Consider the following 72,089-nt stretch of genomic DNA (forward strand, 5'->3'; position numbering starts at 1 on the left):
GAGAGAAACCAATCACCCCAGGCAATTCGTTATACCCCAATAGATAACCCAAGTGTGTCACTGAGTGACTTTCTAGACTTCTAAAAAAGGGTAGAAGACATGTTCACTATGATCTTGTATAAAAAATTAAAAAAAAAATAATAATCATGGGGATCATGGTCTGGAGGCTAACTGAATAGAAGTAATGTCTGACGGAAAGGCAATTGGCCCATAAAAGTTTCTATGAAGGCCTCAAATCTAATAAATAAGGTAGAAAATGCAAATAGTGTGAGAAACCTACAGACTCAAGGTGCACGAACCCTTGTGGCGCGAACCCCAATGACGCGAATCCCAACAGTGCGAACATGCCAAGACCTATAATGGCCCATCTGATAAGCACAACTCATGAAACCCTAAACACCTACCCATTGATGAGCATAGCTCATGAGGCAACAAATGAACACTACAAAAAAACTGATTTTTAGTGATGAAAGTATTAATGAGAGTTTGAATTTCGTCACTAAAAGTACAGTATTAGTGACGGTTTGTACAAATCGTCACTACTAGTGTGAGTATTAGTGACAGTTCTGAAAATCGTCACTAATAAAGCACTATTAGTGACAAAACCCAAATTGTTACTAATATTTTCGTCACTAGAAACTAATTTTCCCGCTCAAATCATAGCGAAAAACCACTTTTCGCACGGAAACTATCCTGAAAAAATATTAGCGACATTTCTTGGGGTATTAGTGACGAACTCAAAGTGTTACTAAAAGGCAATTATTAGTGACGATTAAATAAATGTTACTAATAGTGTTATATTACTAACGGTTCTCTAAGTCGTTACTAAAAATGCAAGTTGACTGTGAAAAGTCACCAATATTAGTGACAATTTATTAAAACCATTACTAATAGCTTATTATTAGCGACGAATTTGAAAAACCGTCACTAATAGTGTATTTCTTTTAAATATATGAAAATTATTTATTTAACTATATTAGTGACGGTTTATGTAAAGCGTCACTAATAGGTTCGTATTAGCAACAATTTATCAAATCGTGACTAATAATGGATCTGTTGACCAGGAAAAGTCATCAATATTACTGACGGTGCTTAGGAACCGTCACTAATAATGCATTATTAGTGACGGTTCACCCAAACCGTGACTATTTTTCTTGTATTAGTAACGATTTATAAAATTGTCACCAATAATGCATTTGTTGACTAGGAAAAGTCAAATATATTAGTGACGGTTTATGCAAACCGTCAGTACTAGTCTATTATTAGCGACGAATTTATTAAATCGTCACTATATAATTTTTTATTTTAAAAATATAAAAAATTATTTGACTATATTAGCAACGATTTTTAAAAATCGTTACTAATAGTCTATTATTAACAACAAATTTATTAAACCGTCACTAATAGTCTTCCCTATTTTGCTTCGTGGATAATATCAGCAACTGTTCCTATCTGTCCACTACTATGAAGATAGTCTCCTACTGGCCAATCTAAATTGTAGTCATCTTCACGAGCAACCCACCCATGCATAGATATTTGAACCAAATTGTTTCTTTCGCGTGCATCCCACTCCTTTTTAGTGCTATGATATTTAATGAATAGCTTCAAAATAACTTTATGACATTTAAAAAATTAGTTCATCATTGCAGAACTTGACCACAACATCCTTGGTCTGTTCACGATCATTCCAAAGGTATCAACTTCAAAATGTTTAATTTAAGAGAATCTTGGAAAAATACTTCAAAACTGACATAGCTGATGAGTCGAACCTCTGAAACTCCAAAGTAGAATGATCTATATTTGGCCAATTCAGAATTGAGATTGTTTTTAACATAGTGGACAAACAAGATGGAAGAGCTGTCATTTATATAATAGTGAATATTGGTTGAAAAGATTCTCTAAATTTAAACTTTTGAAGTTCATTCCTTTTGGAATGACAATGTGTACAGACCAGGGAGATGTGGTGAAGTTCTGCAATGATTGGACTGATTTTTAAAATGCAATAGAGTTTCAGAGATGAGATGCATGAAATTAAGAACAATTGCTAATATTGTCTAGTAAGCAAATGAGAATACAAACAATGAGTTGAAGATAAAATACAACGAGAAGAGGATGTCCTAGGTTTAATGGGACCAGAGCCATTACACATCATATTATATTGCTTTTCCCCCCAAGGAAGTTCCACTTTCACCATCTGCGGAAGATTTTTCCAGTTTCTTTGAGATAGACTTTGTAATATTGTGCAAAGGCTTCATGAAAGCATTACTCATTTTTAGATTCCTCAATGAATCAGGTCCTGAAGATCTTTTCTCATGTTTCCTAATAGAAGCAACCTCTTTTCACTTCTCCTCAATTATTTTTATTATTAACTCACACAAATCCATTTCTCAATTTTATCATTCTCTATTTCTCATTTTACATTATTTCTTTCATTTCTCATTTTAGCCTATTTTATCATTCTTTCACTTTTCATTTTCATTTCCATGTCATGCTTCCCCCCATGGTCAAGGTTGTGCGGCCCAAAGGCTGGATCTAACTGCGGTTGGCCAACCCTGCTAGATCAAAATATCATATCACAGATCTCGCGTCTGTAGTACGACTGGCCGGCCTATAACTCTGATCTGAACTCAGGGGGCATAACAAATCTACTATACAGCTCAGTCGACTGCCACGCCACACGCTCCAAGATTTTGTGTGGTTGCACTACACCACTAGCAACAGTATCGTGCTCAATATCACAACTCATCATTAGAGTTTTCATAACCATCTATCAGGGTTACCATTACCACATACGCGCAATCATTATACGTTATTGGTGTTTCATCAATCACATTTCAATGATCCCATTGCAGCTCTCGCACTTTGTAATATTCACATTTCCCTAGTATTCACAGTTAGTACACTCAATTCAATCATCACATTTCAATTTCCATAATGCAGTATTCATATTTCTCATTTTCACATTTCAGTATTTACCTTGTAGAATTCTCAATGCAATTTTCACATTTCTAGTATTCATAATTTCAGGATTTTCCATCTCAATATACACATTTTGGGATTCATATTGCAATAATTTCATTTTTAGCATTCATAATTCACTATATCATATCAACAATATTTCATCATTTTCTGTTTCTTCCCATCCTTCTAATACACATTTCATTCTTATAATAATATATATAACCCATTTTTGTGAATTTTCACACTTTTCAATAACACAAATCATATTCTCATATTTCCCCATTTATTATAGAAATTATTTCTATAATCATATTTCCTATTCCAAAATATCACAATTCAATATTATTCAATGCCACACAATTTATCTGATATTTATATCATAATAATTTTTAGACAAAATATCATATGCTCATTTACAAATATCACTTCAAACAGTAGCTCTAAAAATTCTGTTATAATTTATTCCCCTTACCTAACTTACTGAGAGTCTCGTTAAAACCTAAATCCTATGCCCCTAGCGCCCAAAACTCAAATCATGCAATTCGCGTTTTCCCTAGATTAATTAACTCATTTCCTAAAATAATACCCAAATAACCTTCCTTAGGCTCCATATACTCCAAATTAACATTTGAACTAATATTTAACACCCTTACCTAATTTTCTAAACTATGCCTACAGGGTCCAAAAATTACACCCGCGACGCTCACCCAAGCCCTAAATTTCAAAAACCCTACTTCAACCTCAGAATGCCCAATATTCTAGCATTCCTAAATAAATATTAATTAAATAATAATTAGCCCCTTAATAACCCCCTTATCCTAATTTTGGGGTTATGCTTACGACGACCCCACGAGAAATCCACTCTGCTAGACTTGAAGAGAATTATCCCTAGATTCTCATGGTGGTGTTCGATCGTCAATTGGGCTTAAGATTTACAAGAAATTGTGGTAAAAATGAGAATTTAGCTTACCTCAAGAGATATGTCTACGCCACTCCTACGACAAATCCGCTCTAGTAGAAATATCGGTGGTGAAGAATAGAGTCCAACGATGTTTTCTGATTTTCGATCGGGCGAAAATCAATCGAGAAATTAAAGGAAGTGGGAGAGAGAGACGGAGGAGAGACAAGAGACTGGGGGGGGGGGCACAACTTGCGTGAAATGAAATTGAAATCCTCTTGAAGCTTTTGTTTCAAAAGGCGTTATAATATATATAAAATATAAAATAATAATATAATATTTTTATTAATAATAATAATTTATTTAATAAAAATAATAATTAATTTTAACTATTTTTTTAAATTACCCCACTAATCTTGTATAACCATTTTTTGAGTTTTTACATTCTTCACTCCTTATAAAAATTTCGTTCTTGAAATTTTCTATTCATCTACTTCCCATTCTTAGAGAAGACACTTTCAATTTTATTAATTATCCTCACTTAAGGCAAAGGAGCACTCTGACTACAAAGAGGATTCTGAAAAATTACAACTATTCAAAATTCTCCCAAAGCCATTCATATCTCAAAACTAAAAACTCTATCTATCCTACGCTATACTATACAAATCAAAATACATACATCATTATTTACCTTTTCTCTAACTGGCTCAGCTCTAAACTCCACTGAATAAATATGGATATCTCTAGCGCATCTGACCCTCTAATTCCCAAGAAGCCTCCTCAATGGCATGACTGTGCCATAAAACTTTTACCAGTGGAATCTTCTTCGTGCGTAGTTCCTGTTCCTTCCAATCTAAAATCTGCATTGGCACCTTTTCATAAGCTAAGGTATCACCCAGCTTCAATGCTTCGTAAATGATAACATGAGAGGGGTTTAGGACTTATTTCTTTAACATAGAAACATGGAATACGTCATGGATCCTAGATAGGACTGATGGTAATGCCAACCAATAGGCAACTGGACCCACTCTTTCAAGAATCCCGAATGGTTCAATATACCTAGGGCTCAACTTACCCTTCCTCCCGAACCTAATAACCCCTTTCAACGGTGCCACCTTTAGGAACACGTGATCTTCCTTGTCGAACTCCAATTCCCGTCAGCGAGTATCTGCATAACTCTTCTGCCGACTCTGTGCTGTCTTGATCCTGTCTCTAATGAGTCTAATATTATCCTGAGTCTACTATATCAGCTCTGGCCCCAATATCTGTCTATCCCTTATCTCATCCTAGTACAATAGGGATCGGCTACTCCTGCCATATAATGCCTCATACGGTGTCATCCCAATGTTGGCCTGATAGCTGTTGTTATACGCAAACTCGACTAATGGCAAATACTACATTTTAATGACCTCCAAAGTACAACACACAAGCTCGCGGAATATCCTCTAGAATTTGTATCGTCCTCTCTGTCTGCCCATTCGTTTGAGGAGGAAAAGCTGTGTTGAATGACAAATGAGAATCCATGGCCCCTTACAAACTCCTTCATAAATGAAATGTGAACCATGGGTCTTTATCTAAAACTATGGATACTGGGGCGCCATGGAGTCTAACTATCTCCTAGATATACAACTTAGTCAATCTATCAATGGAGTAGTTAACTCTAATCAGCAAAAAGTAGGCAGTCTTCGTCAATTAATCCACCACTACCCAAATAGAATTCTATCCATACAAAGCCGGCGATAGTCCTATGACGAAATCCATTGCTATATGCTCCCACTTCCACTTAGGAATGTGGAGTGGTTGCAATGATCCCATCAGTCTCTGATGCTCAGCTTTCACCTGCTAGCATGTCAAACACTGATCTACATATTGGGTTATCTCCCTCTTCATGTTGCTCCACCAGAAGAACTCATGAAGATCCCTATACATTTTAGTGCTACCTGGATGTACAGTATACAGGGACCGATGTGCTTCCTCCAAAATAACCTTTTTGATCTCAGGGTCGGCAGGAACGCATAACCTGGTATGGAACCTCAAGGCTCAATCATATGAGATGCTGAACTCTATCTCCTGACCATCCTGTACCTTCTCTATAAGCTCTACTAGTTCTGCATCTTTCCTCTAAACTGTTTTAATTCTCTCCTATAGAGTTGCCTGCAAAACCAGATTAGCAATAAATGTCGGGTGATCGCCCTCTACCAACTCCACACCAGAGCCTCTCTAGATCCATCTGGATCGGATGTTAAATCTCCACTGCAAATATAGATAAATCCACTGATTTCTGGCTCAAAGCATTAGCAACCACATTAGTCTTTCCTGGGTGATAGCTAATCGTGCAGTTGTAATCCTTTTCAATCATACAAATCATATTCTCATATTTCCCCATTTATTATAGAAAATATTTCTATAATCATATTTCCTATTCCAAAATATCACAGTTCAATATTACTCAAATGTCACACAATTTATCTGATATTTATATCATAATAATTTTCAGACAAAATACTATATGCTCATTTTCACATATCAATTCAAACAGTAACTCTAAAAATACTGTTATAATTTATTCCATTTACCTGACTTACTGAGATTCTCGTTAAAACTTAGATCCTACGCCCCTGGCACCTGAAACTCAAATCATGCAATTCGCGTTTTCCCCATATTAATTAACTCATTTCCCAAAATAATACACATATAACCTTCTTTAGGCTCCATATACTCCAAATTAATATTTGAACTAATATTTAACACTCTTACCTAATTTTCTGAACTATGCCTTCAGGGTCTCAAAATTACACCTGCAGCGCTCACCCTGGCCCTGAATTCCAAAAACTCTACTTCAACCTCAAAATGCCCAATATTCTAATATTTATAAATCAACATTAATTAAATAATAATTAGCCCCTTAATAACCCCCTTATCCTAATTTTGGGGTTATACTTACGACGACTACATGAGAAATCTGCTCCACTAGAACTAAAAGCAAGAAATTGAGATTACCAAAGATTAAATCAAGGTAGAGCTAGTAACTTGAAGCAAGAGAGTAAGAAGCCAAATAGGTGAAACAATGATAAAAAAAAATTTAAAAAATAAAATAAAATAAGAGAGAGATATAAGATGAAACAAAGGCTTAAATACATTAGGAGAAAAGTTAAGAAAAAGGTCACATGTCAAGAGAAGCCCACATCGAGGGTCCCAACTAGTTATGCACATTCCGTGTGTGTGTGTGTGTGTGCGCGCGCGCGCGTGCGCGCACCTTAAGAACCCAAAAGACACAAGGATATGCAATATGGATCCAATGATCAGAAGGTTATCCCCCTCAAGTGTGAGAATACACATCATAGAACATCTTACCGTGGAAAGTAATCCCCAAGGTACTTTGAGACCAACCACTAGCCTGAACCACTAGTAACCATTAAGTTTGAGGTCCCTCACCAAAGTAATAAGGAAAGGCACCAGTTCCAAAATTAATGTTGTAACCCATTTAGCCCAAGGTGCGCTAGATTGTAGGTTGGGGGACAATTGATAAGGGGAAAATGTAAGGAGCGCACTACATAGTAATCATAGAGGTTCTTGCAAATATAATGCGTGTACACACCATGCCTCCTAGAGTAGCCCATACAACTTCAAGGAAGCTGCCTAAGGAGTCACAAGCCAAATTTGTTTAGGACATTATTCTTGTCTATGACCACTTGTCTTGTGTGGATAGGATGAGTTATTATCATATATGCAAGTACTAGTGTAGGTTTTATGCTTTAAGTAGTTGTAAGACTTAGTGCAAAAAGGAAGTATAACTCATTGGAAAATTTGATGTTTTCTAATGTCAGAGCTAAAGTAGCTTATAAAGCTCTTTAGGGGATGGTGAATGTTTATCAATCTTGCAAAATTTAGTAGCTTTTGTAAATGTATTTAACCTACTTGCCTCCCTCGCTAAACCCATGTTGCTTACAAAAGTTTTGTTAACGAATTATATTGCTTCAATATTTACCACTTGTTTACCATTTGCTTTTATGAATTACTTACTAGTTGTTTTCGATTACTTTACATTCAACTATTGTTAATGGGTTTTTGCAATAAATTATGTGACTAGTTAAATACAAGTGTTTTACCTTGTTTGCACGGTCATTCACAATGTGTGAAAATATTCAACCCGTGATGCAAAAGTATAGGTAGCAACACGAGTAGGTGGGAAAGGAAAAAAACAAAGTTAAGTAAGCATAACCATATCGTTAGTCCTTTTCAATCTCCTTCCCTTACAACTATTATCAATTTAAGCATTAGAAAGTTTTTCAAGAGCACAATTTTAGTCATCTAGTTGTTTTGTCTATGCAAGGACACTGAGACCAAGGCTCCTACCCAATCGACAAAATTACAAAGCTAGAAACTACATCAATATATGCCAATTTAGTGCATCAATTTGAATATGTTGAATAGATATGAGTTCCTTACCAACAAGACGAGGCTCTCTTTTCCAAAATTGAAGTAATAACTTCAAATGTGAGTCTCATCACCCTTTTATGTAATATATTAGATATGAGGACAATTCTATGCAAGATTCATTTATTAATCATGTGATAGATACATGACCATGCAATCCATCACATTTAATAGATGCTTACTAATATATAGGATCCTTTACGATTTAATAGATAATGCAAAGTAGAAATGCAAATATAATCTTTCTCAAAGATAATAGTTCTCAAGAAGAAGTATAATTTAGCATAGATTGTGTACAATGCTCTTTCGATAATGATTTTGTTGTTTAAACAACTACTTTTGGATGATACAATACCTTCAAAACCCCTCTAACAAGTTTTGGGACTTTGTTTTTGTCGGATATGATCGGAGTTTTGCTTCCCATTGTGTCCCCCTCTAGTATTTTTAGTTTTTATTTCTTGATCTATGCCTTCCATTTGAACCAAAAAAAAAAAACCACTAATAATGTGTTGCTATATGCAGATGCACCAAAAGGGGCATTCTCGTCTTATAAGTATTGATTGCCTACCTCAAATGTAGGGACATAAGAAATAAGTAAACTAAAGCCTAGTTGTATAAGGAATGATAATTTGGAGGTTGTACCTTTAGTATCATTTATATTTTTTAGTTTATGTATTATTGCAATAGAACAAAGAAACAAGTAGCAATGGTGTTTTGCTTGTGTATATTTTTTCCCCTAAATTTGTTTTAATTTAACTTATTAAAATCAATATCATTGAATTATACAATACTAAATGATGAAATTTTTTGCCGTAATTGAATAATAGTACGATAATTAATTCTTCTTAATTTAAAACCCCACTCAATGACAAGAAATGGATAACATTCTTGCAAATCTTGAAAAATAAAAACAATGAAAACAAATTTAACAAAGTATAACATAAATTTTTCCTGCATTTAGGAATATGGAATTGCTCAAATGTGGATTTGTGTGTATTTGAATAAAGTATAATACAAAATTGTATTAACTTTTTTTCTAAATATACACTAATTCAAGTTCAAGTCTCGAAATTCATACTCTCAAACACTACCAAAATATTCTTATAAGGACTTGAGCTCATTAAAGGATGTGCAATCGGTCAGTTCGGTCAATTAATCGAATTAATCAAATTTTTTCAGTTAACCCCACCCCATAACCGAATCGAGCTTTTTAACTAAACCGTGCCCAATCAAACTAAATTGTTGGGTAATTCGGTTAACCAAATTTAACCGAATAAAATTAGAATTAATTATAGGAAAAAAAAAATATGAATGTATAATTTGTATGTCGAAATAGTAATGGCCGAATGGGAAGAGAATTTAGGAATGGCCGAATGGAACATTAGAAATTTGGAACCCTAACCTAAAATCATATAAGTTATTAATTTATATTTAATTATTAATTAATTAAAAAATCAGGTAATTCGATTAACCGAATACATTATCCCCATAACCGAATTGAAAACCGAATATCCAAATTTGCCCCATTATGAAATCGAACCGAACCAAACTATAAATTAACCAAACTGAATCAACCGAATTTGGTCGGTTAATTCGATTAATTTGGTTAAAGTCAAATTATGTTCACCCCTAATTTGTTAGCCCCTTTTGCATCCTTAAAATGTATTCTACCAAATTACAATGACAAGTACTATTAATGATATGTATCAAATTACTTTGTATTTAAGAAATTAAAGGAATAAAAATTAGAAAAGAGTATTTGTAAATAAACCTTTGAATATAAACTGACCTGTGGATGCTAAATCACCATTAGAAAAGAAAAGAAGGGCATTAAAGGGCAGGTTGACGCTGGTTAGCTGGGTGTTTGGCTAACCGGCCTAGTCTTTTAACCAAACACTAGAAAATGCATAATGAAATGAGAAAAAAAAAATTCAAATGAAAACTTGAAAAAGAAATCACTTTTTGTGCTTGAAAAAATCCAGATATGGATGGGAATCAGAATCCAAGAAAATATTTTTTTTTAATTAAAAAATGAGAGATGAAGAAATAATAATAATAATAATAATAGATTGAGATCTTTCTAAAAGAGTACGAATTCAAATTTCTTTGTTTGTGACTATAGATAATGAAATATCTTTGTGTGTATGAGACTTCCTAAGTGGAATTTGAAAAATCTTTGAAAATTGAAATTTAGTGGAAACAGTCAATTAGAATGTAGAAAGAGATTATTTGAGAGTGACAATTTTAGAGAAAAAATTAAGTTCTTTTAGGAGGACCAATGTGATCTGACTTTTCCATTCAATAAAATCACCTCACATAGTGAATCTCATTGGATCTTACTCAATAAGATTCACATACAATTTGATTAGAGTCGCGCGTCATAATGATTTCATCAAACGAAAAAAATTGATTAGAGGATCAAATGACCTTATAAGAAAACTTTTTTTTCTTTTTTTATCAACAATATCACTATAAAAATAGATGATTCCTCAAAAGAAAAACAAAGGAAACAATTAAAAAACAAAATGACATATTGCTAAAAAAAAAAAATGGGAGAATAAAAGCCAATAAATTCATTGGGAGAGAAAAGATCCCATTCATTGGGATTGAGGAGAGGGGAGAGGGAAAAATAATGTAATAAAAAAAATAAAAAATACATAAAAACAAGAAACTACCTAACATGAAAAGAAAAATACTTAAACAAATATATAATGTTCGAAAACTCGTGATAGCATTATTAATATTTAATTTTATTTTTAAAATTTTAATATTTTTTAACAATAATTGGAAATGACACCCATATTGGATTCTACTTGATTGACCAAAGAATTATACTGAAAATGAAGTCTAGCAATAAACAAGCTTGAGGGGGCTCCCTCAAGTGGTCTATTATCACATTGAAAATTTTCTCACCTTATTTGGATTAAATTAATATAAACATTTTGAAATGTGCTCAGAGCAAAAACTTTGATCCTATTCCAATCCATTTTGTCTCATAAAATGGAGTTCACAATATTAAAGTTTGTTCAACCCCTTGTATGACCCATATATTTTCTTAATACATACTCGATGTGAGATCATGACGCACTCTAATTTGATTGTTGATGTATTTTATCAATTATTTACGATAGCTCGCCCTTCGGTTACTTCACAAGCAACCATAATTCTGCATTTTTCGAGCAAGGACCAATCCAAAATGAGAATCCTACCTCTGTTATCATTCCTAAAGTTTACACCAGAGTAAACTCTAGGGTACAATATTAGTCCAGTTCCAATGGGATATCGTGCACAAGCCACCGGACCTCTAAAAAGCAATTAAACGATTAAAGTCTACATCATCTTTTATGATGATCTCCATAGCATAGCACACTGAATAGTAACACTATGCACCAGTGCATATCATTAGATCCTGAGCCCCAAAAGGAAAGCATACAGCCTCTCACTTTATGTGAAAATTGCGGTTTTCTGGTTATATGACTACACAAGGAACCTGCCCCAGCACGGGAAATTGGCTTCTCCACTCTACAAAACTTAGTCGCAACCACTAAACCAAACCAACCCTGAGGTGATAAAACGTCCCCAACTGAGCCTATAAGACTTTTAGCTCTAGGTCTAAAGGTTCATAATTAATGAGGGGTGGTGGGAGGCAGTTGGCTCAATGCACTAACGCACTATTGCACTGTTGACTTCAGCCATGTGCATAGCTAGACGGCTGGACTAGCAATAGTTTAGCTCAATCACAGAACTTCGCAGCTTATGATAAGCAAGCAGAACCCCATGGTCCCTATTGCATTTCAGAAAACAAATCATTTTTTTTTCCTGGCGCACAAAAAAAATCATGTTTGGACAAGCCTATATGTAAAACTCTTGGATTTACTAAACTAAACTATCTACAGGAATCAATGCAAAGTCGGTGACAAGTTTCATACAGAACAGAGTCCTTCCCCTGGAGGCCAGACTCTTTAACATAGCCTTGCCTGTGAACAAGGGAAAGCATACTCTAATTCAAAAAAAACAGGGAAACCCCATTTGAGCAAGGCACTTACTCGTACCTTGTCTGTCCAAATTTACTCCAAATTTTTGCAAACGCACATGAAGAAAGAAAGTTTTAACTACCACTCTTCGCTTGCTTTCCCTGACCGCCCATCTCCAATAGAAAAGACCATGGAGCTTGGTGGTGTATCCATTGATGGTTTCAGCTCCTGCACCAATAGGGGGATAAGTTGGGATTGTTGATGGATGGAGTGTAAGGGTAGTTGAGGATTGTTGTATTAGGCTGAGAAACAGTAGCTGATGAACCAAATGCGGTAGTTGAAGAAAAGAATCCTGATGATGCTGCAGCAGAGAAGAGTGATGCAGGAGGAGCCACACCATAAGGGCCTTGGACTTGCCGTGCCCAGTTCAGTGAGGATTCTACATCCATCCCCTTCTCTCTTGCTCTTTCCTGTAAGACACAGAAGATTTGCAGAGATTAGTAAGAGTACTATTATTTATATTTTAATATTCTACTTTGTAATTCATGACATTACCAATCAAGAAATATGGACTTTGGAATTTCCCTCAAGTCTCAGTCCATGTTTGGGAGCTTTGAGTTCGGATGTTGGATTTAGATGTGTTTAGATTTGGATAAATTTTTAGTATAAAATTGTACTGAGAAACCACATAAATCCAACTAAAATCTATGCTCCCAAACACAACCTCAGTATTTTCCCAGCCAAACAATTTTGCATACATCAGTATGAGCCTTGCTGGCATCAGATATACAATGTATTATAAAATTGGCAGGCTTGAGGAGCGTGTGGACAAATATGTCACTATCATTATGTAACAAGTGGATAGAAGAAAAATTACCATATGTATTGGAAAGGAAATAGAATTAACACCAGCCCAGCCAAGGGGGTGTTCAGATGTCACAGAAAAGCCATTAGGGGGTTGAGCCCAAAATGTTGCTGAAGCAGATTTCTCACTCTGTAAAAGGAACAACAGAGTATTAAATTAGTTAATCTAAGACATCATTTAAAACTCTTAAGTCAGCTATGAGCATATTAAGAGTAGCATCTTGAAATAACTAGATCCCCATCACATTTAGATATCTGTACATAATATTACCTTTGCTCTTGGGTCATTAGGCACATCACCAGGGTTGCCCGGCAAATGAAAACCAAAGCCTTCCATATTGCTGTGACCTTTTTGGTGATCGGCAACATAGGAGGGACTGATCCCCAATTTAAGATCAAGATTGTGGCAGTTGTCTACAACACAAGGATAAAGATACTCATGGCATTGAGCTTGATGTGGAGGATCATCCAAGTACCAGAAAATAAAAACGAGGGAGCAAATACTTTTTGATAGAGAACACATACAATTAGAGATAAAAAAATCAAATATAATGAGACATCCATGATCCAATATCAAGTGGTACCTCCATTATCAGATCCAGAGACTATGCAGTCCTCATATGTGCTAGTGTCGAAGTTGGTGACAGCTTCCTTTCCATTGCATTTCATTGCAGCTTTGTCATAAGCCCTGATTTTCAGAGAGAAAAAATGTACGGAGTTGGATGGAACCCCGGGGAAGTTTGAGAGGTCAAAGTTAAAGACAATCGAGTATAAGATTAGTGAATTTGTGACCATTGGCACCTTGCAGCTTCTATCTCACTGTCGAACAGACCAAGATATATATACCTGCAGGCAAGAATTGTGTACAGACGGTAAAAACCACACTCATAGATATTGATGTCAATCCTACTTTTAACTTTTTAAATGGGTGGAAACAATGAAATAGGCTTCAAGATTATTGAATAACAGAAGTAGGTTCAGAAGCTAAACTCGAGCTTAGATAATAATCTAAAGATGTAATTCATTGACGGTGCTTACTTCTTTCCCAGCAACTGGCCCATTCGAGCTTCCCACCGGCCACATTTGTGCAGTGTCACTCCCCTGTATTTTGAACTCCCCCTTGAGAATCCAGTGCTCTGGCGGCGCAGGATATGTACAAATTCTTCCTTCGTTAGCTTACTCATCTGCAGAACAATCAAAACAAACATTACCCATTGAAGTTCCGGAGAGAAACAAATTACTAAATTCAATGAGCATTGTCAAGTCCAGCAAACCTGCTGAATATCATCATCATAATCACTGAGATTAAAATTGATATCAGCATCAACGCCCCGGAATTTGATTGCAGCACGATCATACGCCCTGAAATCAACAACACGAAGATTCAAAAATTGCCCAAAAAGCTTATCAACTGATCCAGCTACCCCAAAAATTTTCACTCTCATGACTTTTACCTAGCTGCAGCATGTGCTGTGTCAAACCCCCCTATATGAAGGCAGGCATACAGATTCATAAAACAAGAAACTCAATCAGCAACAAAGAACGGACAGATTCAAGCATAAGCTATCAAACAGAATTAATAAACAAAACTCCATGAAACCCAAAAAGTTAAAACAAATTCCCTTACCCAGATACACTTGTTTCCCACAATCCCTGCACAAGGAAAAAAAACAAAACAAAAATGAAATCCTCTGAAATCGCGCGGAATGATCAACATCTTACAATATCGAAATACAGTACTCGTTGGTTAGCGTTTTGGATATAAATTTTTTTTATGCTTTTTAGGACGCAGACTCAATGAAGTTGCTGATTTCAAGAGCATGAAAAGTGAAAAGTACTGCTCGGAAAATGCTGCAGCCAAGGACTGCAACTACTTACCAAATATGAGATTCCCATCTACCCGTTCGCCGATAGAACGTGACTCCCCGATACTGCGAGCTCCGAGACCTCGGACCCCGCCGGCTCTTCTTCACTTTCTGCTGCACCCTCGGTTGCAGCTGGGGCGTAATCCTTTGCTCCGCCGGACCAGATGAGAAACCGGTCGACTGATGCAGCGACGCAAAAGCCGAACCAGAGCCGATACCAAACCCACGTTCATCAGCTCCTCCGCCTCCGGTCTCCGGAAAAAGCTGCCGTGTAACAAAAATGCCTCGAGTGCGTCCGTCGTCATCGTCGATGCCGGTATTGCTGGGGCCTTCCGCATTGATGACGGATGAATTGGAATTGGAGTTGGAACTTCCGGTGTCGTCCATGAGTCCGCCGCTGCCACCGGCAGGGAATTCCAGAAGCTTCTCGAATCCGCCGGAGACAGAATCGCCCGAAACAATACTGAGGTTGAGATCCAACATCACTATTTGACCTCTAATTTGAGCAAAGACGAAGCAGCAGCCACTGTATGAAAGTGAAGCTAGGAGAAATCAATGGGCCGAAAACAGTAAAGAAATCAAGAAAGAAGAAATGGATATTTTAGGAGAGCAATTGCTTTATTTCTCATCATCAGGAATGGGGAACGAGGGTTGCCGACTAAGCAGAATCATGGCCGGCCGATGCCATTCATATGCTGCGTGCAGATACAGTTACAGAGAGAGAAAGAGAGAGTGTGCGAGAGAGAGAGAGCCGGGGGGGTCAGGTAATAAAGGCGGAGATGGGACGTATGAAGGAACAAGTATCGCATAGCTGCTTTTTGGAAATTACCGTTTCAGTTCATTGCCATGCCCTCTCATAGCGCGTGGAATACACTCCCCCGTGAACTTAAATAGAAAAAGACAAAAAATATAGTTTTTAACTTTTGACATTATTGTCGCTACGACACCGTTTGATAATTCCACTAACAATTTTGATCTTCTTCTATTCTTGTGGGGGAATTCTCCTTCTCTTGCGGGAGTGGGAGGGGATAGGAAAATTATAAAATTAAATTATTGTTATAAATGAAATAAAGAGAAAATTATAAAAAAATTAAAATAAAGAAATTTGAAATTATAAAAATTCAGCAATCTAGTTTTTCATAAATTAGATGTTGCTAATTATCTTTTTTTTCTCAATTTTAGTGGTAAAATATTTCACTATATAGGCAAAGATTATATTGGGATCCCAAATATCAATTGCATAATAAACCATTATGTAGGCATACCAAAAATTATAACATATTATCAAAATAGTCATCTACATGTATAATATACACGTTTTACAACACTTCCCCTCAAATGACTATACACTATGAATATGTCTTATTGAAACCTTCGCTAAGGAAAACCCTTATGGAACAAAACATTAACAAAGAGAAAAGAATACAGTATTCATACTTCACCTAAAAAATACAATCAATTAAAAAATATTCTTAAGTTGTCGCAGTCTAATGTTATGTACATACTTTTTGAAAATTGAAGTTGGCAATACTTTTATGAATAGATCTGCTGAGTTGTCACTTGAATGAATTTTACAAATGTCAACATCTCATTTCTTCAGAAGTTCATGAGTGTAAAAGAACTTTGGTGAAATATGTTTAGTTCAATCACCTTTTATGTATTCACCTTTGATTTGTGCAATACATACTGCATTGTCCTCGTATAATATTGTCAGCTTGTCATTCTCCGGTGATAATCCACTTGTCCCTTTAATGTGTTGCATTATAGTTCTTAATTATACACATGCACGACTTGCATCGTGAACTGCCAATATCTTTAAATGGTTTGACGAGTTAGTAGTGATCGTTTGCTTTACAGATCGCCACATGTAAAAATATAACCTGTTTGTGATTGAACTTTATAAGGATCAGAAAGATATCCAACATCAACATATCCTTTTAACACAGACTTTACTCCCTTTGGGTAAAACAAACTCATATCAGATGTGCCGCGAAGATAACGAAAAACATGTTTTACTCCATTCTAATGTCTCTGAGTTGGTGTAGAACTAAACCTTACTAACAAATTTACCGCAAAGTTATATCTAGTCTAGTGCAATTTGCAAGATACAAGAGTACTCCAAATGCACTAAGATAGGGTACTTCAGGACTAAGGATTTCTTCATTATCTTCTCAATGACGAAAAAGATTTGTTGACCTCATAGATCACATCCGGTTTTGATGACAAATATTCAAGTATTTGATGGCTATCTAGTTCATGTGTAGGTTTATATTAGCAGATACACTGATGTCATATGAAGTAAAGTATAAAGACCCTAAAAATCATTTTTATTGTATTTCATTATTATTCAATTCGGATCTGTAATAGTAATTAGGAGAAAAAGGTATATAATATTTAATGCATATCATGCATGTAGGAACTACAAGCTCAAAAGCCTTCGAACGACTCTAGGTCCCTACATATCACTTGAAAATCAAATGACCTTAGACAAGACTTCGGTCAACCGACGCCGAATTTTTTCGGTGTCCTAAAAAAGACCTAGACTGACCTTAGGACTTCCTATACTTCATAAGAATATGTCATATATTCTTAAATTTAATCATCATATGAATAGGGTTAACATACAAAGGGGTTTAAATTGAAATGCATATTCAGTCGACCGAACCAGAATGTATAAGAACATTCGGTCAACCAAACCAGTCAGAGGTCAACACTTTGACCATAGCACGGTCGATCATACCTTACGAAGTTCATACAGCTTGGTCGACCGAACTCCCCCGGGTCAACGTTTTGACTCCTAGGTCGACCAACTAGAAATATATAGGCAATGCCCTAGTCGACCGAACCCCCGCGTGGCAGATTCCAACCGTCTGGTCGACCAAACTACCTAGTTCAAAATCACCGAATCGACCGAACCGTGCGGAATTGGAAAAATCGCCTTTAAGACCTTCAGTACGGTCGACCAAACTACCTAGTTTGCCTAGTCACGCGCCGGTGAGCTTCCACCCACACGCGCCACACGTCTTCCTCACCCGGTCGCTTCGACCTAACCCGACGACCCGCTCCAAACTCGGACCAATCAGATGCCCACTCTAGACCCGGTTCGCACCCGACCCGGATCTTCAACCCATCCACGCCAGTGAGTCAGCGCCACGTCAACCGCTGCGTCAGCCACCGTGTCACTACCACGTCATCCGCTACATCAATAGGGTCCCCACAGTGCCATGTCAATATTGCCACTTCAGCACTGTCACGTCAGCATCATTGACCAAGTTTGACCAGGTTTGACTTGATCTTTGACTGGGCTTTTCGGAGTCATTTTGGGTCCATTTTTTGAATGACTTGAACCATTTCTAAGATTTTCGACCATTACGGATCCAACTGTGCTGTCTATTTAAGATAATTCCATCTCTAAATTAGCAAATCGAGATGTCAAATGAAAAGAACTCAAAGGTCAAAATGTTCAATGACAACAATTTCGATTTTTGGAAGATGCAGATTGAAGATTATTTGTTTGGAAAGGAGTTGCACTTACCATTGAAGGATAAGCCACCATCTATGAACGAGGACAAGTGGGAGTTGCTTGATCAAAAAGCTCTCAGAGCCATTAGAATGACGTTGTCAAAGTCAGTGGCATTCAATATCAAGCATATATCATCCACCAAGTTTCTGATGGATGCGTTTTCTAATATGTACGAGTAGTCATCAGTCGCTAACAAGGTACATCTTATGAAAATATTATTTACTATGTCCATGTCTGCAGGTGAAAGTTTTAGCAGGCATTTGAATAATTTCAATGAGTTGTCGGATCAACTCGCCTCAGTTGGGATAACATTTGATAGTGAGATTCATGTCTTGCTAATTCTCAGTTAGTTGCCCAAAAGTTGGAATGGTGTTGTTACTGCAATCAGTAACTCCACAGGAAAATCAAAGCTTGTATACAATGAGGTCGTCAACATGATTTTAACAGAAGAAATCAGAATGCAGTCAAACCAAGGCTCTACTTTGAGTTCATCCTTGAACATGGAAAGTCGAGGTAGAGGAAATAGGCATGGACGATCAAATAATCGCGGCACATCTAGGCCCAAACAGTCTATATCCAGAAATCCCAGAGGTTCTCAGGGCATAAAAATTATTAAGTACTGGAACTATGGAAAAACTGGTCATTACAAGAACTAATGTAAAAGTCTGAAGAAAGAATATGAGACGATAGCAAAGACAGAAGTAAATGTTGCTTCAGAAAATGATGATACGTTGATCTACTCTTTGGATAGCAAAAAGTAGTCCTGAGTATTAGACTCTGGAGCTTCATTCCATGCCACTTGCAGTAGAGATTGCCTAAAGAAGTATACATCAGGTAATTTTGGTAAAGTATATCTTGACAATGATCAACCTTGCGAAATTGTTGGCAAGGGGACAACGAAGATCAATATGAATGGGTCAGCGTGGAAACTAAGAGATGTCAAATATATTCTAGACTTGAGGAAGAATTTGATCTCAGTGGGTCAACTGGCAGATGAAGGATATAACACAACTTTCATTGGTGATAAATGGAAAATTTCGAAGGGTGCACTGACGATTGCACAAGGTAAGAAAAGTGGTACTCTTTATGTAACTCCTAATGCATGCATGTCAATTACAGTTGCTACAGGAAAAGATGATAGCAACATATGGCATCAACGACTCAGACACCTAAGTGAGAAGGGACTCAGGGTGATGCACTTAAAGGGGAAGTTGAGCGATTTACAGTCCGTGAAGATTGACACATATGAGGATTGCATATTTGGGAAATAGAAGAAAGTCTGTTTCCAGAGAAACATCAATACCCCAAAGAAGGAGAGACTTTAGCTAGTCCATTCAGATGTATAGGGACCAACAACCATTTCGTCCACAAGTGGGAAGCATTACTTCGTAACATTTATTGACGATCATTCACGGAAGGTATGGGTTTACTTCCTGAAATATAAATTTGATGTTTTTTATGCTTTTAAAATTTGGAAAGCAATGGTAGAAAACGAAATTGGTTTGAAAATCAAGAAGCTGAGAACAGATAATAGTGGTGAGTATGTTGACACCGAGTTCAAGAAATTCTACTAAGAGCATGGTATCAGAATGGAAAGAACTGTGTCAGGTATGCCTCAACACAACAGCATAGCCAAGCAAATGAACAGAACGTTGACAGAAAAAGCCAGAAGCTTGTGTATACAGTCAGGCTTGCCAAAGATGTTTTGGGCAGAAGTAATTAACACAGCAGCTTATTTGATTAACAGGAGTCCATCAGTACCATTGGACTATAGTCTACTAGAATAAGCATTAAGTAATATATAGGTAAGACTTTCACATTTGAAAGTTTTTGGCTGTATTGCATATGTGCATATCAATGATCATGTCAGGAATAAGCTAGATCTGAAATCTCAGAAATGCACTTTCATCGGTTATGGTGGAGATGAATATAGATATCATATTTGGGATGATGAAAACAAAAGGATGATCAGAAGCAGAGATGTGATTTTTGATGAAAAGGTGATGTACAAATATAGACACACAACATGATCTACAGAGTCTGAAACAACCTTTGTAGATGTGGATGATGTTTTAGAAGGTGTAAGGACACGTCAGCAGAACACCAAGAATCCTCAGCAAAATTCCGAGAATCCTCAGGCAGAGGAACATATGGAGTAGATTGTTGCACCACCACCTCCTACTCCAGCACTAGTGTTTAGGAGATCTTCTCGATAGCATGTACCAAACAGGAGGTATCTGAATCATTTACTTCTTACAGATGGAGAAGAACTTGAATGTCATGTTGAAACATGTCAGGCAAGAGATTCGAGCAAGTGCGAGCTTGCAATGAAAGACGAGATGAAATCTCTTAACTCCAAAAAAAACATAGGAACTAACTAAGTTGCCCAATGGTAAGAAGGTTCTTCACAATAAATGGGTGTATAGGATCAAAGAAGAGCATGATGGATCCAAAAGGTATAAAGCTCGGTTAGTAATTAAAGGTTTCAAATAGAAGGAAGGAATTGACTACACTGATATTTTTGCACCAATTGTCAAGGTGACAACCATCAGATCTATTTTGAGTATTGTTGCCTCAGAGGGTTTACATCTTGAGCAGTTGGACGTGAAGACGGCATTTCTTCACAGTGATCTTGATGAGGAAATTTATATGCAACAGTCAGAAGGTTTCTCAGTAAAAGGTAAACAGAATCTTGTATGCAAATTGAAGAAGAGTTTGTATGGTCTCAAACAAGCTCCTAGACAGTGGTATAAGAAATTTGACAGTTGTGTGCAGAGGAACAATTTTCAAAAATGCAATGCTGACCATTGTTGCTACTTCAAGAGATATCATACTAGCTATATTATCATATTGTTATATGTTGATGATATGCTAGTTACAGGATCAGATATTGAAGAAATCAGAATATTAAAGCAGCAATTGTCAAAGGAATTTGATATGAAAGAATTAGGTCCTGCAAAGCATATTCTTGGAATGCGGATCTCTAGAGATAAACAACAAGGAACGTTGCAGTTATCTCAGCCAGAATACATCAGTCGTGTTTTAAAGAGGTTTAACATGAGTAACGCCAAAACTGTAAATACACCATTGGTAGGTTACTTCTGTCTCTCTAAGGATTAGTCTCCCCAGATAAATGAAGAAAAGACTTCATGGCTAAAGTACCATGCGCCTCAGCCATTGGAAATCTAATGTATGTTATGGTTGGTACCAAACCAGATATTGGCCAAGCGATGGGAGTTGTCAGCAAATATATGTCAAATCCAGGGAAGACACACTAGGAAGTAGTGAAGTGGATTTTGAGATATCTACGTAGCACTATTGATAAGTGTCAATATTTCGGTAAAAGCAATTTGAAAATCCAAGGATTTGTAGATGTTGATTTTGCAGGTGAAATTGATCATCGTAGAAACACCACCAAGTATATATTCACTGTTGGCACAACAACTATTAGTTGGATGTCACAAATATAGAAGATTATTGTTCTATCCACTAGAGAAGCTGAGTATGTAGGAATGACAGAAGCCAATAAAGAGATGATTGGGCTTTAGGGTTCGTTAACAGAGCTTGGATTAAAGCAGGAGAGGAATGTTTTGTATAGTGACAGTCAGAGTGCAATACATCTGGCAAAGAACTCTGCATTTTATTCCAAAACTAAACATATTGGATTGCATTATCACTTCGTCAAATCTTTGATAGAGGACGGCGTATTGACACTTGAAAAAATCCGAGGTAGTAGAAATTTGGCAGATATGTTAACTAAGTTGGTGACTATAAAGCAGCTGAAGTTGTGTTCAACTTGAGTTGGTCTTCATGCCTAAAGAAATATTTTAAGTACATCATTTATTCATATATTGATACTGGTTGAAGAGGCGTCTCCGCCTCCAAGTGGGAGATTGTTGTGCTGGAGGCAAGAGACACATGAACTAAGCTGGAGACGCGTGAGTTGAGCTGGAGATGCGTTGCAAGTTGGAGATTGCAAGCTATTATCCGCTATTTAATTTAGATGAATGAAACTTCTCAATTTGGATTTATTGTAATTAATTGTAATTGATTATTAACTACCTATAAATAGAGGAGCTATGGAGAGTTGATATGCACAGAGAAGGAAAGTGAGGAAGAAGAGAGTGAGGAAGAGAGAAGCTGAGAGAATTGTATTTCTTTCCGGCAGTTTTTAAGTGAATTGTGGTGTACTCTGTGGATCTAGGTCGATCTTGATCGAACCACGTAAATTTCTAGTATCCCAATATTTTTGGTTGCTCATAGGGTCCTAACATAAGGAATTGAGAAAATCGACTAATGGGCGATTAGTTCACAACCCCATGAACCACAATTGACCATTAACCTATCTTTAACCCAATAATTGGTTATCAATATGATAAAATTCTTTTGATGACTAAAATAGTGTAGAAGATAATAATTCAAAATTGTTTACTCTTTTTTCACAATATATATATATATATATATATATAGATTTTAATTTTTTTAATGTGAATATATTTTGTGTATCTCGTTTACTATTTTCTCTCTATTAAAAAATGTTATTACAATTTTTCTTAAAAATTTACAAAAAAAAAAAACACACACAAATCTTAACAAGTTCAATTTTCTTCAAATCTTAAAATTTAAATTTTCATTATTTAAAATTTTGATAATTTTATTCTTTATTCGTATCTTATAACTATAGATGTAGTTTTGGTTTACTAGAACTCTTTTTTTTTTTTTGGATTACACACCGGGTATCCACGTGTCCGTTATATAAACATCAATATGTAACCTTAGATAGATTGAGCTTCAAGTAAGCTTCAAAGATTGTAACTTTGACATGGATCATAGTGAAATCAAGGTTGCTGCTACCGTAGATATATGCTATTGCTGAACCACATAAATCTTGTGTGTTCTAGTTATACTTTTTATTCTTTTCATCGAGTGATTGCATTAGTGGTTATTGATTGTTTCGTGTTTAATTGTGTACTTCTGCTATGCGTGTTCAAGTTGAACGAATGTCAACAATCACATTTTTTTAATAATTATGTTTATATGTAAATATTTTAGAATATATGAATATTATTGAATTGATGGTTTTTAAACTTATAAATATCATTATATAAACAAAAATTTCACAAAAGCCACAAAGCACATGCATTTGTATGCAGCTAGCATATTTTAAATAGGTACTTTGTTTACAATCCTTTAATTAATTAAAAAATTTTGGATTTATAATTTACTCACCTATTCATTAACAGGTCCACCCAAGACCAATCTTATTCATTAACAAGCTTGTTGATATTTAATAGTTGGTTGTTTCAAATTTAAAATATATATTTAATATAAGTATTGTATAACCATAAATTATATATATATATATATATATATATATATATATATATATATAGAAGTTATTTTAATTTAAGCCTATAAAAGGGGCATTCAAATTTCAATATAACTATATGCATGAAAAATTATATTCAAATTTCATTATGAGAATATTTATTCTTTTCTTATTACATATTGACTGACATAATAATAAACATATAAATAACAATTATTATCCATCTTCTCAAAATTCACAATATATTTCATCTTATTCTAATAAATAGCTATTCCACAAACCAAATAAGCTTATTTTTCAATACCCACAAAATATTCCAACAAGATAAAAATTTTGATTATAGTTTTCACTAAACCACATTTTACTCTTCAATTTACAATAATCTATATTGCAATAGTGAGCCAGTATTAATAAATTTAACTAAGTTCTAAAATAAAAGTAAAATAAAAAAAAAAAAAAAAAAAGAGTTAAAATGATGAATCGTTATAAAAGACCAGTATAGTCCAAACAACAACATTGTTTAAAATTTTGAGTAAAAGACATCAATATCATCAGAGGTTTGACAAATCTCTTTGTGAGTATATTTTGAAATTTTAGGAGAGATTATTAAACTTTCTAAAACCTCATAAGAGATCTTTATTTTATTTTTTTTGACAAGTTTTGAAGGAGATGAATATTTTTCTTGTTAGGAAATTTTAATTTCCTATTTTGAGCTCACATAATTAAAGGCAATTATATTACTGGACTATTTTAACATCTATTAGATATGAGTTTTGTAATGTGTGGAAACTCAATACTAAGTTAATTTAGAACTGATGGACTTCTAAAATAGTATAGTATATAAGAAAAACTTAATAGGGTTATAGTCCCAAAGTCAAATCGCAAATAGTTTCACGTTCTTTCTTTTTTCCATCTAAAAAGAAGAACACGAGTAAGGCACTTTAAGATTTAACCGTAGAAGATTAAAATTCTCTGCTAAAAGTTTGTTGAACAATAAAATCGGACATATCTATAGATTTAGGTATTTATTTCGTGTTTAATTTTTTTAATTGAATAACATGATAATCTTAAATTATTAGATTCTATGGATTAAAGTTATTTGTAACATTTTTACCCTAAAATTTTTAAATTATTAAATTCTTACATCATATATTTCACAAGCCCCATGTACTTTTGACAGCCTCCACCAAAACATTTTCCTTCCAAAGGTGATCTTTGTCATTTTCAATGGTGGCGTGTGCCTCCACGCGCCATATCATCGCGTCGTCCTCTGGATGAATGCCGTACAAGTGGAAAATTAAATAAAAATTAAATTAAGGAAAGCAGTCGCGTTATTCTGGTGGTCACCCCCTAAAAGGATGCCACGTCATAGTTCGAATAAGCGGTGGACGCCGACGCGACGGAGTATATCTATTATCGCTGTGCGGGTTCCACGACCTACCCTTTTCGTGTTCAATTAAAAATAAATAAATAATTTTTTTTTTTTAAATGGGAGAAAACTTTTCGTACGTACAGAGAAAAAAGGTTGGCGGAAGACGAGGAGCATTTTGTAATTTTAACACGTTTCGTTGGCCGTATGCGTGGGGCCGGCCTGAGAAATTTGACCAATCACTGAATTGCAGGCGGCACTGCAGCGAGAAGCTTGGATTGGAGGAGGGCCTCCTCTGTGGCTCTGCCGCACTTGCACGGCGGTCGGGTGCACCCAACCACATTGTGGGAAATCCCATTGCACGGCATGGTGATGGGTGCAACCCATTTTCCGCTCCAAATTTTTTAGTAATAAATTAAATAATAATTTTAGGTTGTTTGAGAAATGAGAATATAATTTTCAAGTTTTCAAATTAGATTTATGTGGATTGGAGGAGAATTTAGTATAATTTTTTATTATGCTTTATTTAAATTCACATAAGTATAAATTTAAAGTTCAAATTTTATGTTTTCAAATTATAAGACTAAAGTGAAAGATATTTGCGTCGATTAAGACCCAATAAAAAGATGTTTGAGCTCGATTTGAGATGCAAAAAATTATAGTGAACCTTTCTTAACATTCAATTTCAAGTACATTCATACTGTTTTTGTCAATTTAACATCGAGTCAACAACAACAATAATAAATATTCGGTAAGGATTCATATCATAATGATCTAACAGATTTGCTGTCAACTACCAAACGCAACCCTCCTCCTTAACCCAGGCTTGGGACCAGCTGTGTGTAAAAAATTTTGTATTTGATTTTTTTTTGCTCGAGTCAAATATGCATAGTTTAAATACTCCTTTTAAAGTATGTTTTTCCTTTTAAAAGTGCAAACACGATAATTGAGGAAGAATTCTTTCAAATATTTGAAATATATATATGTAATCATCCGTCCCCAAACCAAAAAATAATCTTCTTCTATTAACAAAATAAATTTTCTATTCATGATTATGTCAAATCATCCGCGTCAAGAGAAAAAAAGGGGTAAAATAGTTAAATATTTTTTTTAAAATTTTAATCGGTTTCTCGACAATAAATTGATAAAAGGCTGTAAAACCTCTCATAGATCAAATTCCAAGAGACATTTGTGAGATTTTTAAAGCTTTATAAAAAGGCTAACACATTTTTACTAAATCTCATGAAAGATTAGTGTGCTTTGTTTTATAAATTTATAAAGATTATGAGGTCTATATTCAAATAAACAAAATTTAGGAGTTATTTCAAAATTATGAGAGAGAGAGAGAGAGAGAGAGAGAGAGAGAGAGAGAGAGAGAGAGAGAGAGAGAGAGAGAGAGAATTTGTTTAATTATATATATAATTAAAAAATAATAATTAATAAAGAGATGTATTATTTTCTACATTTTTTGTTTTTTTGTTAAGATATTAATAAATAAAATAAAAAAGTGTTGTTTTTTTTTTTTTAAGAAAATATGTCACTTTATATAAAATATTTTAAAAAAATTTAAAATAAATAGATTATATTTTTAAACGGGTTCTTAATGGATACCCATTTACTAAAAGAGTGAACTTGGATTTATATGTTACTCACCCGTTAGTAAATGGGTCAACTCAAATCCGATCCAAATCCGTTTAACCTCTACCCATTTGCGATCCGTCCAAACCTAACCCGCTAACCTATTTTGCCACCCCTATCCTCGACTCTACCGACTATGTAACAATCCCTCTCCAATTCTTCTTTATGCTGGATTTTGCAAGACTGCCTTAGATAGTGAAGAGGACCTCTCTCTCTCTCTCGTGGCCTCACTTGCAGAAAACCACAATGGAGTTGGATTCAGCCTCTCGTCAAAGATCAAATATGATCAGCTCATCATTTCAATCTCTTAAGATTTGGGCTTTTAGCCCTTACATAGTGCTATTTTCTTTAAATATTTTATGAAAGTTTCATAAAATTTTGAGAATCTTGAGCAGCTAATTTACTTTATTAAAAGTCTTTATTTTGAGAGGAACCCTAATCTGCTATTTGGTATTTTTAAGAGAAAACTCCTTATTTGAAATTAGATTTTGATTTCTTTCAATTTTTTTTTCTGAAAATTTCGTTAATTTTTTTTAGACTTTTATGCTATTTTATTTAAAGTCTGGATTCCCAAAGGACCAAAACTTTGTTTGTAGAACAATTTTGTCAGAATTCAAATTTTTATTAGTATTTCAGTAACTTCTGAACTCTGACCCTTCAAAGTATAAGATAATGTTTGGGAACATAAATTTTGGATCTTAAGTGGATTTGGACAAATTTTCATATAATTTTATGTATCATTTTATTAAATCCAATACAATTCCAAATTCGAAACCTCTCCAAACATGGGATGAATGTATTTGAAATTTGAAAGAATAGATAGGTCATGAATTCACTATGCAGTGTCCAAACCCCATCGAGACAAAAATACCACTGCAAACTAGCTATGACACACGATAATGGATCCCATTTTCTTAGTTTGGAATGAACCTTTTATAGATGAAAAGGCTGTCAATTACATCAAAAGCGCTAAAGCATTAGGAGCACGATCACGTGAAAGATTTGTGTCCTTCATAATTCTCCCTTTGAGACTTAATGATGCACAGAGACACTTGCAATAGTTGAATCGAGAAGAATGAGAGATTTTACAATTAAAATAAATAATTACAAAATACCCTAAAAATAGTTTAAAAAACACAAAATTATTCAAAATTAACTAAACTTCTAAACTAAGCAAAATTTTCCAAACTAAAATAAAAATCTTAATTTTTTAAAACTATAACTATGATTTAAGTATTTAAGTTCCCAATGGTGGTCTTCCCAATTGACTCCCCCACATTTTTCAGCATTCACCCTTGTAAATGTTTGTTCTGCTTGAAATTAAATTTTCAAAATAGGAAAATATTTTAGATAGGAAATGGGCTATAGTCTTTGTGTAGTTCTAACCCAATTAGCATCGTAATTGACTTAAAAAACAAAATCAATCAAATGACAATATAAATTAAACTATGCTGCGTTCGGAGGCATGAATTTCAAAGATTGAATTTTGATTTGGGTGAATTTGAATAAATTGCAATACAATTTTATATTAGATCTTTTCGAAATCAAATACAAATCCAAATCCAAAATGCCCCCAAACATATTAGATACTCACCCGCTTGAGGTGCTAACGAAAGATAATTAATTTATCTCGTATTTTGCACATCTTTTTATTCTTTTTTAAAATTTAAATAAAATATCCTTAACGTGAAAGTGCCGATCCCTAATAGTTGAGATGAAGAACTAAAGAATTATCTTAATCATTAGTGGGGAAAAACAAAGAAGTAGGGTTGATGGAGAGAATATATGCCATAAGTGGCTAGTGCGTAGGAGCAGCGTGAGGGTGCATATATTTGCGTAGCTTGAATATTAATTTTGGTGGATAGTGGGGGCTTATTTTTTAATTTATTCATTTAATAATTATTATTTATTATTTTTTAGGAAAAAAAAAAAAAAGTTGTGTTGCATAGCATCTTAGGCCATGGGTTTTTGAGCTTGTACCTAATTGGTCTCTCTTATACAATCAATTCATCCCTACATAGGAAGCTCACACACATATATGAAAGTCAAGAACATTCTTATATGAAAAGGAAAATAAAAAGACAAAAGTCTAGCTAGTAGGATTGCATATATAGGTCAATCTAAGGGAAGAGTGCATGAGAGAGAGAGAGAGAGAGAGAGAGAGAGAGAGAGGGTGGACTTGCTTGCTTGTAAAAAATAGTTTTTGTGTTTTTAATTTTTTAAAGAGTTATTAAAAAATAATTCATTTCCCTTTTTTTTAATAGCATTTGAATAAAAATTAGAGGGCAATAATAAGTTTTGGTACTATTTGTTAGTGGAAAAATAGTTTAGTTTTTCTTTTTTGAATTTTCAAATAATTACAAGCATGTGATCATGTTTCTAGTTTTAAAATTAGTGTAAGAAAGTTGGGAAATATCATTTTATTATTTTCTAAATTTATGATTTCTTATATAATTGTTGAAAAATTAGAATGCAGTATCTTTTTGTAATTATTTGGGAATCTCTAGAAATGGAAATTGAAAACATTTCCTATATTAAACAAACCTTTTATGTTCTACCTTGTTAATACATGCATCTCGAGGGAGAATTGCACTAATTCAGATGGCAACCGAGCTAGTGATATGAAAAACAAGTAATATGGGGTTTAATAGGTTTTAGGGAATCACCGCCAACCTTTTATTTCCTAGGTGTGGTTGGTTCACCTAATTTCTACAAATTTATGGTCTTTAAGTTAAACCTAGGTCCAAGTTCTAGTAGTTACGATCTGTATAGTTAAAGTAGCATTTAGGAGTACAATTTGCTACAGCCGAATTAAGGAGCCCATGGGTTGATTTGATACACATGTGCGAACACTAACTTGACCTAAAAGTTTAAGATTATTGGATCTTGAGTCCAACCATGTATATAAGCACTCATCATTCATTCAAATTTTCCAATACGAGACAAATTCACAAGTGAAATTCTCAACACAATTATATTAGGGGAAGGTATCAATGCTCCCATTGGAATTGGTACATTCCCAAGAGGGGTGTGAATTGAAATTTTAAAACTTCTTCCAAGGTTAAATCAGATATTAGTAATACACAACTTAGGGTTTGTCTATGCAATCTCAAATGCGCAGATAAATATAATGTGCAAAAATTAAATCATGCACAACATTCACTGTCTATTGAAAATAACACACATGTGCAGTTAATAGATTGCAGAAATATAAAGTGCACGCACGATATGTTATCGAGATTTGGCCAATACTGCCTACGTTCCCGTCTCGGCTCGCAAGTCTGACAATTCCACTAATGCTCACTTAATGGGTGGAGCGGCACCGGTTACAATCAGGTCAATTTATCATTAATAACTCATCTCTTTTTAATCAATCCTAGCTTGAAGAAATTTGAAAAAAAAAAAATTGTATCATCCTTTTGAGTACAGTTGACTTACTAGGTTTTACGAAAGATATATTAGAAAAGGAAAAATCTAATGGCAGGGCGTAAGAGGGAGGCAATAAGGCAGCACATGTACAGATGGAAGGGGAAGCGCCATTGGTACTTCTACTAATGATGCAATAATAAGGAATACTAATAATATTGATTATGGTTGTGGCTTTGATGCAATTTGGAATGGGAATTTTAGTTACACCACTGTTGAAATCTTTACTGATGATCATCGTGATCCACAACTTAATGAAGTTGTAGTTGCACTTGCACCCACCACTTCCACTTCAGCTACACATGCTGATAATTTTTTCAATGAGCAAACTTTTGTACCCTTCGATCATCATCAACGGCCACTTGACTCTTATGATCACATTTTTATGCCATTCGATGATCAGATTTTTGCATCCTCTGATGATCATCAACAAATAAAACTTGGCTTTTATGATCAAGTTTTCGTACCCTCAGATGATCATCATCAATAACCACTTGGCTAAATTTTTATACCGTCCGATGATCAAATTTTTGTATTATCCTCCAATGAACATCAAGAACCACTGATTGGTTATGATCCAATTGTTGTTCCCTATAAGGACCATCAACAACAGCCACTTGGTTCTTATGATCAAACTTTTGTATCCTTCAATGATCATCAACCACAACTACTTAGCTCTTATGATCAAATTTGTTTTCCCTCTGATGATTATCATCAAGTGCTTGGCTCTTGTGACCAAATTTATGTGCTCTCTGAAGATCATTGGCAACCGTCATTTGCAGTTGCAGAGGTAATGCCCATTAGGAACAACAATGGAACTGGTTGTCGTTTTGTTGCTGAAGGCTCTAGGTGTTGCAGAGGAAGAATTCTTGAACCAATGACGATGATGAGCAATAGTAGTTGTAGTAGTGTAACATAATGCAAAAGCAGAAACCGCAACAAGAAATATGTAATATTAAAAGAGCAAAGAAGCAACTTCATCAATTTCATTTTGGGATTCGCTGCTCACTTACCATTTGGTTACATCTTCATTCAAATTTTAATGACGATAATTAGTGCCAATATACAACAAAATCTTTTATTAATTTATCATTGTCTTTGGTCAAGATACAAAATCAAATTAATGCGACAGCATGTGCCATTTTATCATTCTGAAAGACATTTTCAAAATGATAGTGAGAAATTCAGCACATGAGGAGCAATTCCACCAATGAAAATTAATCATCTTCAGAGCTAGCTACATCGCTACTATAATCGCTACTGTCATCATCTTGATCCATAGTAATATCCAGCTGAACATGCGGAACATGTATTGGCTCAGGTGCCTTGGGTAACACTTGAGCAGCAATGGGCCGCAGCTGCTGTTCTTCAGCCCTAGGAGGGACTGGAAGGGAATCCAGTGGCGGCAATGGAACTGGGTCCCCAGGCTTCCATCCAGGTGGAGGCAATATTGGTAAATCGGTTGGCAACTCAACAGGCATCCCAGGTTTCCAACCTGATGGAACCATAATATTTGGAGGAATCAGGCCCTGAATTGCGGCAAGATTTGCAAGCGGGTTGGGTTCTGCTGGTGGAGCAGCAGGCGCTTCAATGAGTGCTTCAATTGTTTTCTCCTTGCTATCCACAGTTCTAGGTAAACCTACATCAAGGTCAGCAAAATTGTAGAGCTGGGAAGCGCGCATTTGTTCCTCTTGAGGAGCAGGTGGGAGTGCCCCGCGAAGGGGAGCCTGGCCAGCACCAAATTCTGGTGGTGCAAAGGTTGTGTAGCTGATCCGGTGCGCACAACACAAAATATCTGACAAGTTCATCTGAGATGCAACAGTTGTCGTACAGGAAGAGGAACTTTCTGTATCATCTTCTGATTTTGATCTCTTTGGCCGCCGGTAATCTGAGTAATCATCAACAAGGATGTCAAGAACACGCTCTGCTTCTTTGAGTTTGTTTGCAAAAGAAAGAATTGCAGAATCTTTGGCTCGTATTTCTTGAGCAACTTTCTGCTTTGCATCTCGAAGATCTAGTATTTCTTGGAGTTCTGCAACAGCTTCGAAGAGTTGGGTTTGAAGAGTTGTGAACAGGGAGAGGATTTCTTTTGTGGTGGAAGGAGAAGACTCGAGTGAACCTGGGATCAAGGATGGAGTCTGAGAAGAAAGGAAAGTTGGAAGAGAACCACGGACGGAGGTGAGCCACTGGGATCGCCTGGGGGAGACTTCAAAGAGCTTGGAAGCAAGGGAGGCCATCTGGAGGAGAAGAGATTGGGCTCTAGAGAGAGGTGGGAGAAGAGAAAGGAGAGTTGAGGAGGTGGTTGTGGTTGTTGCCGAACTCGATTGTTGATGGGAATGTTGGAATTGGGGAGCTTGGGAGGTGAGTTTGGGTGCAGCAGGGTTTTGAAGAGAGGGTGAATTTGGGTTCGTTAAGCCCAGTCTGGCTGGGGATTGCACAATTTGGTGTGGCACACTCTGCAGCATTTTTTATGACGTCCTTCTACAAACAAAACCTATGACAATGATTGAACACCATAACCAACAGAGTTATAGCTTTAACAATACAACCAAAACAACTAAAAAAAAATCCAAAACCAACATCACATTCACAACTAACTAAAGCAAACGATTTTTGATAATCACAACCATTACCCTCAATCTCATAACTAAATCACTCTCAATCATAGAAACATAGGACAAAAAAAGTAAAAAAAAATGTGTTCATTTCAGAATAACAGACATGAACAGATTAGCCTTGGCTTAGTCAGCTATTTGAGAACAGAAATACACACATGCATGCCCGTTTCTTTGAATCAAACTCGCAATAATGGGTCCTTAAAATAGTAAATTTCAACCTACCACAAGTCATAAGAGTTGTATCCACATATTTTCTCACAAGTTCATAAGCTAAACCCAACAAAAATGACAAGTTAGAAGCTAATGCATATGGACAGGGGAAGCGACTGGGCAAGTAAAGAAGTGAACCCCAAACTTGAGGGGCATGTAGTAGTTGCTGTGACAAAAATTGATACAACTGGTATTGGAGGCAAGAAGTAGGAAATTATGCAATCTGATGCCAAAATCCCCCTGGTACACCTTCCCTGCAAAATATTATGAAACCCTAATCTTATTCAAAATTTTATTAATATAAAAATTGAAAAAGTAATCTGATCATAGCAGTAGTCAAAATCTTTGATTTATAGCCATTGTTTGCAACTTGGATAAGGGGTGTTTTGGGGTTGGGGTGCGTGCATCAGTGCATGAGAGAGAGAGAGAGAGAGAGACCACAGTAGTCAAAGGCACCAGGCATGTTGAGACACATTGGGTATCAGGAGCCGAGGCACGAGGCACAAGGCAAAAATGCGCTACATAATGGATTTTGAATTTCAAAATGCCAAAATATCTAGACCAAAACGTAAAAGAATCCTAGATTACAAATTTTTAATAATATGCAATGTTAATGCCATAAATTCCACAAAATAAGAGCAGAGCAGCAGGAAACCAAAAAATACAGCAAAAACAGCAGCATAGCAGTGTAGCAGCTCCAACCAAGAAATTCCAAAAAACAGTCAGTGTTCATGCCCAAAATTCCACCAAAAATAAAAGCAGAAATTCCAAAAAAAAAAAATGCATCCAAAAAAAATAGAGCTTCAAAATAGAACAGGAAAAAGAAAAGAAAAGAATCAGGGAAGCCAGACAAGCAGAGCTGGCGAGAAAAAGACAATGAAGAAGAAAGGAAGAGAACAGTAACCAGCAGAGCAGAAATTTCAAAAAAAAAAAAAAAACAGAAAAAGGGGGGAAAACATCAAAAGTAGGGGTCATAGCTCTTACTGGGAACAGCAAAACAAGCTGAAGGATAAAGAGGGGGGGAAGGAAAGAAGAAAAGAAGAAGACTGAGAGCAGCGGCAGAAATCTAAGGAAAAAATCGCAGAAATGCCAGAATAACAGCCAAAAAAGGGGCAAAATTAAAAGGGGGGTGGTCACTAGTCACAGCAGCTCTGACTGAGAGCAGCAGAATCATGATTTTGGTCAAAGAAGAAGAATAAAAGGGAGGAGAAGAAGAGAATGAGAGTTGGCCTTCAATCAAAGCTTGAGAGCTGGTGGGAATCTAGGATTGGCCTTTTATCACAGCTATGCTTATCTTGAAGATGCTGAGATTTTCACTTTTCTTTTTGCAAGAGAATGCCGACTTGCAGAGTGTTGAGAGACATTGATGCAAGAAAAAAGAAGACAATACCCAAAGCTTTTCACCATTTTCTATAATCATAAACACAAATAAGATGGCTGAGATCACAGAGGGAAAAAAAAATAAAGAAAAACATGCACAAGGCACACCTCAAGCCTCTCCTCAACGGCACCTCTTGAAGGTTGTCTGGCCTTGACCACAATGAGGCACAAGCCCCATCATCCCAATGTTCCTCGCACCTCAAGTGCACCTTTGATTACTGTGAGAGATGTATAAAGCCATGTCGTGTGAGGAGTTTGAGAAGGCTGTGAAGCATTGTGAGTTATTCAACAAGTGAGTACTTTATCTAAACTACCTTCAAGGGACCTCTGATGAACTATCATGCTCAAGTTTTAATAAAGCCAGAGATTGTCATAACAACTAGGCTTCACCCTCAAGAATGGGAAACAAACAGCTAGAGGTGGCGAAAAACTTGTTCATGTCTAGAACCACAACTGAACAATATATTAGAGAAGAATTGGGAGAAGAGGGGATAGAGGAAGGAGGGGGCCGTTCATAGCAAGGAACAGGAGAGAAAAAGAGACAGAAATTTTTGTTTTACTCGTAAAAACAAATGGCTGCACAAATCTGATATAAAGCTAATAAATAATACACAAAAGCTAAAATACAAAAGCCCTACAACAACAACAACAACAATAACAACTCTTAAGTCCCACTACTAGGGTCAACTATATGAATCCTTTTCCTCCAATTCACGTGGGCATTTTCTTTGACTAACTTAAGAGCTGATAAATACTTTCTCACTACCTTATTTCAAGTCATTTAGGTCTATCCCCCCACCTCTCCTAATACCATCAATAATAACTAGCTCACTCCTCCTCACTGGTGCACTATTTGGCCTGCATTTCAAATGCCCAAAACCATTTAAGTTGTCCATCCCTTATCTTCTACTGGTGCTATGCCTAACTTACTGTGAATATGTTCGTTGGCTTAATTTGTCTTCTAATGTTATAACTCATCCACCTTAGCATGCATATTTCAGCCACTTTTACTTTTTGAATATGTTGTTACTTAGTTGCCCAGCATTCTTATTCATAAAGCATAGCTGGTCATGCAGTCATCCTATAGAACTTTCTTTTTAATTTAGTAGTATTCTACGATTGCACAGCACACTCAAAGCTCTCATCCATTTTACCCAACCTGCTTTAACTCTATGTACTACTACATGCTCTTCAATTTCTCCTTTGGCTTACATAATAAATCCAAGATATCAAAATCTACAAGTTTTGTTGATTTCTTGATTATCAATTTTAATCTTATCTTCAACATTCCTCCTTACATGGCTGAAATTACATTTCATATATTCTGTCTTATTACTTATCCTAAAACCTCTAGACTCTAAATTTGTTCAACATAGTTCTAACTTAGCAAATAGCATAAACCATGGTATTTCATTTTGGATATTTCTAATGAGTTCATAAATCATTAAAGCAAACAAACAGGGGCTCAAAGAAGAACCTTGATTTACACCTATTGTGATTGGAAATTCTTTAGACTCTTCTCCTGCAATCCTATTGCTAGTTGTTACTCTATCATACATATCCTTAATGGAATCAGTATATCTGCTACATACTCCCTTCTTTTCCAAAGCCGATCATAGAACTTTCTTAGGGATTATATCATACGCTTTCTCTAAGTCAATAAAAACAATATGCAAGTCTCTTCTTTTCCCTATAGGCGAAAGAAAATATGCATTCAAAACATAATGTCTCTTGACGGACAATAACCAGCAATAGAACACAGAATAAAGTAGAAAGGCTTGACAGTAAGCTAATATAAGGGAAACAAATAAATTTTTAATCTGGAAGGTCTGCAATAATTTAAAAAAAAAAAAAAATGAAAGAAGTAGAATAAAGAAAAATAAAGTGCATTTGGAAAGAATGATTACAATAAGCATGGCTTGATATTAGCATAATCAAGATTGTGGCTAGAGTTTCACGTATATTTCAGGCATAGTATCATAAAACAAAATAAACTATCAAATATAAATATAAATAATAAATTAAAAATAATAATTATTTTATGAAATTTTTCTTCCATCAAGATAATAACAAATTAAAAACATAAAAATGAATACAAATATAAAATTCATAACATAAAAAGAAATTTTCCTCACATGATATCTCAGATACCTGTAGCACTGCTGCTGAAAATATTGAATTAAACTTAGCTTGCATATTTTTGGATAAAGATTGATTCCCTTTTAAAAAAAATAAATGAATTGCCATAACAATAATTGTGTCAAGGTATGGATCCTCCCGCCACTTGGCAAGCTCACCTGGGCTGGATTCCATCTATCCCTATTGGAAGGCCAACAAAGGAAGATGCTGTAATTTTAGTCAGGATCCTTCTGACTTGTTTTTTCTATTTAAGCTTCTTCAAGCATTTCCTTTGTATTTCCCATCAAGCTTAATATATGTTTTTTTTATACATGCATGCATACAGACAAATATATATATATATATATGTGTGTGTGTGTGTGTGTGTGTGTGCTGTTGTTGTATGCATGAATACATACATACATACATATATATATATATATATATATATATATATATATATGTATGTATGTATGTGGTAACATGCAGGTCAAGGTATCCATCAGACAACTAGAACCCATGCAGATTGTCAATCCAAATCACTTACAGCCATCATCACCAAGACCTTCTCCTACATTCCAAATGCCAAAAAAATATGGTTTAAAATACCAAAATAAAATAAGATAAAATAAAATAAAACAAAAGACAAAACCATCCCCGTATAAATTGCAATGTCATGAACAGTGGCTTCCTGAGCATTTCCACCCATGGAATGTAGATCGATTAATGTCGTTTAGCACTGTAGAATGTAGCTGTTGCACACAGCCTGTCACTGAACTGTCCAACCACCACTGTCACGAAGCCCAAAAAACAGGAAGATTCAGTTAAATTCACTGCCAGAGCATTCAAATGATGGCAATGACGTAACTGATATGAAGCCGGCGGGTAGAGTGATGATAAATTGAAGAAGAAGAAGACTGACTAGGATCAAGAAACCAGATAAACTGCATTTTTCAGTATGAAGGACACCTCTAGATTCATTGATAGAAGGGGAGAGATGAAAAAAGGTGAAGGGGAAAAAAATCAAAGGACGCAATAAAAGAGAGAACCCAGGTAGACCCTAATATGGCTGAATCTGAGCTCGTGGCTTGGGGCCAAAATGGAAATTGGGCCAGCTTGCATCTCAGGTCGGCCAACCCCATATCTGTAACCTGCCCAGGAATGAATCCATTTCAACTTTTTTTTTTTTAGTGAAAAGAATGCCCCTGAAACAAAATATGGTGACAACGCCCTTATTTGACACTAAAGAAATCTCTTGGGCTGCCTCGAGGTGTTGAGGACTAAGGGAAAAGAAAACATGGGTAAAAAAGAACAAAAGATGCTACATGAAAAACAATAATACTAAAAAGGATACAACGGAATATGCAATAAGTAACAAACATTAAAAAAAAAGTAACAAAAAAACAAAGTATAGAAATGATGAATCAAAAAAATATATAAATATAAATATAATTAATAAATGGATGAAAAAATATAGGTATACAATAAAAAGTGTTCTGAAAGGTGTTTTTGAGGTACACCGTTCTGTGTTTTAGGCCTAAACAACTCAAAGCGTACTGCAAAATATGAAAACCCAAAGCATACTTCTATCAACAATATGCATATGCCTTGACTGTAAACACAAACTTTTGACACCTCAATTATCAAGGCATACCTTTCAATACCCACAGTTTAACTTATTTTAAAAATATAAAAATTAATTATAAAATACATCTCTAGGTGAGCTCTCCCTCCCTCCTCTAGGTAGCTCTCTTAGTCCAACAGGCGAGCTCTCTTTCACTTCCACTGGAAGTCGGGCATGTTCTCTTGGGCCAACATGCAGCTGTCTCTCGCCATTTTCCCCATTTTTTCCATTATGAAATATTGAAATAATTGAAGCATAGTTAGTTTTTCTTTTCCTAATTTTCCATATTGAAAGGCTGAATTTTGAATGGTTCAATGCAATTGTTCTCTGTGCCGATGTACATATTTTTTATAGAAAATGAGATTTGTTAACGAAAGAGAGAAGAATTTACTATGGGAGCAGGATAAGAAATCACCCTAACAGAAACTAAAAAAAATTACAACCCTCCAATCCCTCTGAAGATCCAATAATAACATTCCCTTTAAAAAAACCAAAAGAGTGAGCCCAAAAGGAAGCCGGGAAAACAAATCTATCCTGAAGCAGGCTAAGCGGGGTTTTCGCCATTAAAAATCCTTGGTCCTTTCAATCCAGAGGGCAAAAGAGGGCAAAGACAAAGAATCTCCATAAGGCCACCCCTTTCTTGCTCCTCTCAAAACCTTTGCAGCACACCATCAAGAAAGCATCAACAGTCCAACGAAACAGGCATATCAGGGAAAAAATGGTTTGGGGAAGCACAACGTGCTCACTAAAACTGAAAACAGAAGGATTGCTCAATTGCCCAACGATGCAGAGACAAGTGGTCAGTGGCTTCCTTCGACTCAGAACTCAGGAAACAGATATCTGGAATAGCCTTGAAAGGGCTCAACTGCAACAGATCATTGATGTTTAGCCTACAAAGAGCCAGCCACATGAAAGCTCTGATCTTGAAAGCAACCTTCACTTTCCAGATGAAATTATTAAAGGGGAATGAGCAAGGACTCGGGGATTTCATGAGCTGTGAAAGAAAAGATTCAGCGAACAAAGATCCATAGGTATCCTCTATCCCATACAATGAAGTGAATGAACTATGTTCTCTTTTAGAATTAGAGCCTTCCATACTGCAGGTACTGATTATAACCTTTTCAACAACCAAAAAACATGACTAACAGTGAATCAAAGGGAAAAAAAAAAAGATTTTGTTTGGGAAATACATCAAAGGTCCTCGTTAATTTTCCAGTAAATAGTCCTACTCGTTTATAGTTTTTAAAATCCATTGATGCTTTTGATTCTATAAAGAAATGCTGATTTCTTATTCACACATCTGGATGAGGTGGTTAAAGAAGTGAGAAGAATGAATGTGGTATCGGCTCCTTGTGGAAAAAAATAATAAATGACGGAAAGAAGCTTATGGAAAAAAGGGAGCTGTATTAGGCTCCTTGTGCTGCACATTGTTTGGATCTCATATTGAAGGAAATAGCAAGACTAAAGATCCAAGCAAGCACAATCATAAATGCTAAGCAAGTTGTGAAATTTATTCATAAGCACTCCTATGTTCTTGCAATGATGAAGCAGCATTTCACCAACAATAAAGAACTCATCCTTCCAGAGGTGACGCACTTACTTTTTGACACTCCAAAGCCTCTACAAACAAAAGCAAGGCCTTCAATCTATGTTCTCCTCAGAAATGTGATGCAAGTCTACTTGTGCAAAAATGCATGAAGGTATAAGGGTACACTCAATTCTTTGTTAGATCAACTTTTTTGGTCTCATGTGGCTTATCTTATCAAGAGTGTTGTCCTTATTTGTGTCCAAGGGAAGTTGATTCCGAGGAAAGATTCACCATGGGGTTTATCCATAGTTGTTAGAATCTTATGATTTGCGATTCAATTCATACGATTCATATCAATTCCAAACCAAATTGATTTGAATCTTACTAGCGAATCTAAAAATAACAGAATTATTGCCATATTTATCAATTCACCTTGTGAATCTATCAAATTATCCGAATCTATTCACACAATTCTAGACCTATCACATCTTGGCAAACCTTACTAATATAAAACCCCAAAAACAAAATTTATTTCTTTTTTATTGCTTTCATTTTCACACAAAGACCTTCCATTCCCAGTCTACATCAATTTTGTACTTTAAAAAAGGAAATAATAGAATTTTAGGTCTTATGCTGCCTTCACAAAACCATTCTTCACTTTAGGAGTATAGTGTTCTGCCATTAAGAAGGGGCAGAACACTCACCAGCTAAGGAGGTACTCATGTTTCATTGTGTTAAGATCCAATAGTTAGTTTTCTTTCAGCAGTTTGTTCAAATATTATCATTTTTCAGTTTTTTTTTTCCTTTTAATCCAAGAAAGAATATGCATGAAATATTCTTTTTATAAATTGTTAATAAACACCCACAAAAAAAATTTATTATTTTTTTCTTGATTCCTTCCTTTAAACAGCATAAAGTTCATTATTTTATTAATATTTCCTAACTCATTCTCTTACTTCTCATCTGTTTAGGGAAAGCATACACATGAAATACGATTTTTTTTTTATTGTCAAAATTTAAATGTACTTTACTATTTTGCTTGTTGTTTGTATATCAATACATGCATGTCAATTGATTTTGGAAATTTGTACCGAATCTTACGATTCAATACAATTCTCGATTCTCGATTTCCCAGTAGGAATTTCGATTCATGATTCAAATCTCGATTTACAACTATGGGTTCATCTATGAGTTGACCGATTCAACAAAGGAAAAAATTGCAATCAATTTTCCTATAAATTCCAAGATGTATGGATCCATTTGGAGGAAAATAGATGATAGATGGGCTCCACAACTCCATCACCCTCTTGTATGTCATAGGTATTATCTAAATGGGAGAACTTCTCTGGTTGTGAAGAAGTAAAGAAATGATTATTAGATTACATGGATAGAATGTTGGAATATGAGGAGAGACCAGCTATAGACATCCAATTGGATTTGTTAGATAATAGAGCATAGAAGTTTGAATGCTAGAGTTTACGTGAAAACAACATGAATCAAGAGATTGAGCTATAAGAAGAAGACAAAATTATGATCCAATCTTGGTGAAGTAGATTCAGATGATGAGAAGATTACTAAAAAGGAAGAATCCATCCTCCCAAAGGATGCTTCTTAGCTTGACGATGAAAATCTCTTTGAAGTTGTAGCCTTCAAAGCTTTGCTAGAGGTAGCTAACAAAAGAGATAATGGTCAAGTGATTCAAGTGATTCAAGCTTATAGGAGTTCTCATTCCTTAATTCTTTGCAGAATGAAGAGTAGTGATTCTAATGAAAGCTTGGGTAAGTAAAAGAACAATAGTTATTTTGGAATCAACTAAATTGTCACTTTCAATTTCTCCTAATATATAATTTCATTGAATATGTAAGCACCCAAGATCATGGTCTTAAATTTCCACGAAATTGTTGAAATTTCTTATTTCTGTCCCCCTCGAAATCGAAATGGCATTCGATTTCCATCGAAATCTCAACAATTTATCCAAAATTTATTGAAATCATGAAATTTTAACTATACAATGAAATTTCGTCAAAATTCAAATGAGAGGTTTAGGAGTGAAGTGAAATTTCTCTCTTAATTTATTTTATTTATTTTATCGAAACAAAAGATTATTGTAGACAACCCAATTTTAACCAGGCAACCCTGAGAAGACCCGGCGTAATAAAATTTGACTTTGAATCCCGGAAATTAGAGGATCCTTTCAAAAAAAATCAAATCGAGTCCTTTTCAAAATTAAAAGTCTTTTATTTGAGTCACAGTGTTTTTAAAAAATGAGTCCCGAGTCTTCTAAATTGAGTGAGTTCCGATTATTTTCAAAAATAAGTCCCGTTTGTTTTTTATAAATTGAGTCTTCTAATTTTTTTCGAATTGAATTGTTTAATTTGAAAATTGAACCCTTTGAATTAAGCATTTTATCGAGTCGTTTTTATTAAATTGAGTTCAGGTCCGTCTGTTGCTGGGAATCAAGATTTATTTTTAAAACCCGAGACTTTCCTTTTGGGAAAATAAAATTGGCCAGCAAAAGATAAATATTTAAGAAATTCAAAAATAAAAAAGAAGGGAAAAGGCACGTGCACAATGATTCTCTCCCAAAACAGAAAACGCATATGTGCATAAGAGAGGAATATTTTCGGTTGGGATTGCCTTTTGCTTCCTGCGAGGCCATGCGCGCCATTTTCCATCTGCAGACTCCCTATAAAGAGAGTCCTAGCACAGAAAGGCAAGGGCGGGGTTCTCCATTTCTCATTGCCACTGTTCACACATCACCCAGGCTTCTCTCTCCCTCCATTACTCTCCATTTTCCCTCACAAGGCCTCCTTGATCTCTTCTCCATCCTCTCATCTCTCCATATCTTCACCATCATCTCCGTCACCCACAACCTAGCCTCTATCCCCGGCCGTGAACGCCTCCATTCTCTAGGTATATCCCAGCTCACCCTCTCAGACTCTCCTCACTGTCGTTTTCCCCCTAAACACTTCTCGCCATCACCCTCTCCCAATTTCCCTTTTTTTTTTCCTCTCTCGCCGTACCACCATAGCCAGAACCACCATCTCCATCCACGACCACCCGAACCACTGGCAAACCCACCACCTTCACCATCACCATTGCCGGCTCTCTCTCTCATTCTCTTCGCTGCTCACCCCTCGGACCCGAGCCCAGTGATCTCTCTGAACCTCTCCTCCCTCATCTCTCTCCCATCTCTCTCGGTTTCCCCAAGACCAACCCCGCACCTCACGGCCTCGAGTACTCCGACCACCCCCTACAACTCCGGGCGCCATCACCACCCATCATCACCACCATTTCCAGCTGTTCACGGCCATACCTCCCAACACCAATGCAACACCACAGCTCCGGCACCTCTTAAGTAGCACTCCGCCACAGCCCACCAGTCGTGAGCTTCCTACACACACAGACGGGCAACTCCGCTGCACGCACCATCAACTTCAGCGGCCAAGCTTATAGCAGCAACCCGGCGGCCAAGCTTGTAGCCCCACGAGCTCCTCTCACACCCACCCACCCTCACGGGCAGTAAGCTCACCACTCTGCATCTCTCGTCTCCCTCTGCATCTCATCCACACACAAAAACGGCTCACTCTCGATCGCCCAGACTTCCGACCACCTTCCACGCCAACTTCCACACCCTGTAGACAACGAAGCACCACCTGATCCCGTGAGTGTTCACCGCACCCCTGCCGTTCGATCTAGAGTTTCGTAGTCACGCGCAGCCTGCATTAGGTGCTCTCTTCCAGCCCCACGCTCAACGTCCTATCACCCAGCCTTAATACGGTGTTTGTGAGGGGTTGCAGATAACGTGTATTTTGTGGGCGTGGCTGGTGGAAGAGCGGCACCGTGCGACAATCGCCACCTTGTTCATGCTTACCCGCCAACGGTTGAACAAAAGGGGTTGTATGTTAGTCTGACATGGTTTGAACCGGTTTGTATCAATCTAAAAATATTAATTGCTAGAAATCCACAAAATCTCTTATTTCTCCAGGTAGTGGCTTCCTCACCCTAGACTGCGATTTTGCCATCTTCATAGGTGTTTGAAACCCACTGATTTTTATTCCACCCTGTTTTTGCCTCACTGTCCCGTTTCATCAACGTCAAACGCCGGAGATGTGTGGAAGATGAACATCTGTTTTGGATAAATACACATCATGAGGAGTTTTGTAGCAATGGGAGTTGGAGTTTGCAGCTAGAATTGGAGGAAGAGGATTCAAGAATAGTGCCCAATACGGTGTCCTGTTGATGTTTAAGGCTGTGCAGCTTTTGCTGCTTATGGGCTGTCTGCTGATGCGATCGGCACTTGGGGGGGTGTCACTTGTTCCCAGTGTGGCTCCCACTTGATCTCCAAGTGAATCGGATCCGAACTCGGAAGTGGCATCACCGAGCATCGATGGTGAACCGGCTTCGAAGCCATCTCCATCTCTAGGGGTCTCACACTAAAAACACACACCAACTCACGCACCACTAATTTACACACACCCTCACTTCACGAACTGCACACACACCAACTCACGCACCACTAATTTACACACACTCACTTCACAGCCTACACACACACCAACTCATGCACCACTAATTTACACACACTCACTTCACAGCCTGCGCACACACTGAAACACACTCCCATGCATGCACTAGCACACTCTAACTCACCCACCCCATGCACACCTTTACATACACTAAAACACGCACTAACTTACGCACCCCATGCACACCTTTACACACACTAAAACACGCGCTAACTCACACACCCCATGCACACCTTTACACACACTAAAACAAGCACTAACTCACACAATCCCATGCACGCACTAGAACACACACTAGCACACATTAACATACGCACCCCATGCACCCCTTTACACACACTAACTCACGCACCACATGGAGGGCAACGTGTGTTGACTTGATGGTCTTGACCAGACCTTAAACAGGTTGACCCTTCCCCTTTAACTAGTTTTCTCCCCGAACAGGTTGGGTCCTCTGAACCGAGATGAAATCGGTTTAACCTTATATTTTATTTTATATTTAAACTTTTGAAAACCCATAAAAATTTTAGAAAAATCACAAAAAAAATCAAAAAACTCAGGAGAAAATTTTAAAAATATTTTTCGAACTTGATTTTCATTGTTTTTGCTTAATTGTCTTTTTGTTATTTTAAAATTCGGGAAAATATGGAAAAATCACCAAAAATCCAAAAAAAATGTTTCGACGCCCAGAAAATTGTTTCCATCCCGAATAAATTCCAAAACCTCCCAGAATATTACTTTTCACTTAGAAAATTTTATAAAGATTTCAAAACCCCAGGAGTGTATTTTTGTAAGCCATTTTCTCGATTTTCCATCCCTATGATTTAGAAGGGAGGCATGAGCTTTTTAGAGTACGGTATGCCCTAGTTTTGGGAGAATACTTATATAGTATTTTATTTTATGCATTTTCTTTGATTTTTGAAATGGAGTAATTTTCAAAGGCTTATTAAATTTATTTTGGGATAATTTTCGATTAATTAGGCACCGTTCGTAAAAATGGGCGCATAAGGGGTGCTGATACCTTTCCCTCGCGTAGCCGAACTTCCGAGCCTGACTCTGGAAATGCAAACCGATTCTACCCTTAATTGGGTAATAATCAAGTGTTCTAACCACACTTCAAAAGGTTAGTAGTGACTCCATCACACATTATTTTACACGAAAATCACATTTTCAAAATCCACTTCACTTTCATTATCATTTTTGAGTCGTACCAAGTTCGCGCCCGGGAACGTCACGACAATTATTACAAGTGCTTTTGAAATTACATGAAAAAATAAACTTATAGTAACATTTTATTTAACCATTCATTTCTAAATTATCATTATTTGTATAATAAGTAATATTTAAATGATTTATGAATTTCATTTGTATTGACTAAATACGTTTAATGTCCATTATCTTACAAATATGTTTGATACACATACTATTTTACAACTTTTCCACATCATACAAAACATAGATGTATTTAATTTGTAATATATTTGTCCTAAAACTTATATTATTATGTTTGTTAACCATTTCTAAAGTTTCATAAAGAATTCCATGCTTTACTACTAATTTCCGTTACTTCTTCAAATTGAAATTGAAATTGAAATCAAAATCGAAATTTTGGTAGAAATTTCCATACTTTTGGAGCTTCAAAATTTGAGTCGAAATTGAAATTTAAGACCTTGCTCAAGATAAAGGCAAGAGGCTGAAATTGGCCAAGATTGAGGAAGAAGATGATGTTATTGAAGTAGGAGGGGGAGGGGAATTTTTAAGTGGAAGGACTCCTACTATGGATGACTTTGATAAAGATGACAACTTGATGAAGACGACTTTGACAGTTTGTTCTAAACTTTGATAATTTAGATTTTAGATTCTTAGAATCTTGGATTGATGAGACCTTGATGCTTAGATTTTGTAATGTTTATTTAAGAGTTCAAACTTTGAACCACAAATAGTGTGAATTTTGTGATGTTATGGCGTATGCTTATCTTTTGACATGCTTTCTTTGACTTTATCAGCTAATAATGGCCTAGATGGGATCTAAGAATTATGTTTTATAACTTATATTCAATATTTTAAAAGACAAAGGTGCAAGCCTTAAGGCATTGGGGCACAAGAATTTTGAGAATTTGTTTTTTAAGATAAAAATTAGTTAAATAAATTTTATATATTTAAAATAAAGTAAAAATTAAGAAAATCATAAATATAATATAAAAAAGAAAAACTCGATGTACTTCGCAAAATACTTGTTGGGCATTCAAAAATTGCTAACTTGAATACATGACATAAATCATAACAAGAGATAATTATACCATTACAAAGTTCAAACTATTTTCATGATGTAAGACACAAGTCCAGTTATTTTGGCAAGGTTGAGGTTCAAGAGTTTTAGAAATAAACTCATATTATGACATTCCTTTTGTACAAACATGTAGTTAAAATTTTCTAACCAATTCTAACTAGAGAATCACACACCCAAAATGCATAAGCCTCAACTAAAAGGCGCAAAAGGCGTGCTTTTTGTAAAAATCTGTAAGCCTCAGCATGTAATGCGTTAGCCTTTTTGGAATTTGGTATTTTGGATTGAGCCTCAAGGCGTTTTAAGCATGCCTTGCCTTGAGGCGAACCTCGATTGAGCCTTTTCAAACACTGCTTATATTTGTTTCTTTATTATTCAAAACTTTTCTTATTGTCTACTATATATAAATTTATTTTATTTATTAATTAATTTAAAAAATACAGTCCCAAAAGGCCTATGTCTTACCTCTCCATGCACCTTCCCCTTTTAAGACACTGGAATAAATAATGAAAAACAAAATAAAAAAGTGGTAATAAAAACTCTGGGCTGCCTTAAGAGGGTTGAGGATACCCAGCAAGAAAGGAAATGGAGGCAGACAAAATATCAAACAAATAAAACATAAAAGAACAAGAAAACAAAATAAAAAGATAAACAAAAGAATATTAAATTAAAAAAGAATAAATGATAAATAATAATAACACAAAAGATTCAAAACAACCTAGAAGTGTCAAGGAGATCATTCAAAAATAATATTAAAAAAATAAAATAAAATAAGACATATAAACTAAAGGGGCATTTGATAGAATCAAGGATTCAAGGTTGAGTGTTGAACGTTTGAATGCAAGTTTAAATGTGTGAACCGAGTTGTAAATATAATTAGAACTATCTTTAAATATGAATGGTTAAGTTTTTAGTTTGGTCAATACATTGAATATGCATGTATGATAGGATTTGGGAGATTGCAGAAATGTGTGTGATGTTCATTTTGCATCGCAAGCATTTCCATCAAAAAGCCTTGAAGCTCATTTTGCCAAACATTTCCATCGCAAGCCTTGAAGCTCATTTTGCATCGTTCTCCCTCAGTTGGTAAAAGTTCCACCTAAAATTTGAAATACTTTAAGGATGAAGAATTGACCAATCAAACTTACATCTGAAATATATAATATGCATGTTTCAAATATAAATATGAATGCAAGTGGGCAGAGGCATTGGAAACAAACTTATTAGGAATCATAAATTCGTCTTCAACCTTGAATTTGATGGACTTGCGCTCCATGGATGGGTTAATCTCTACAATTTTCACCTGCTCAATTTCCTTAATGGATTCTTTTGGCTTAAATATCAACACTGGAACGTCCTTTATGCCCTCTAATCCTGCCGGTAATACAGCTGGTTGCAGCTCTAGTTTTGAAACAAGCTTGCTAAGCATCTACACCAACCTCTCCTTTTCTTCTTCAACAATAAATTCTTTTTGGTCAACCACGCTATCAGTTTTTTAGCAATATAGGTTTGATTGCCCAGCTTGGTAGCTGTCAGAGTAGTACTAGGTCGTAATGTGGCCTCTTTTAGTCCCATATTTAAGCGAATCATTACTTCTATCAGTAGATTGCTAATGCCAGTGATTTCCTTCTTGAAATATTGAAGATCCATATTTCTCCATTTGACAAGCACATGGATATCTCTCCAGATCATCAATCCAAGCAGATATCATTGAGTTGGCTCGAATTGGTCCTTAGTCACCATGGTTGTTGGCCTATGATCGAAGGGGGGAGGAGATTCCACTGGATGATTTCGGGATTCAGAACGGAAGATCTACTGGTTGGGCTACTCAATCAAGCATGAAGATGGTGATGATGCAGGAGCAACAGTTTTTTTTCCCTTGCTCTCTGTCACCTCTGCTCAGTTCTAGCAGTGGCCAGAAGTGACAACGTTTTCTAAACCACTCCTTGACTTCTGTTGTCTTAACCCTCAATGCGGCAAATCAAGTGTGTTCTCTGTATGTGATGGATTGTTTGGAGATTAATGTTTCAACGTAGTAGTTTGAAGAAAATAAATTGGGGTTTGGATGCATTAATTGGTAAGCTTGGAGTCGGCTAGTGTTTTGGAAGGAGTATAGAGGGGAAGATTTTGGGGTTTTGGTGCTGGAGCAGTGATTGAGAAGATCTGCATGGATGGCTTAGGAGAATGATAGAAGGCTGGGAATCTGGAAGGCATAGGGTGGCAGTTGGCTATGGATAGTAACTGTAGTGAAGTCATGATGGGGGATTGGGATGAATCTCCGATGACACATTGATGCAGGACTGATTGGCATGAGAAAGATGTAGGACAATAGAGAAAACAATAAGAAACTAAACAAACGAATAAAATTGGCGCTGATATGCTCAATATCCCAATATGTCCTTCATGGTTAATTATGTATCAAGCCTTTATACAGGCTCTTTTTTTTATTATTTTGATAGCAAAAGAAGAAGTTCACTTATAGATCTGGGATAATCCAGAAGAAAGAAGAAAAACAAAAAACAAAAAAACAAAGAAGAAAACCAAAAAGCAAAGAGAACAAAATAAATAACCAGTACACACTATCAATGCACCCAATACCACTAGGAATTAATATCAAGTACTAATTACTGAAAAATAATATCCAAACCCTAAAAATTAATACAACACATAAATTAAAAATCTCTAAATCATAAAGACCCTAGACAATCATATAAACCCTAGATAATCTACTAGATTATAAGTTTATAAATCCTATTATAAAAATGCTTTAAAAATAAGGAAAATCCTAAAAAAAAATAAACTACAAGATTGCCCATAAATCCTAAAAATGCCAATCATTTCCCATCTCAGGCTTTGAAGCTTATTTTGCATCACTCTAGTAAGATTTTAAGAGGCAGTTAAGTGAACAAAGTATAAAAATAAAAAATATATATTATTATTAAATCACAATGCATAAAATAAAAACAAAAATAAACATATTAATAAGAAAAATGTTAGGATAAAATGAACAAAACAAAACAATAAAAAGACAAATAAAAATGGGGGGTGAGAGAGAGAGAGAAAGAGAATGAGAGATGGACAAATTTAGTAAAGAAAGTATAAATATCAAATTTCTCTAAGAGTGCCATGCAAGTCCATCAAAGTTATGAAGGGATAAAATAACATAAATAAATATATAGAATAAGATATTTTTAAAATTATAAAAAACTAAGAAAAACAAAAAAAAAAAACTAGAAATAGTAACCAATAAATATCTAATAACAAAAACTACCATGAAAATAATTAGGAGATCAAGCTTACTATTGTATACCTAGGAATGTTTTAAGCAAAAGCAAACTAATCCAACAACGAAGGCTGGAGCTTGTGCCTAGGTACAACAACAGCAGTCCATGTGGATCCTCCTGATGCGAGCCTGGTGTAGGGGAGGGTACCCTTGCTTAGCCAAGTGTGTCAAGAGGGTGATGAGGTGACCCAATATTTAAATATCTGATGACAAGGGTTTGAAGCTTTCACGTGGAAATGCATTGAATCAAGGACCGCCCATGGTCTAGATTTAGATATAACTTGAAGTTAGGTGACATTTGTGAACAGATGTGTTGGGGCTGCTAATACCTTCTCCACAGTCCACACAAAATTATATTCACAAGCGAAAGAACAGACCAAACCGCTATCCTTTTAATGTATTCAAGTTTAATTCAAAAAACTTCCACTAAAGTTTGTAGATAAATTATGTGAGACAGTCACACTTATGAAATAAAAGATTCAAAACAAATCTATTCTCTCTTTTTTTTTTCTTTTTCTTTTTTCTTTTTTTGATAAACAAAGAAATTTTATTAGAAGAGAGAAGAAATTTCATTAGAAAAAAGTGAAAAAAAAAATAAAAAATGGGGGCAACCATTTCATCATAAACTGAAAACCAATTCAATGGAGCAGAACCAACCAATCCCGCTACAGGTCTTCTGAAGAAACATGACGAAAAAAAGCCATTAGTCGACATCCACAGCAACGCAGGATATACCACTCCACTCCAAAGCAAGTTATTAGTAGTGGCCACCCCTTTAAAAATTCTAGCATTCCTCTCCAACTAGGCACACCAAATAATAGACATAACAGTGCATCGCCACACGGCTTTCCTATCCTTCCCTTTGCCAAAACCCCTAAATGTGATGATACAAAAAGCCTTCAAGGTAGAGGGAGTGAGGGACAAGCCCAGTCTTCACCAAATATAACAAAAATTTCATTCCAAACAACGTTCTTCTCTTCTTAAGCAAATCATTAGTATTAATTCTTTCAAGAACCACAATCAAAATAAATGCTTTCATTTTTTGAGGAGCTTTAGCTTTCCAGATCAAAGAATACAAACCAATAGGGTCTGCATTAGGGTCACAAGTCAAGTAAGAGGTAAAAAAAACAATAGCAAAGGCAGCTCCCCAGTCCAAAGGTCCTCCCAAAAACGAATTCAACCCCATTACCCACCATATACTGGGTTTTGGAAAGAAATAGTCATAAATCTGGGACATAAACTTCCAAGAACTCGCATGAGTAATATTAACCCTAACTTTACCATCCCACTTATTTTGTAATAAACCAAATTTACTGCAAATTACCTTATGCCAAAGAGAATTAGGCTCTGAAGAAAGCGCCATAACCATTTCCCACCAAAGAAATGCTTTCTAGGGGTGAGCAAACGGTTGGTTTGGCCAAATTTGGGTAATTAATCTAATTAACCAAAAATTTTGGTTAAATAGTGTTGTTAACCGAACCGACCGAACTGATGGATGACGCCAAACCGACCCGACCGAATTGCCAATTCGGATAATTCGGTTAACTGATTTTAACCGATTTTAACCAAAATTATTTGGGATTAATTGCTAGAAACATAATACAATTATAAAAAAAAAAAAAATTTAACCAAATCCAGCTTAATTGCTTCTTGTTTTCCTTTCATTTCCTCAAACAAAATGCTTGATTCAAACAATTGAAGTTTGCAAGATCTACACAGGCAATAAAACGAAGAATGGTACTCTATCCACAACATAAAGCATTCTTACCTTAAAAACTTTTACATGCTTACTATGTCATCAACAGTCGATTGACCTAAAGAAACACGCATGGCTTTGTTTATTGAAGGAAAAAACTAAAATAAAACAATATGCTTACCTATTGCATTCATATTCATAACTTAGCAAGTGGCAATCATATGCAGAAAGCTCAAAAAAATGTGGTTCTGGGTTTCAATTATTAAAAATATATGCAATGAGCACGCGTTGATCATCCCACTAAAATTTAATCGATGCATTTGTTGTGAATAGCATTTTAATGAATAAAATTGCATCACTTTTTCTGGCTAAAAGAAAATAAAATTACAATACAGCATTTTTCCACAAAATCAAATGGAAGCAGACACTTGATAATGTTTCAATGGAATATGTTCTCATTGAACTTTCAAGATTTAAAATTTTCAAGCACTAAATAATGCATTCCAATAAAACTAACCAAGAACCAGGATAAATTTTCTCTAGATTTAACCTAATTTTCATGGCTCTAAGGTGGTGTTTGGGAGCATCCATTAAATATTTTGAAGCTGAATTTAGTAAATTTGAAAGAAAGTCAATACAATTTTATTCTACATTTTGTCCAAATCCACGCAAATTCAATTTTAATGCCTGAAACTCATATACACCCAATCACAGAGTAAATGAATTTCAATTGGGTGCTTGAACAGCCCTATATCAGTAAACAAATTTGACCTTGATACAAACAGTTCAACAACTTAGTAATGAACTTAAGAAAGTTAAATTCAACGCCTCCACTTTGTAAACGTCAAAACTTTGTCGTCTCCAACATCAGGAAATACCAAAATGCTAACTCAAAGCATCATGCCTCCTTCCCAAACGCAATATGAAGGAAAATCAAACATCAAATATGAAAATATCAGCCAAGAACGAAAAATTACGAAGCAGTGTGAAAATTTCTACCAGAAATTAAAAATGGAGCAGCAAAAATGTCGATAAATGCGAACCCAAAAAACGCAGATAAATATAATAACAAAAGTGGAAGAAGAAGAAGAAGAGGAGGAGGAGGAGGAGGAGGAGAGGAAGAGTTACCGGGTTTGCTCGGCGAGCTGGTGGCCGCCGGAGCAAGAAAAATGGAAGTATGGAACACAAACGCAGCGACTGATTGGGGTTTCGGTCTGAGAACGAAGTGAGCTGTGAGAGACGAGAGCGCGAGACCCCTCCGCCCATTTTACCCCGAAGGCCCAAACCCGACTGCCGAGCCCTATTCCCTAATAAATAAAATTTATATTCATAATTTATATTTAAAATCTAATTCATTAATAAATCAGTTAACCGAATTATTTTACCAAATCAAAATTGATTAATCGAACTTTTGTAAAATTTCAATCGAACGAACTGAATCAGGTTTTTTACCCAAACCGAATCAGATAATTTCGGCCAATTAATTCGATCAATTCGATTTTTTCCAAATTATACTTACCCCTACTCAATATCCTAATGTTTCTTTCATGGTTAATTATGTATCAAGCCTTTATACAGGTTTTTTTTTTTATTATTTTGATGACAAAAGTAGAAGTTCATTTATAGATTAAGATAAGACATCTTCCTAACAAAATCAAAATCTGGGATAATCCAGAAGAAAGAGAAAAAGACAAAGAAGAAAACCAAAAAGCAAAGAGAACAAAATAAATACCCAGTAAACACTATCAATGCACCCAATACCACTTGAAATAAATATCAAGTACTAATTACTGAAAAATAATATCCAAACCCTAAAAAATAATACAACACATAAATTAAAAATCTCTAAATCATAAAGACCCTAGACAATCATATAAACCCTAACCCTAGATAATCTTCTAGATTATAAGTTTATAAATCCTATTATAAAAATGCTTCAAAAATACGAAAAATCCTAAAAAAAAGATAAACTACAAGATTGCCCACAAATCCTAAAAATGCCAATCATTTCCCATCTCAGGCTTTGAAGCTCATTTTGTATCACTCTAGTAAGATTTTAGGAGGCAGTTAAGTGAACAAAGTATAAAAATAAAAAATATATATTATTATTAAATCACAATGCATAAAATAAAAACAAAAATAAACATATTAATAATAAAAATGTTAGGATAAAATGAACAAAACAAAACAATAAAAAGACAAATAAAAATGGGGAGAGAGAGAGAGAGAGAGAGAATGAGAGATGGACAAATTTAGTAAAGAAAGTATAAATATCAAATTTCTTTAAGAGTGCCATGCAAGTCCATCAAAATTATATTCCCAAGCTAAAGAACAGACCAAACCGCTATCCTTTTAATGTATTCAAGTTTGATTCAAAAAACTTCCACTAAAGTTTGCAGATAAATTATGTGAGACCGTCACACTTAAGAAATAAAAGATTCAAAACAAATCTATTCTCTCTCTTTCTTTTTTTTTTTGGACAAACAAAGAAATTTTATTAGAAGAGAGAATAATTTACATCAAAAAAAATAAAATAAAAAATGGGGGCAACCATAAATTACAACCATTTCATCATAAGCTGAAAACCAATTCAATGGAGCAGAACCAACCAGCCCCGCTGCAGGTCTTCTGAAGAAACACGACGAAAAAAAGCCATCGACATCCACAGCAACGCAAGATATACCACTCTACTCCAAAGCAAGTTATTAGTAGTGATCACCCCTTTGAAAATTCTAGCATTCCTCTCCAACCAGGCACACCAAATAATAGACATAATGGTGCATTGCCACATGGCTTTCCTATCCTTCCCTTTGCCAAAACCTCTAAATGTGATGGTACAAAAAGCCTTCAAGGTAGAGGGAGTGAGGGACAAACCAGTCTTCCCCAAATATAACAAAAAGTTCATTCCAAACAACCTAAGTAAAAGGGCAACGAAGAAACAGATAAGAACAAGTCTCTCCACTCCTCAAACAAAGGACATAAACATCCGATGACATGACCTTATTAGGTCTTCTCTTTTGAAGCAAATCATTAGTATTAATTCTTTCAAGAACCACAATCCAAATAAATGCTTTCATTTTTTAAGGAGCTTTAGCTTTCCAAATTAAAGAATACAAACCAATAGGGTCCACATTAGGGTCACAAGTCAAGTAGGAGGTAAAAAAACAATAGCAAAGGCATCTCCCCAGTCCAAAGGTCCTCCCAAAAATGGATTCAACCCTATTGCCCATCATATACTGGATTTTGGAAAGAAATAATCATAAATCTGGGACATAAACTTCCAAGAACTCGCATGAGTAATATTAACCCTAACTTTACCATCCCACTTATTTTGTAATAAACCAAATTTACTGCAAATTACCTTATGCCAAAGAGAATTAGGCTCTAAAGAAAGCGCCATACCATTTCCCGCCAAAGAAATGCTTTCGAACACCAGATCACTAAGCCACAAGAAATCCATCATTCATTTCTTAAGCCTCCATGCCAATCTCAGAACAATGCAAATGTAGTCATTTTACAAAATAGAAAAACCCATTTTTTTTATTTGAGCCCCAAATCCCTAGACTCGCATGTCATGAAAGCTTGACAACTCCATTAGAGACACTAGAGAGTTAGGCCAGTAATTAATAAGGAGTTACCAAGCCTTGACTAAGTAGCCTTAAACATTCATCCGTTTATGTATTACATATTTTGCTTTGAGCATTTAAAGTGGATAGAAAGGAAAGGTAATTTCTTAGCTTTAACCAATGCATTTTTCAGAATTCTAGTCCTTTCAATTTTTTAAAGTTACTACTTAAAAATCTAGCTCTCCCCGTCTGTTTACTATTTGAGTTGGTTACATATGATTAGTGATTTTTTTTGTTTTTTCTGGTAACAAAACAGATCCATTGAGAAAAGAATAAACACACCGTGAGGAGGATAAGGCATACTCAGAAAAAAGTGAAAAAAGAATACGTCAAACCTGCCCTTCAATCCCTTTTATTAGAATAATATATACTTTCCATTTAAGAAAAATATATACTTTCCATTTTTAAATTCTCTCATGTATATATATACCCTGGTAATCCTTCTAATGAGTCTGCATCAATAAAGATTTTATCTTTCTTCTCCAAATTTAACATGATATCAGAGCAAACCTAAATATTTTTTTCTCTCCTTTTCTTCTTTCCTTCTTGCCGCGCCGCCCCCATTGTTGCAGGTCTCTCTTGGCCCCATTTTGTTCCCAGCTCCAGCAACATCTCTCGAATCTCCCTGCACTGAAGTCGTCGTCGTGGCTATTCGACGCTCACAGTCATCCTAGGCTCTCTCTCGGTTCTTCGTCGTCGTCCTGGTTCTTCATCTCTCTACAGCAAACAGCAGCGGACGACCTTGCTTCCCGACGGCCGTCACCACTTGACATCGTCTTCTCCGGCGAAGAGCAGCAGCAGCTCCTAATGACGTCTCAGTAGCAGCTCCCGACAACGTCTCAACTTCTCGCTCCACCTCATCTGTCTCCATTCATCATTCGCTGATTAATCTCTTTCGTCATCGTCCACTCATCCTCGTCACTCGTCACTAGCAAACTACCCCTCTCAGGCTCTCAGTCTCTCTTGGCGGCCTCACTATTTCCGGCATTCTCTCGTTCCCCCAGCGGCATCTCCTTCTCAAAGTTCTGCACCGTCGCACCGAAGGTGAGAGTTTTCCTTTCTTGCTTCAGCCGTCTCTCTCAATTTGGCGAAGCCCGTGCAATAGATTCCTGGCTGTTTCTCCCGATGATCTCTTCTCAATTCAACGTTCAGTCTTCGTTCTTGGCACTCTCTCGAACTGCCGTCATCGGCATCCCTCTCTGCTTGTGTTTGGGCAGCTCCAGTCCGGTGTTCTCTCAGTTCTTAGGCTTCTCTAATATTCAATAGAGTCGATCTTTGATGTATATCTATTGCGAATTGAAAACTAATAGTATATCTCTAGAAAGTATTGAACATCGTAGAACACCACAATATATGTCAGCATTCTGCTCAACCTTGGCTTTCCCTCATATACAGAAGACCGAAGCCCTGGTGATTTGTACCTATCGATATTAGTCCTTGAAGATTGTTGTCTTGAGACATTAAGGAAAGATAAGAAATTGAGGCTAGTCAATGATTAAGGGATTTGGCCAGGCTGCAAGTATAAATACTTGTATCCGTTTCAACTCGCCTTGGTGGTCTCAATACTCCGACGGTACCTTTGGCTTATCTAATTAAAGTTGAAGATTATCAAATTGAAGGTTTATAATTTTTGGTTGTTGCAAAGCTCTGAGTTGCCCCGATTCGGCGTTTTTTTATCTGACCTATCTAACGTTATGGAAACATCTGATTCTTCAATGGTTGAAAATAATGTCACAGGTGCTTCAACCTCTTCTGAGATTGCTATCTTTGGTCTCACCAGCGAACAATACTATTAACTCTTGGATCTCTTATAGCCCTTGAAAACCAACTCTGCCAATTTTGCTGGTAATCTCACCTCTTGTCATTCTGCTTCTCTTTCTAACACTGAATGGATTATTGATTCAGGTCCCTCCGATCACATGACTTTCAATTTGTCTTCTCTTGATAATATTCAGCTTCTTCTTCAGTCATGCCCCATTAAGCTTCCAAATGGTGACATTGTTCCTGTAACTCATACGGGCACTATGCGATTTTCTCCTAATTTCTCTCTTTCTAATGCTCTTTATGTGCCTTCATTTAAATTTAACTTATTATCCATCAGCAAACTTACCACTAATCTCAATTGTGTTACTATATTTTTTCCCACTTTTTGTGTCTTTCAGGACCTATCAACGAGGAGGCTGATTAGAACATGTGAAGTATGGGATGGACTTTATCACTATAAACCTCCCCCAGCCTCAATTTTTCACTCTCAACGTGTTTCTAACACTTCTCTTTGGCATCAATGTCTTGGTCACCCTTCCATTTCATGTATTCCGAAAACTTTAAATATTTATTCTCCTCATTTGCCTTATGATGTTTGTGCTAGAGCAAAGCACACTCGTTTACCGTTTTCCTTGAATACAAATAAGAGCACATTTTGTTTTAATCGGATTTATTGTGATATATGGGGTGGTTATCCTACAACTTCACTCTCTGGTGCACATTATTTTTTAATAATTGTGGATGACTACTCACATGCTACATGGGTCTATCTTATGCGCTTGAAATCTGATACTTTCACTTGCCTTACAAATTTTTGCGCCATGGTCAAAAATCATTTCAATTGCACTATCAAGCATGTACGCACTGATAATGGTTGAGAATTTTTATCCAATCCGTTTCAAAACTTTTTCCATGATCAAGGCATTTTTCACGAGCGCACATGTGTGGATACACCTCAGCAAAATGGTGTTGCCGAGCGTAAACATCGCCACCTTTTTAATGTGGCTCGGTGTTTACATTTTCAAGCCAATCTTCCCATTTCTTTTTGGGGCGAATGCATTCTAACGGCCACCTATTTAATTGATCGCACTCCTTCACCCAACCTCAATCATAAGTCCCCTTATGAACTTCTTTTTCAAAAACCACCATTGTATACACACTTGCGAGTGTTTGGGTGCTTGTGCTATGCCCAAACCACTCGCCAACATCGCGATAAATTCTCTCCTCGTGCTCTTCGATGTGTTTTCTTGGGTTATCCTACTCATCATAAGGCTTATTGTGTATACGATCTAGAAAACAAAAAAATTCTCATCTCTCATGATGTCACTTTTTAAGAAAATATCTTTCCCTATCATCTCATACCTCCAACTCCTACATCCTCTCCCGTCCTTCCCCTTCCTATTCTTGATATACACCCTTCCTACACACCTACCCATAGCTCCCTACCTCTCTCCCCTTCTACCTTGGTATCCTTCCCAACACCCTCACCCCCGCCCCCTCCACCACCCCCTCCACCCACCTCTTCTCGGCCCAAACACATTGTCACACGTCCCTCTTACTTGGCTGATTATATATGCCCTACTTTACCAAAGTCCTCCACGGCTTCACAGGTTTCACGATGTCCCTCAGGTACGGTTCATTGTCTCTCCTCTTTTTTATCTTATTAGGTTTGTAATAATTACCTGCTTGTCATGCATATAGGATATATGGTAAGCTCAGTAAGACCCTAGTATGACTCTAGGTCCCAACACTCATGTACATATATCATACAAAAATTGAGGAGTGTTAAAAATGAATAAAATTGAAAAATATAGGGAAATTTGAGAGAGCTTGAGCGACTGAACCCTAGGAGTTCAAAACTCCTCGGGCGCCCGAACTGTTGAAAAGTCAACAGTTGACTTAGCTCTCGGGTGACTGAACCATTTTTGTGCATATCTTTCACGGGCGCTTAAACCCTCTAAAAGAAACCCCTCACTAACTCGGGCTACCGAAGAATTTAGTTCAAAATAGGCCTTGGGCGACCAAACACGTGCGTTCAGGCTACTGAACCTAGGATCGGACACCCAAACCTACGAACAAATGTTTCAGACTTTTGTTCAGGTTATCGAACCTACACTCGGGCTGCCGAACTATTTTAAAGACTTTTTAAAAATGTGTCTATTCGAGCGATCGAACCTCGGTTCAGCCACCTGAACCTTGTCAGGTTAAAATTATTTTAACCGAGATAAAATTGAGTTAATATGGGTTAATAGTGCTTGAGCATTTTGAAACTTTTCTAATAATACCCTGAAGGTCCCAAACGGTTATATTATTTACCTTGCCTATAAATATAGGCTCATTTGTGAGGATTAGCAATTAATTAGCAAAATCATTAGCCAAGAATTCTTTCTACTCCAAAAATCCTACTTTGCCCAAATACCCTCAAATACTCACTCATTTGATAAATCTTGGTATTGTAAGAGCTTAGTGAGTGTCCTTGAAATTGCTAGATAGTGCTAAAAGTCCCATTTGATTGAGTGATTATTGATATTATTTTTGGGGAGTTTGGTTTAGTTTTATCCCACTAATTTCATATTATAAATCTTTGTTGGGATAGACTAGCAAGCTTAAGGGTCTTTGTATAGTTGTTGCAAGACTCCAATGGCTTTGATTTTTGTTGTGCAAAAATATTTTCAACAAGCCAAAATATTTTTCAAACTAGTAGTGTGCTTATCTTATTGAAGAAAATTTTCTTGAGCTAGTTTGAATATCTGATTGATATCTTTGGAATCTTGATTAGCTATTGAAATTTGTTTTACCTAGTTTCAATGATATTGCTTGTATTGAACACTCTTGAGCATTGTAAGAACCCGAATTGTGTTGTACGGGTTAATTATGTAAAAGAGGGGTAAAAATGGAATTCTGCAGACTTCGTCGACGAGGCCATAATTCATCGACGAAGATAGAAGGCTTCTCGTCGATGAAATTGAGAGGTTCGTCAACGAGGAAAAGTCGAGAGGTTTGGAAAAACTTAAATATCAGGGTTCGTCGACGAAATCACTGTCTTGTCGACGAAATCCCTGAAGACCTCGTCGACAAGGACACCATTTTGTCGATGAAATCCCTCGGGTCAAAGGTCTTTATAAGGATATTTTCAATTGCTTCTTAGCTAAGTTTTGGTTTTCCTCTCTCTCTCTCTCTCTAGGATTTGAAGCTCTCTCTCTCTCTCTCTCTCTCTCTCTCTCTCTTCCTCTCTCTCTCTCTCTCTCTCTCTCCTCGATTGCTTTGCTGTTTATCGCTAGAATTGTAAATCCAAAGTTACTGCGAGGATCAGTGAAGGATTCTCTACATTTCTAGCAGATCGGAAGTCCGTTTTGAGCGTTTTTGGGTTTCGGGCTAAAATCGAGGTAAGGCTCGATTTTCATTTCTAATTCAGTATATAGGTAGTAGTACGGATTGTAAGCTTGTATTGTACTGTGGTTTGTAGGTTTTGAAGTCTCGATTCGTATTTTTGAGGGCCGTAGAGTTTGTAGTTGGAATTCGGGTTAAGGTAAGGGGATTCTATTTATATCAGTCCATTTTCGAAATCAGGATTGGCAAGTTTGTAGGTTGCTATCATATGTATGTTTTGGCTACTTATTTAGGGGAAATCTATCGGGTAAAAATGCAGGATTTTCGGGTTACAGTTTTCGGGAAAATTGGGGATTTCGGGTATCATCTCTATTTTGTTTGGAAAGCTGTTGGTTTTGTTAAAACTGTACTAATGAGGTGACCGTAATCCATATTTGCATAAACTGTATACTTGATATTGTAAATGATATGATTTGCTGTAAACCAAATAAGTGTGGTATGTATGGATGTATGTATATGTTCCAGATATTTGTAAAATAGCTATGTGGCGGCTAATTACCGTATGCTGAAATATATAGGGACGTCCAAAATGATTCTAGGTTTTGAAAAATCGGCTAGTGGCGGCTAATTACCGTACACCGAAACAGCTATGTGGCGACTAATTACCGTACACTATGCCATGGATTGGTTAACTACCGTAGGAAAGAGTGTCCGGCTCTATATCCGAGGGTGTGAAATATCACCAGTCTAATTTCAGTTGGTCATCGAAGTGGTGTGAGCTATATGCTACATCGTATGAAGCAATGATTCACTATTGGGCCTAGGTCTTCGTAGCGTAGTTGGGCATGTGGCAATGTAATCGTTGTGAGACTAGGTGACCTTGTGTAGTTGCGTATATGGCAATGTAATCACTGTGGGCCTGAGTCATCGCTTCATAGTTGCACGTGTGGTAATGTAATCGCTGTGAGACTCGGTGACCTTTGTGTAGTTACGTATGGAGCTATGTAATCACTATTGGGCCTTGATTGTCGTAGCGTAGTTGCGTTTGTAGCAATGTAATCGCTGTGAGACGGGGTGACCTTGTGTAGTTGCGTACTAGTGTGGCGACACTGACCGTATGTATATATGTATGTTGGGTATCGTATAAACTATAATGGTTTTCTGAAAATATTGGAGCTATATGTATTTGTATGAAACTGTATGAATTGTTTTAAACTGTATCGTATGTATAGTGTTATGAAGTATGTAAAATGACATTGGTATGCCACACACTGATATAAACTGTTTTTCTTCCTTACTGAGAAGTGTCTCACCCCGAATGTACGTACAATATTTTCAGGGCCTTCAAGTAGCAGTAAGTAGCCTCCTAGCGTTCGGGAGGAGGGGTGTCGTAGCTACTGCTAGTACCTTTTAGGTACGAGTTTTGGTATCCAGGTTGTCGGGACAGTTTTGTTGACACCTGGGTATGTTTTGTATTATGGGTATGTTATCCTAGTTTGTATAGACTCTGGTATGATACTGGTTGTGTATAAAAGACCGTATTTCGCTGCATATTTTGATAAGTATGGACGTATGTATGTATGTAAATCGGGTATTCGTTCACCCCACGGGGTCGGACCCTCTTTTCATGTTGTATCATGTATGTTTTAATTGATACAGAGACAGGTTAGCTTACTAAATTCAGCCCCGGGTCCCATTTTCGGGTTCGGGGCATGACAGCTTGGTATCAGAGCTAACCAGGTTGTTAGGTCTTGTAGACTTGGTTAGTAGTATTGTTGTGTACATACCAAAGTATAGGATGTAGGAAATGGGTAGTGCTAGTCGAGGGTTGTTCTGTTGCTAGATTGGGATTTGTTAGCGATATTCCGTGTTTTTCTTGGGATGATGATTCTAATAAAGGCAGGGCAGACCATTGACGACTTACGTGTCGGTGTGACGGGACAGGCTTAGATCTGTGGGGGTAGTAGTTGACATGATTAGGTCTATAATTGTGTTAACTGCATACGATATAGGAATTCTAACCAATTCCTATTCTGGTTTCAGAATGGAGCCCAAGGATAATAACTTGGAGAGTGGCTTCGAGGAGATGGTGAGTGACGAGTCTCCTTCTGTGTCTCATAGTTTGGCGAGACAAGTGATCCGTGAGATTGGGTGGAGTGTTAGGAGACGCGAGAGTTCTCCTATGCGGGGTGCACCATCGAGAGGTTCACACGCGTGCACCCTCCGACATTTATGGGAGAACCTGATCCGATAGTGGCGGAGGACTGGGTCGAAAAGACCGAGAGAATTTTGGAAGTCCTCCACTGCACTAAAAAGAAGAAGGTCTTGTACGCTACCTTCCAGTTGACTAGGGAGGCAGGGCGATGGTGGATGGCAGTGAGCCTATTGGAAAGGCAGAGAGCTGGTCCATCTAATATGACGTGGGGCCATTTCAAGGAGGTACTTTTCGGTCTCCACACGGGATGCCACGGCCGATGAGTTTTTGGGCATGATACTGGGTACTTTGACAGTGCAGAAGTATGCTGCCAGATTTATCGAGTTGTCTCGATTCGCACCGTACTTGGTTCCAAATGAGCACGAGAAGGCTCGGAGGTTCAAGAGGGGTTTGAGGAAAGACATCCACCGTCTTGTGGGGATGCTGCAGATCTGTGAGTTCTCTGTCCTAGTGGATAAAGCCACCATAGTTGAGACCGACCTTTGGGGAGATGAGGTAGTGCAGGTTCAAGGGAAGAGGCCAGTACCTTATGGTCCTCAGAGTGGTCCTTGGTAGAGTCAGTGGAAGAATAAGAAGAATTACAGCTCTGGTTATTGGTAGAACACTGAGCGCCCAAGTCCTCAGGGGGATCTATCCTCCGCACCGTGTGCCAAGTGCCGTAAATGGCACGATGGCGAATGTCCGCCATTTTGGGGTGTCTGCTACAATTGTGGCAAGTCAGGCCACATGGCGAAGAGCTGTCAGGAACCGAGGAGGATTATTCCTGCGCAAAGCCAGAATAGTGGAAGTAATCAGGTGCCTCGAGTGAATTACCAGGCAACCACAGCTCTGGCAAGAGTATATTCACTTACTCCAGCAGATGCGGAACTGTAGTAACCGGGAAAAAAATAAATTTTTTTAAAAAAATAATAATAATAATAAAATAAAATAAATTAATTAAATTAACAAGTAAGATGAATAGTATGATAAGGAACAAATATATATATATATATATATATATAAATATTAAAGCATGTATATATATATGTGTGTGTGTGTGTGTGTGTGTGTGTGTGTATATATGTATATAAAGTATGAAAGCTTCTTAAAGAAGCTTTACCTTACTTAAGGTTTATTATTATATATATTTATAAACTAGCACAAGCTTCTTTAAGAAGCTTTGAAAGTCAATCCAAATTTAATTGGATTTTGTGTGCGTGAGTGCATTCTCTCTCTCTCTCTCTCTCTCTCTCTCTCTCTCTCTCTCTCTCTCTCTCTCTCTCTCTCTCTCTCTCTCTCTCTCTCTCTCTTCTCTCTCTCTCTCCTACGACTCTCTCTCTTCGATTCCGGGCTAGTTTTACGCTGGATCGACAAACCGAAGCCACCACGACGCTCCTGGCGAAGTTCTCTACAAGTCTGCCAGAGCGAATCGTCAGGGAAACGAAGTTGGATTTCATCCCAAATCCAAGGTAAGGCTTTATATTCAATATTTGGATTTTTGACAGTTGAAGAAAGTGATATACGCGTAAAAATACTGAACTTTAATACTGGAAATTTTCAGTTCCAGGGTGTTGATTGGGAACGTTGGGAATCATCCCTAAGTTGAGGTAAGACTTTTTTTAAGTCGAATTTGACTTAGTGGTAATTATAGAAAATGTTGTACGTACGAAAATACTATACTTTAATTCTGCGAGTTTTCATTTTCAGGGTGTTGAGTTAAGAACCTTGTGGGTACGGGGAAGATTTTCTTAGGGGCTTTTCAGGAATCAGGTAAGGGGATAAACTAAACTAGTTTTGTTTTGATAAAATGTATGTATATATATATATATAGCATCTGGTTTTAGGAAAAATTAATATATTTATATATATATGATTTATATTTGGAAAATACTGTTTAAATGATGATATGTTGAATACGTAGAAAATTTGTTTAGTGTGGCATGAGTATAAAAATGTTGTGAAATACTGTTTTTTTTTTTGGATGGGGACTATGGATTTCTATGATGGAAAACCGGCGTACGGGCCGAGATATTTTTATATGTATATGTGATTTGCCGGCGTATGGGCCGTGCTATGTGGATGAGATTTGCCGGCGTACGGGCTGTGCTATGTGATTTGCCAGCGTACGGGCTGTGCTATGTGATTTGCCGGCGTACGGGCCGTGCTATGTGGTTTGCCAGCGTACGGGCTGTGCTATGTGATTTGCCGGCGTACGGGCCGTGCTATGTTAAAATGTGTAATACCGGCGTACGGGCCGATGATTTTTATCATACACGTATATATGTAAAATGATATGATTGATGTAAAAATAAATGATATGAGATATTTATGTATCACGGTTTTAGTATATGTATATGATATCAGAACCTGGTTGGCTTGGTCTAGGCTAGCACTTGCACGGTACCGTTGCTATGTGTCCATGGTCCTCGTGATCATGATATCTGTGTTAACGCTGCTGTACGGAGTGGTGTGAGATTGGATGGTCGATGTGGTTATTTTCAAGAAGTGTGCTGTTATCGCCCCTGGTGTACGGACCAGTCTGGATAGACCCATCAGACCTACAGACTACTGTTTGACTTGGCAGTGGTCGGCCAACCATTGTCAGGTCCCGCCTTCGGGCCACACAACCCAGTCATGTGGGGGTAATACATGACAACAGCCAGCTAACCTACCAGGGTTGTTTTTATGTTATTATTATTATGATGTGAGATGAGAAATGTTTATGAAAATGCAGTATGTTCTGCCATGTTTTGATATGCATATGTTTTCCCAGATTTGATAAACAGTATTGAATATGTTATGTATGGTATATGTAGAACACAGAATACTCATGTTGCCACACACTGGTATTAGTTTATTTCCCTTACTGAGAGATGTCTCACCCCTAAATCTTATTAACTTTTCAGGAGCCTCGGATAGGAGAGCGGGAAAAGCCCCGCTGATATAGTACGGTCTATCTACCCTTTTTGAAGGGTAAGTTTTGTAGGGACAGTTAGATTTTGTGGGAAATGTCCTTAGGTTTTATTTTTGGGATGTATATATGAAAATACAGTGATTGTAGTAACTCTGGTATATTGTGCTATATGGTATAGAGATGTACATGTTTGTATATTTTCTGCTGCTAGGGCTTCTGCTTGATGCTTTGATATATCCCTGGTGCCCACGGGCCTAGGTGGATTGTGACCTGCTAAGCTGGAATGTAAGATTTGATGATAAATTATTTTAAAAAAAAAATGTATGTGAAAAAGGAGCAGGTCGTTACAGTTGGTATCAGAGCCTAGGTTGCTAGGTTCTGTAGACTTTAGAGTGCAGCAGGAACAATACTAGAGTTTAGGAAATGATTTGAGGTTTTGTTCTACAGTCTAGAGGCAGGACTTCCGTGGTAGTTTCTGTGTTTTTCCTGGAGTGACGATTTCAGGAAAACCATAGTAAGCTATTATCGGGTTGTGTTCCTAGAATGTAGGACTGGGGATTAACAATGAGTTAGAAATGTTGAGATGAGTGGTGAGGATAGGTGGGTAAATTATGAGGATAGGATTACTGAATTGCAACTGCTATTTTCCAGGATAGATCTAGAAGGAAATAGTGCCCATGCGAGTGGCAGTGATGGAGCAGGACCATCAGGTGGAGCTAGGACCGACTCTGATGCGGTATTACGTAGCGTGGCTCAGCAGGTTATGGCTGAGATTGCTAGGAGCTAGAGGGAGCAGAGTGGTCCATCTACAGGCCATGGGTGCATTATAGAGAAATTTACGAAAATGAATCCTCCGGCGTTCTCAGGTGGAGTTGATCCTGTAGCCGCTGAGAACTGGATGCAGGAGATTGAGAAAATCTTGGCTGTGCTGCAATGTACTGAGGAACAGAAGATCCTCTTTGCCACCTATAAATTGACAAGAGAGGCTGAGAGGTGGTGGACTGCGGTGAGACTATTAGAGCAGCAGAGGGTGACTCCAATAGCTATGACATGGGACCGGTTTAAAGATCTGTTCTTTGACAGATATTTTCCAGCTACTATGAGGGAGGCTAAGGTAGAAGAGTTCCTGAGTCTGAAGCAAGGACAGCTATCCGTCCAGCAGTATGCAGCACGTTTTATCGAGCTCTCTCGATTCGCCCCATACATTGTTCCTGATGAGGTGAAGAAGGCGAGGCAGTTTGAGAGAGGCTTGAGGCGGAGTATATTTAGGCAGGTGGTGGTGCTGCAGATCCAGGACTTCGCTGAGTTGGTCGACAGGGCGGCTTTGGCAGAGATTGGTGAGCGTCTTGATGCGGATGAGCAGGGACAGAGGAAGAGATCTGCATCTACGAGCTATCAGCAGGGTCACAGGCCGGGTCAGTGGAGGAGAGGTAATCATGGTAGAGGGCGGAGACAGGAGACGAGAGGACGCGAGGTGCAGATAGGGCAGGGTCCTCCAATTTGTCAGACTTGTGGTAGGAGGCACTGGGGAGAGTGTCGAGCTGGTGGTGTAGTGTGCTACCGCTGCGGTAGATCGGGACATATAGTGCGAGATTGTCCTACCCCGCCAGATGCAGCTCCGGTGTGCTATCGCTGCGGTAGATCGGGGCACATGGTACGAGACTGCCCTACTCCACCAGATGCAGTTCCAGCTCCTAGACCATACCGGGGAGGTTATCAGGCACCACGGGGAGGCCAGCAGAGGAATACGGCTCCAGCCAGGGTGTTTACTCTGACGCCAGGTGAGGCTGAGGCATCAGGTGACGTGGTGACAAGTATGGTCATTATGCTTTCTTTTAAAGTTATTGCATTATTTGATTCAGGAGCTACACACTCGTTTGTGTCCTTGGGGTGTATTAAATTATGTGAGGCTGAAATACAATCATTAGATGTTGAACTGTTGGTATCTACACCGACTGGGTCGGTAGTGAGGTGTGGTAGGGTATTCTGCAACTGCCCAGTAGAGATTCAAGGGAAAACATTGTCTGTTGATTTGATAGTGTTAGACATGCATGGGTTTGACGTTATATTTGGCATGGATTGGCTAGCGGCTAATTTTGCCAGCATAGATTGTCGTGCACGAGAGGTGATATTTAGACCCCCGGGGGAAGCAGAATTCAAGTTTTTAGGGTTGCATGTACAATCCTCGCCTCAGCTAGTTTCAGCTATTCAGGCCAGGAGACTACTGCTGAGTGGTTGTCAGGGGTTTGTGGCGGTTGTGAAAGAGATGTCAGAGAATGAGTCGAAACTTGCTAGCACGCTTGTAGTGAAGGAGTTTGTGGATGTTTTTCCAGATGAGTTACCAGGCTTGCCACCCGACCGTGAGGTGGATTTCTCTATTGATCTACCTCCCGGTACAGCGCCGATTTCTAAAGTACCTTATCGAATGGCGCCAGTGGAGTTAGCAGAATTGAAGAATCAGTTGCAAGATCTACTAGATAAGGGCTTCATACGGCCCAGTGTATCTCCGTGGGGAGCTCCAGTTTTATTTGTGAAAAAAAAAGACGGGACTATGAGGATGTGTATAGACTATAGGGAGATAAATAAAGTGACAATCAAGAATAGGTATCCTCTACCCCGTATCGATGATTTGTTTGACCAGCTCCAGGGTACACGGGTGTATTCGAAGATTGACCTCAGATCTGGCTACCATCAGGTGAAGGTGAAAGCAGAAGACGTCTCAAAGACGGCCTTCAGGACTAGGTATGGGCATTACGAGTTTCTAGTGATGCCGTTTGGTTTGACGAATGCTCCTGCGGTATTTATGGACTTGATGAATAGAGTCTTCCACCAATACCTAGACCAGTTTGTTGTTGTTTTTATTGATGATGTACTGGTCTATTCTATGAACTATGAGGAGCATGAGACACACTTGAGGCAGGTTTTGCAGACACTTCGGGAAAAGAAGTTGTACGCCAAGTTCAGTAAATGTGAATTTTGGCTGGAGAAGGTCGTGTTCTTGGGGCATGTTGTATCTAGAAGCGGTATTTCTGTGGATCCTAGCAAGATTGAGGCTGTAGTGAATTGGGCTAGACCGAGAAATGTCCAGGAGATCAGGAGTTTCTTGGGGCTAGCAGGCTATTACCGTTGTTTTGTTGAGGGATTCTCAGCTTTGTCAGGGCCCTTGACACGACTGACGAGGAAGAATGCTAGATTTGAGTGGGACGATAGTTGTGAGCAGAGTTTTCAGGAGCTGAAGCAGAGACTAGTCACAGTACCAGTGTTGATCATCCCATGTGGGGGTGAAGGGTATACCATTTACAGTGATGCGCCCTTGAAGGGACTTGGCTGTGTATTAATGCAGCATGGCAGGGTAGTGGCGTATGCATCCAGGCAGTTGAAAGAATATGAGAAGAACTACCCTACCCATGATCTTGAGTTGGCTGTAGTGGTACACGCTCTGAAGATTTGGAGGCATTACCTGTACGGTGAGCAATGTGAGATCTTCTCCGACCATAAAAGTTTGAAGTATTTCTTTACGCAGAAAGAACTGAATATGAGGCAAAGAAGGTGGTTGGAGCTGATTAAGGATTTTGATTATACCATTAGTTATCACCCAGGGAAAGCAAACGTGGTAGCTGATGCGTTGAGCAGGAAATCCAGGGAGCCAGTATTGGCGGCTATGGGGATCCAGCATCTGATCATAATGGATCTGGAGAGACTCGGCATAGAGTTGGTGAAGAGTGATCTCCCAGTATGTATTGCCAGCTTAGTGGTACAGCCTACCCTGCAGGAGAGAATTAAAGCTGCCCAGAAGGAAGATCCAGAGCTAGTGGAGGTGATAGACAAAGTACAGAGTGGGCAGGGGGAGGAGTTCAGTATCGCAGATGACGGAACTTTGCGGTTCCGTTCCAGATTATGTGTTCCTGCCGATACTGAGATCAGGAAGACTATTCTAGAGGAGGCTCACAGATCTTTGTATACAGTTCATCCCGGTAGTACGAAGATGTACAGAGATCTGCGAGAGTCATACTGGTGGAGTGGTATGAAGAGAGAGATTGCCGAGTATGTAGCGCAGTGTTTAACGTGCCAGCAGGTAAAGGCTGAGCACCAGAGACCGGCAGGGCAGTTGCAGCCGTTATTCATCCCGGAGTGGAAGTGGGATCACATATCGATGGACTTTGTGTCAGGACTGCCGACGGCGTTACATGGTCATAATGCCATCTGGGTGATTGTTGATCGATTGACGAAGACCGCCCACTTTATTCCCATTAAGATCAACTACTCCCTCAGCCGTTTAGCGGAGATTTACATTCAGGAGATAGTACGTTCTCATGGGGTGCCTGTATCTATTGTGTCGGATCGAGACCCACGATTCATATCACGTATTTTTGAAGATAGCTCCGATGAAAGGGGTTATGCGATTTGGGAGGAAGGGTAAACTTAGTCCTAGGTTTATCGGTCCATTTGAGATTCTAGATAAAGTGGGACCAGTAGCCTACAGGCTAGCTTTGCCACCTGTATTGTCCAGGATTCACAACGTATTTCATATTGCTATGTTGAGAAAATACGTCCCAGACCCTTCTCATGTCATCAATTATGATGAGTTGGAGCTTAGTGATTCACTGAGATATGAGGAGGTACCAGTACAGATTTTGGATAGGAAAGTGCAAGAGCTACGTAACAGGACGATTCCTCAAGTAAAAGTCTTGTGGAGGAATCATGTAGTAGAAGAGGCTTCTTGGGAGTCTGAGGAGCAGATGAAGCAGAGGTATCCGCATTTATTTCAAGAAGTCTGAGTGAATAAATGTAAATAGTTAAGTAGTTTTCTATTGCAGGTACATGTAATGGTTGAATAGTGTAGTACTTTAGTTTTGGGAGAATGGTTTTCTTTTGTATATGTAATCCAAGACTCGAAATGTAACCATCGTATTACTCCGCCATAAGTGAGGGTAGGTAATAAAATGAGTAGACCCTTTTTCCTAATTAAAGGATGGCGAGTTACGGAAACAGTAAATTTCGAGGACGAAATTCTTTTAAGTGGGGAGGAATGTAGTAACCGGGAAAAAAATAAAATTTTTTTTAAAAAATAATAATAATAATAAAATAAAATAAATTAATTAAATTAACAAGTAAGATGAATAGTATGATAAGGAACAAATATATATATATATATATATATATATAAATATTAAAGCATGTATATATATATATGTGTGTGTGTGTGTGTGTGTGTGTGTGTGTGTGTGTGTGTATATATGTATATAAAGTATGAAAGCTTCATAAAGAAGCTTTACCTTACTTAAGGTTTATTATTATATATATTTATAAACTAGCACAAGCTTCTTTAAGAAGCTTTGAAAGTCAATCCAAATTTAATTGGATTTTGTGTGCGTGAGTGCATTCTCTCTCTCTCTCTCTCTCTCTCTCTCTCTCTCTTCTCTCTCTCTCTCTCCTACGACTCTCTCTCTTCGATTCCGGGCTAGTTTTACGCTGGATCGACAAACCGAAGCCACCACGACGCTCCTGGCGAAGTTCTCTACAAGTCTGCCAGAGCGAATCGTCAGGGAAACGAAGTTGGATTTCATCCCAAATCCAAGGTAAGGCTTTATATTCAATATTTGGATTTTTGACAGTTAAAGAAAGTGATTTACGCGTAAAAATACTGAACTTTAATACTGGAAATTTTCAGTTTCAGGGTGTTGATTGGGAACGTTGGGAATCATCCCTAAGTTGAGGTAAGACTTTTTTTAAGTCGAATTTGACTTAGTGGTAATTATAGAAAATGTTGTACGTACGAAAATACTATACTTTAATTCTACGAGTTTTCATTTTCAGGGTGTTGAGTTAAGAACCTTGTGGGTACGGGGAAGATTTTCTTAGGGGCTTTTCAAAAATCAGGTAAGGGGATAAACTAAGCTAGTTTTGTTTTGATAAAATGTATGTATATATATATATAGCATCTGGTTTTAGGAAAAATTAATATATTTATATATATATGATTTATATTTGGAAAATACTGTTTAAATGATGATATGTTGAATACGTAGAAAATTTGTTTAGTGTGGCATGAGTATAAAAATGTTGTGAAATACTGTTTTTTTTTTTGGATGGGGACTATGGATTTCTATGATGGAAAACCGGCGTACGAGCCGAGATATTTTTATATGTATATGTGATTTGCCGGCGTATGGGCCGTGCTATGTGGATGAGATTTGCCGGCGTACGGGCTGTGCTATGTGATTTGCCAGCGTACGGGCTGTGCTATGTGATTTGCCGGCGTACGGGCCGTGCTATGTGGTTTGCCAGCGTACGGGCTGTGCTATGTGATTTGCCGGCGTACGGGCCGTGCTATGTTAAAATGTGTAATATCGGCGTACGGGCCGATGATTTTTATCATACACGTATATATGTAAAATGATATGATTGATGTAAAAATAAATGATATGAGATATTTATGTATCACGGTTTTAGTATATGTATATGATATCAGAACCTGGTTGGCTTGGTCTAGGCTAGCACTTGCACGGTACCGTTGCTATGTGTCCATGGTCCTCGTGATCATGATATCTGTGTTAACGCTGCTGTACGGAGTGGTGTGAGATTGGATGGTCGATGTGGTTATTTTCAAGAAGTGTGCTATTATCGCCCCTGGTGTACGGACCAATCTGGATAGACCCATCGGACCTACAGACTACTGTTTGACTTGGCAGTGGTCGGCCAAC

At 37.1% G+C, this 72,089-nt stretch overlaps 2 protein-coding genes across 3 annotated transcripts; both read right to left on the bottom strand.

The window, feature by feature from the left end:
* Positions 1–12,151: 12,151 nt before the first annotated feature.
* Positions 12,152–15,761, bottom strand: LOC131168435 (floral homeotic protein APETALA 2-like). The gene is made up of 11 exons (XM_058127857.1): positions 15,617–15,761; positions 15,013–15,525; positions 14,762–14,787; positions 14,589–14,619; positions 14,409–14,496; positions 14,173–14,318; positions 13,936–13,980; positions 13,719–13,822; positions 13,406–13,548; positions 13,148–13,264; positions 12,152–12,740 (listed from the first exon to the last, which is right to left on the bottom strand). Exons 2-11 carry the CDS (start codon positions 15,480–15,482, stop codon positions 12,492–12,494), a joined length of 1,419 nt encoding a protein of 472 aa, XP_057983840.1. The 5' UTR covers positions 15,483–15,525; positions 15,617–15,761; the 3' UTR covers positions 12,152–12,491.
* Positions 15,762–31,336: 15,575 nt separating this feature from the next.
* Positions 31,337–52,868, bottom strand: LOC131168341 (mediator of RNA polymerase II transcription subunit 4). 2 transcript variants are annotated; one of them, XM_058127680.1, is made up of 2 exons: positions 52,686–52,868; positions 31,337–32,778 (listed from the first exon to the last, which is right to left on the bottom strand). In XM_058127680.1, exon 2 carries the CDS (start codon positions 32,747–32,749, stop codon positions 31,502–31,504), a length of 1,248 nt encoding a protein of 415 aa, XP_057983663.1. In that variant the 5' UTR covers positions 32,750–32,778; positions 52,686–52,868; the 3' UTR covers positions 31,337–31,501. The 2 variants fall into 2 exon arrangements, with proteins under 2 accessions (XP_057983663.1, XP_057983664.1); XM_058127681.1 differs by having other exon boundaries at positions 31,337–33,366; positions 52,686–52,866.
* Between the last annotated feature and the right edge of the window lie 19,221 nt (positions 52,869–72,089).

The sequence above is a fragment of the Malania oleifera genome, chromosome 11 (genome assembly GCF_029873635.1).
Source record: "Malania oleifera isolate guangnan ecotype guangnan chromosome 11, ASM2987363v1, whole genome shotgun sequence".
NCBI classification, from domain to species: domain Eukaryota; kingdom Viridiplantae; phylum Streptophyta; class Magnoliopsida; order Santalales; family Ximeniaceae; genus Malania; species Malania oleifera.

Excerpts from the sequence above, each read along its gene's own strand:
- LOC131168341 (XM_058127680.1), bottom strand. The coding sequence starts at position 32,749 with ATGCTGCAGAGTGTGCCACACCAAATTGTGCAATCCCCAGCCAGACTG.
- LOC131168435 (XM_058127857.1), bottom strand. The coding sequence starts at position 15,482 with ATGTTGGATCTCAACCTCAGTATTGTTTCGGGCGATTCTGTCTCCGGC. Across the intron at positions 14,319-14,408 it reads ATGATGATGATATTCAGCAG|ATGAGTAAGCTAACGAAGGA; the intron begins GTTTGCTGGACT and ends ATTGTTCTGCAG. Across the intron at positions 13,549-13,718 it reads CTCTGGATCTGATAATGGAG|ACAACTGCCACAATCTTGAT; the intron begins GTACCACTTGAT and ends CTTGTGTTGTAG.